At 46.3% G+C, this 66,651-nt stretch overlaps 1 protein-coding gene across 5 annotated transcripts; it reads right to left on the minus strand.

Annotated features, from left to right (window-relative positions):
* Positions 1-26,984: 26,984 nt before the first annotated feature.
* Positions 26,985-59,693, minus strand: XPNPEP1 (X-prolyl aminopeptidase 1). Of its 5 annotated transcripts, none has more exons than XM_049810076.1 (20): positions 59,635-59,693; positions 58,317-58,412; positions 55,459-55,589; positions 47,824-47,928; positions 47,383-47,475; positions 46,302-46,445; positions 45,822-45,917; positions 43,524-43,605; positions 42,352-42,562; positions 38,704-38,793; positions 37,317-37,367; positions 36,102-36,160; positions 35,332-35,409; positions 34,728-34,799; positions 32,329-32,389; positions 31,446-31,515; positions 30,057-30,230; positions 29,097-29,173; positions 28,269-28,367; positions 26,985-27,231 (listed from the first exon to the last, which is right to left on the minus strand). In XM_049810076.1, the coding sequence occupies exons 4-20, from the start codon at positions 47,894-47,896 to the stop codon at positions 27,103-27,105; spliced, it is 1,659 nt and encodes a 552-aa protein (XP_049666033.1). In that variant the 5' UTR covers positions 47,897-47,928; positions 55,459-55,589; positions 58,317-58,412; positions 59,635-59,693; the 3' UTR covers positions 26,985-27,102. The 5 variants fall into 5 exon arrangements, with proteins under 5 accessions (XP_049666033.1, XP_049666034.1, XP_049666038.1 ...); XM_049810077.1 differs by lacking the exon at positions 59,635-59,693 and adding an exon at positions 59,550-59,620; XM_049810081.1 differs by lacking the exon at positions 59,635-59,693 and adding an exon at positions 49,697-49,760 and having other exon boundaries at positions 58,317-58,432.
* Positions 59,694-66,651: the final 6,958 nt, after the last annotated feature.

A 66,651-nucleotide genomic window follows, 5' to 3' on the forward strand; every position in this document is an offset into this window, starting at 1 on the left:
GTGGGTCATTATTCCAAGTGCTGGGACTGACTCCCAAGAAGCTGTTGAGCTATAAATTCAAACCACTGGACATTTCCCACCTGCTGCTAAACATCATTTGGACTATACATATTAGAGTTGGAATTTTAATATCACATGACATAGGTGAAATGAGTCATTACCTGTAGAAACCTTCAATCTTTGTCCATACAAGCAGTGGTAAAATGTGAAAAGTCACAAACAACTCCCAGTATGGATATAAAAAGCACCACCATTACAGTTCAGACCACAGTCTGATCTCCCTCAGATTCTGGTCTCTACCAGTGGCCAGCAGCAGATGCTTGTGGAAAGAGTAAGAATCAGAGCAAGATCAGCGATCGTTCCTAACACCGGACTCTCACTCCTTGTAAGCAGTAGCTGCGTAAATCCTCTCTCAGTGGGCACAAAACTGCTTGGGTTTTGTTGGACTACTTCATCCTTTAGCCTTACTCAAAGTGCAGGTGCTTCGTTTAAAAAAGGTTGAGGTGGGTGTCTGGCTGAGGCCATCCCAGCACACGAGATGTTTCAGCCTAGTTGACGCACACTCTTGCAGATGGTAGAGGGACCAGCTGACTGTGCAGGAAACACTTACCAACCTCCAGGAGTCCCTCCAGCACCCAGCTAACTGCCTAGGGTTTCCACCCTACCCCAGTGGAAGGCTGTGGGTAGAAGATCCAATCTCCCCTACACCTCTGTGTAAGCTTTCCCATCTACGAGTGGTATGAGCTTCCCCAAGGACTGTGTTGCTTCCACATTCAGGTGCTTCCGTATGTGGGAAAGGGACATACCTGTGTAGCATGTGCCATCTGCGGCATCCCAGTCCTGGGAGCCACTCCACACACACAAGCAGCTGCACCCATCACCCTGACTCCCATGGAGAAGAGGTGCCACCACTGCCTGGAGAAGATGATGCCAGTGTATTTAAGTCATGATTGTGACTAACCTGGGGTACTCAGAGGACCTTCCCAGCCCATGCCCCAACTCAATGTCAGCACACACCACCTGCCTCTCCCTGTCCCTGTCCCCCAGCCCAGTTGTCTTTGAACAGGCACACAGACCAGCAGGGATGTTCCAGCTGGATCCCCAGTTTGGAGAATCAGACGAGGATTTTGGAGACCACTGTGTAGGTCACCTGCCTCACAGTCCAAACACAGACTTCAGTTACTTGAAGATTTGTAGAAAGTGAGAAACCAAAATATCACAGAGCTCCATAGCATTGCCCCAAGTGAACTCTAACCAAACCAGTGTCAGGTCAAGAGCATTCCCAAAGACACATTCAGCACCGTCAGCAGGAGCTGAGACCTTCAGAAGATCTGGCTAGGCTCAGTATAAAAAAAGCAATTTGCATCAGAGACATCATATTAAGGGCCTTAAAAAAGACATAGGTCACCACCTCCTCTAGTTCTTCCTACAATGAGAACAATAACTCTCCAAGACAGCCAGCCTTGATTGAAAGTCTTCAAGCAATGGAGATTCATCATTCCATTAACTCTCACAATTTCTCATTTCTGTGGCAGCGAAACAGTAGTTTTCATCCAAGCTGAGAAGCAGGCATGTTGAAAGGAAATGCTCATACATATAGAAGGAATGAATCATGAATGCTCATACTTAATATCTGTTTAAATCTCTCACACTAACGTGCAGGTTATAAACAAGAGACCTAACAATTTTCAGATCTTTATCTAGATGCAAAAATGTTCTTTTTAATCTTAAATCCTGTATAATGTATGAAATGCTAAAACATATACTTATGCATATAACCAAGCCATTCATATTCAGATGGTTTAATTGCCTAGTTCAGTAGGAGCTGCATTATTTAGCTGCATGTAATTTTCAGACTATTTTATTCATATCATGTTTGTAGAAAGACTGAAGAAAATTTATTATATGCACTTTGATGGCTTTGTCTTAAAAAGTAGGAATATTTACATGCCATATCTGATTAAAAAGTTACCAGTTAGTAATACTGAATTAGGAAAACTTAAACATAATTTCAAGGCAAAATACATGAAGAGCACATGGAGGTAAGTTAAGAGCAAACCTGTTGCAAGCAAAATCAATAAAAATATTCATTAAAAACCTTGGCTGTTCAGAGTTAATGGTTCTCTTAGAAGGCTCTCAAACACCTTAAGGGGAAGACAATGCACAATGAAGACATTTAATTAACCTTAACTCTGACCCCCATAGCTATAGCATTCACATATCTTGCAATCATTATTTCTTTCCTACCTGCTATGTACCTCTGAGAGCACACTTTCTCATCACCTTTTCATCACACGGATCTTTCTGTGCTTTTCTAAATTTCTCCAAGATAAGCATAAGGGACACTTAATGAAATCACATAAGGAAGCATAGGCAATGGAATGAGATTAAAGATAAACATAGATGGAGATCATCTCTTCCGCTGGGATGGGAAAATCTTCAAGATATGAGGAGATGATCTGTAGGAATGCAAATGTAGCTGTTCCTCTCCCCTGGCTGTACCGCAACAGGAGATCGATGAACAGTGGGGAAGAGTTATAGGGAGAGACAATCTTTTCTTTTACACACGAGAAATTACATGATTCTGGGAACGAGGAATGCTGCCAGACCACTCTCTTGCCTTGAGTCCCTCTTTGTAAGAAATAATAACGAGGGCTTTCCCATGGACACCAAAGTAGCAAGCCCTATAGAGGTAAGATGAAAGATGGGAGGAAGAGACTGGTTCCGGCTCATTCTCAGAAAATTTCCCAGGTTTCTGCTAACACTCTTTGTAATCTTCCCCCCACCGACACTGTAACCATGATGAGAACCTCAGACTGGGAAGTTGTTAGAGATTTAGTCACTAAAAGCTTTTCAACTCACCTTCCAAATGCACAGCAAATTCACACATGAGTGTCAAGAACTTCTGAAAAAACACCATTTGGAAAAAGAAAAAGACTGAGGATTTTTAAGATGTGAATGAGAAATGCCTGATTTACACACAGAATTTCTCAGTGTTCACAGGGGTCTATGAGGACACACAGGTTTAATGGAAAGGGAAGGGAACCCCACACTTCAGAGAAATTCCTGCTATGGGAGGTAATGTAAGAAAAGTGTCCTTTCCTTGTCCTGCAAAGAACACTCACAAAGGAAGTCAGACTGGTCTTAAAAAGGCAGATCTGCTAAAGGCTGACAAGAATTAAGCCTTCAGCTGCACTGAAGGAAGAGCAAAAAACACAATTGGAAGGTGTATTTGGAAGTTATTTGGAGAAGTCTACTATCTCTTCTGCACCATAACAAAATAGACTTCCTAAGGCAGCATAGTTCTGGGAAAATGTGCCATAAAAGGAATGCAGACCTTTTAGGAGAGTAAAGTTTTACATAACATGGATTATTTTTCCTTGACTTGCAAAGGCGGTATACCTTCACTGTACCAGGTGGTAACTGAGAAACTAACCCAAAAATCCTCTTAAGTCAATGAGGAGGCTGCCATTGACTTTATCAGACTATAAATCCAGTCCCAAAGAAGGTAAGTGCAATGTATGTACTTCCTGTCATTGATACATGATGGAACTGAGGAGAGCTATTTTCCAGCCATAACCAGTTCCTTTGAATCCAGCCAAGTGCAACTCATGGCTGAAAGCAACATCCTCTGAAACACAGCCTCTGCTAGGGCAGCACATGGATCTTTTGAACAGCATCGTACAGCAGCATAACCTGCTTTAGAGACGAGAGCAGCTCAAGCACTCGCACATTGGCAGAGATCATGTACCATGCTCTAGAGGATCTGGTTGATTCCCTAGCCCATGATTGCCCAAAGATGTATGGATATGTTTTGCCATCCAGAAATCTCAGAGCAAACGTAAGCACTTGCATAGCCTCTCTCAGTCTGCCCAGGGCCTGGAAGTGAGGCTCAGCAGAGATTATATGGTTCCTTCAACCACCAGACCCACTCCCTTGGAAGGTGCTGAGATGAAGGCAGCTCAATCCTTTTTCATTTATAAGATTTGATGTGATGATAGGCCAAGGCCTTACAACCTGAGAGCAATGGCCTTTTGCATCCACATACAACGCAAAATATCATTACTTGCTGGAGCAAACAGCATCTGTCATATCACGTCATCATGCAGACTGTCAAAATAAATTACTTGGAAAGATCAATACTGGTAAAGATACCAGAGCAGAGGCAGACAGATGGCTTAGATGGGAGAAGCCAAACTCTTCATCAAGGCTCTGATTTGTGTTCGTAGTGTCTTGGTTGTTTCCTTAGACCTGACTTTTCAAAGACTCGCAGATCTGCCTGCATAGACAGACCTGCCTGCAGGTGAGCTTAGAAAGCACGGAGAGGTAGTCCAGACCCCCCGCCTGTGAGAGCTGTAATATCACTGCTGTTGTCTCACTGGTAGAAACCAAGCTCTATATCTAGCTCCAACACCCAGGCTTTGACTGTGCTTGCTAAGAGTGAGTCTAGTAGCACATCACAGCAGTAAGTCTGGTCCCTTTCTATGAACCAGACATAAAACGGCCAGGAAACACCCCTGGCCTGAATTACCCGCTCTTGAACACCCATCCATGCATGTATCCTGGGTGTTAGACCAAAACCCAGTGACTCCAAGGACTTTTTGGTCCAACTGCAGAAGAATCTATCTGGCAGCAGATATGAATGACTTTCTGATAAATACTACTCCCTCCCTGCCCTTTGAAATCCATATGCTGCTGATAGTCCAGCTATTGAGTCGTAAAGGAAAAGAGTGGAGACTTTTTGCTCTGCCAGCTCTTGCTTTGAGCCTAACTGCTAGTTCAATGCTGCCATGAACTTTTGCCTTCTTGCATGCAATATTTTGCTATCCAAAGCAGGAAAAGCATAAGAAAAAAACCCCCTCATCCTAGAAGGAAATTAGCATCCGGCAGCCTAATAACCCATTCTCCGCATCACATGCAGGGTGGTGTAATTAAAGCCATAAAATATTCAGAATTGATTTCTGCATTTGGAAGATACACTCGCAACATAACTAATGATGGCTGCTGCTGTGTGCCTGGGAGAGGAATTCTCCCCCACAAGGCTGTTCTCCCTAGGAAGCCTGTTGGTCCCATCCTGCCTTTCCCAGGGAAGATGAAGGTCAGATAACCCAGGCAGCGAATAATTTCAGTTCCTGCCCAGCCCCAGCTCAAGCAGTCACATCTCAATGCTTCAAAATTTGAGCTGTGCTGTTCTCCTGCAAAAACTTCCTCGAGCACGTTTACGCTATCGCCCAAATGCAAACCCAAGCCTGGCAGCATGTCCTGCAGCCGTACTGTGCTGACGCACAGCAGTAACCAGCCCCGGCTCACCCACTCGGCAGTGACTGTACTCATCAGCAAAGCACGGAGTACCCAGACATCAGCAAATTAATGACGTATGTCCACAGATTCACAGCGCTTGTGGACTTGGTCCCAGTTCCCAAGAGGCTGATGATTTACCAATGCACCTCGTGGCACAGTGAGGTTTGCAAGTCCCCTCCCGCCCTGCCAATATGAGCACGGCTTTAAACTTCCCATCCGCCATTTCCCATAGATAAAAAGACTTCCCTGACCAAGGATTTTGTTCTGATTGTCTTGGTTTTGTTCAATAAGTGTGAAAGCCTCCCTGAGTCTGTCATATTCCGTTTAAAAGCAGAACAGATTCCCTAATTTAGAAAGTTTTAAAGGAAGCATGAGAAGTCAAGATGAAAGACCTTTTAAACAGAGTGAATTGACAATAGCGGTTTAAGCTGTACATGGAATGGAAAGAATCTGATCTGCTTTAAGAAGAGATCTTTAAACTCTGTATTACATTTTTTGCTTCTCTGGTTTCTACCCCTATTGCAGCCACTGCAGTGACAGCTTTGCCAGGTCTCACTCCTCATGCTGCAGGGCACGGTTATGAAACCAGTGTTCTCCTTGCCAAGCCAAAGCAGGTACTTTCTTACATGTACTGCCTTGCTTAAGAGGGGAGGGGAGGTAGCTGCTGCAGCCGGCAATGCTACAGTCACAAAAGAAATAGGACCTCTCTTGAAACACTTTGGTAGGAGATCTCCAGGCTGATGCCTCCTGCCAAGTCTCCATCCACCTCAATGCAAGAAAGAAGACGAGGAGCCCTTTAAACAGGACCATCTCTGCTGCACTAGACCTGCTGCAGAGCAGCAGTTATCCCAGCCTATTACGTGGAACAAAACCCATTACCAAAACTTTGGTCAACAAAGATAGCAACTGCAAGAGTTTACTTTAAAATGCAGAAGTTTCTCCCACTATATTTCATTATGAGAACGATAAATTGTTCTGCCATGTGTAGCTAAGAGAGCAAATGCAGCCTGAGGTCCACCCTGCAGCCAGCTCTGAGCTAGAACAAAACTATTCCCACAATTCAGCTAAAATTTGCTTCTTGTCCTTTCAAAAAAAAAAAAAATAGCTGTCTTTTAGAGAACATTGGATGACTCCCCTTGATTTACAGCTACAGTCTTTAGGAGATGTAAGAAATAATAATGACCTGCTTCTGAAATGTCTTGCTTCTGAAAGCCAAAAACAATCTGAATAAAAAATTCATTGATCAATATTCTCCCACCATTTTTTGCCAATTAAGCCTGTAAGTTAGTGTACCTTAAAAATTACGCCAGAGCAAAGACTTCAGGGGCTCGGCCTTGGCTGTTCACCTATGAAACATAAAATCTGCTTAATTTTTATGTGATAATAATTATGTAACTTATTTTTGGAAGTAAATAATTCAGCAAAGATGAGATGCACAACACAGAAGAATGGGCTGTGCCCATGTTTTGCCTATCGATAAGGGACAATTTTGCCGTCCCTTTGAATGCCTGCAGCACCAGCATTAACCTCCGCAACCATCTTGAGAGAGAAATAAAAAAGAGCCCTCCCAGCAAAGCTAAATTCCACTGCCAGCTGACATTTGTTTCTTTTTATCTATACATTTGTCTAATTAAGAAGATATAGTGCCATTTTAATTTTCATATAAACTCTTACCTTCAACGGGGATGCATTCTGCAAACCAAACAAGGATTTATTAAGATAATAAAGCAAGCACTTCATAAAAATTTAAATGCCTGCTACAAGCATCTTTTTTGTGGAACTAAGAGGCCAAGAAAATCTCTTAAACTGGGGGAGGGATCTGCAGTAAGAAACGGCTTCAGAAAGCCCATGCCCAACCACACGTGGGAAGTCCGTGTGTGCAGGGGTGCCTTCCCGTACCTGAGCCCACTCACCCCCCACGACACTGAGACTTCAGCAGGATTTCAGCTGTGTGCCAGCTTTGCACCTTTTCAAGCACAGGGCTGCACTGGTTCAAATTAATTGATTAATTTACAAGGACCTCAGCTGGGGGGAAAGCATATTAGTTTCCCCTGCTTGTGCTGCATCATCTGTTTATAACAACATAGTTAATCAAAGGAAGGGGAGATGAAGATCTTTTTTGCCAGTATGGCAGGAAAGACCGTGAAGCTTTAAGTGACACCCCCCGGAGACACAAAGTGAAAAGCTTGTGGAATGAGTTGAATTTTTAATACAATGGCACATTTTCCTTTCAGTTCTGCTCTGGAGAGTAAAAGAAAGGGTCGCACTCCCAGCTCCTGGCCATCCTGGGTGCAGGTGCTGTCCCACCTCCTTACCTGAACCGTTTCAGAAGCAATGCAGATCTTAATACCTCAGGGAAATGACTCACAATAATCCCTTAAACCCCATAATTGAAAAAAATGGCCACTACTGACTAATGATTTTGGAGGTTGGGCATAATGAATTGAGTTCTGTTTAAGACACCTGAGGATTTTAAAGTGATTGGTAGCTCTACCTCACTTGTCTGGGCTATGCAAGGTGTTCCCAAAGGCAACGTGTCCTGGGTCAGCCAGGCAAAATGGTATCCAGATCCTCTGAGACCAGAAATGTGAGGGACCAAGGATGCCATCCCATGTGCCACATCCTCCATTTCTTCCCAATACATGGAGACACCAAGGTGGATTTAGCAGTCACAGCACTGTGGCAGGCTCCCAGCAGGCTGGGCAAGGAGGGACAATGGCCCTTGTGACTGAAGGGAAATTTTGCAAAACAGAAGAAGTTGAGAGAAGGGACAATATCGCACACCTTATTTTTCTGAGGGGGGGGCTAAAAGTTCCAAACTCAGCATGTAGAAAGGTGTGGGAGCAGGAAAGGATTCTCAGAAATACTCAAAATGTGATGAGAAGTTCCTGCAAAGAACTGGTGAAGTGCTTCTGCTCCCTCTTAGGTCCCATAAGCTTTTACCTGACAAACTGATCCAGTTATCTCTATCAAATCAGATTTTCCACCCTCCCCTTTAGTTCTGGGGGAGAAAGAGACCAAGAGGCTAAAAATATATATTACGGCACAGGCCAGAAATGGACTAGCTTCCTACTCACTCCTACTCCCCTGGCCGTGACCTACAGCAAGATTGCACAAAACTGAGGACAGGCAGAGATTAGCTGGCTGGCCAGATGAGGAAGGGTGGGCTCAGGTTTGTGATAGCAAGACTTGGTAATGCTTACCTTACACGAAGTGTGCTGTCACATCTGGAAAGATGAACATTAGGTTCCGGTGGCAAAGGTTGCTGAGGATCGCTACAGTTTGTTGCCCGTGCTGCCTGTGAGCTCTGCATCTCCTTCCTTCCTCTCTCCTGATAAACCTGAAGCACAGAGGCAGCATTTTCCTTAGTGCACCTGGTAGTCAATAGGTTGCCACAAGTCCCAGCCAATAATCGATGGTTTAACACGTGGCATTTCCTGGAGGAGATAAGCCTATGGCTTGCAAACACTACAGTGAACAATTCCTCTAGCCAAAAAAGCAGTTGGTCTGCTTGGAACTTGCATGATCACTCCCCAGGTGTGGATACCTAGGTGGTTTTTTTAGATAGTGGCAATAGGTTTTGTTACAAGTACAAGCTATTACTTGTCCTTACAAAAATCATTTTGCCGTTCTCCTTATACCACTGCAGCTCCAACAATGCTATCATAAATAATGAACATACTCAACGGTGTGGCAAAAAAGCCTAAACACCACCGTAGCTGCTACTCACTTAAAATATTCTAGACGGATTTACTCTCTGCTGTAACAAACATTATGTTTTCTCTCTTCTTCTCGAACAACTGTGACACTCATGACCACATTGCAAGAAAGTTCCCTGCAAGCCCCCAGCATTATGCAGCCTCATTAGTAGCTTTGATTATTTATTCGGCACATCTCCAGCTTGCCTGAGTGGCTGTAAGACTGTTAGTCCTGTGCACTGATTCATATTGCTAGTGGCTAATACAGTTCAAGTGCCAAAGGCAAGCCAAAGGGCAAAGCCAAATATAGGTAGTAGCATCAGCTGGGAAAAGTAACCAATTCACATCATGTCAGCCACCTCGTGACAACCCTGTTGAGCTGGTGTTTAATAGAAGGCACTGAAAATGAAGACTTCATGCCTAAGGACATATTGATAACTTCACGGAAATGACCATAACCAGCACTGTTCTTCTGTGAGTTGTCTTTTTAATGATTGCTAATCTTGTTTAAGACAAGAAAAACTGCAGTTTACTTGAATGTTCTGGATCTACAGGGAGGTTTCATTTCATTCTTCGTTTCTTTTCTCTGAAGCACCAGATGCTAGACAGGATTAGACAGCAGTTTGGACTAGAATGCAAAAAAATAGCCTTAAGAAATATTTGCATTGCCTTAAAAATGCTCCTGTAACCACACATCCAGATCTTGGTCCTCATTTGAACCAGCTTTTTTTTCCTTCGCTGCAGCGGCGTTAAGGACATTGACTGAAAGTTAGCAGAGTGGTCTCACGTATAATGCCCCTGGGGTGACTGACCAATGGCCCATTGACCACCTCCAGTTTTTAGTGAGCGGGACAGGAACATACCTTCAGCCTTGTCTGGAAATGCCATTTTGACCTCTTTGTCTTATACTGGAGGGAAAAGCCAGCCCACTCTTCTCTTCATTTTGTGGGAATCAGTTTGTTTAGAAGCATTTGCTCTGACTTTCCAAATCAAATTGTCACCTAGAAATTCTTCATTGCTATACCAGAAACCAAGTGATTAGTATTATCACCAAAGGAAGCAACAAATGAATAAAATATAGCTTTATTTTTAACTTATCCCTTAAAAAGCATAATGACCACAGAGCTGTCCCACAGGAGTTATCCTTTATCACCACTGGATGAATAGAGATTTTTCTGGTTCGCAAAGCCCAAATCATCCATATTCATGCCAAACACATAGAGTTCCTGTCAAAAAGGCTTTAATCAGACACAAGGCAGAACGTAAGTTACTCTTGCACCAATAGCTCCCGATATGGTGAGCTACAAAGTGTCATAGCAACCAGTCCTGCAATGGGCTGAATTTTCCCTGACTTATGCCAACAACTCAAACCACGTCTTGGGATGCAGGCCAGAGTGAGTAACCAGCCCCAGGGACCGACTCCACCCTTCTCTTCAAGCTGCCAAGTTCCTGGGTTGACTTATATGAGGGAAAAAAGACATGAAGTGAAAAAACAGGAGGAATTTGGACCAAAAATGTTCTTTCCACTGGAGTTAAGCAGTACACGAAAGTTGAAGTGTTCTGTTCAAGAGCCGACCATTGAGAAGGCAGGTTCTCCACTCCATGGGGGTTGCTGGGATGGGATCTGGCTCCAGACATGACATTCTTCATAGATGTCAGTCTTGCCAGCATCCTTAAAGAATAGCTGGCTGTGCCGTGACCTTCACAACATACCAGCCCGTAACAGGAGAGACACGTCTAGCCTCAACTACACTCCTCCAGCCCACCAAAGTTTATGAGGGACCAGCACTAGAGAACTCTGCACCCTGAAGAATCATGACCTGGACATTTCAGGAGTACTAGAAATGCTTCTGCTGCTTGTAACTCATAGAGCACAATGTGGCCATGATGTGGCCTCACACATGGAAGCCCAGGTGTTCTCCAGCCACAAAGCATCCCACCACAAGGCACAGTGTTACGGCTCCTACCTTGTCTTCAAAGAGCACTCAGGGACTCCACTGCCCTACAGCAGGCAGCTCCAACAGCCAGGCAAAGCAGTTTCTCCCACACCGTTTTACCCTGCATTTCCTCCCAAGTCCACCCTTCACAGCGCAATCAGCCTTCCGACACCCTTCATCTCCTTGAGACTCACATTCTGATCTCTTCACATGCACACCGTGTGCTTCTTGCACTCTGCTGGGGACAAGGAGAGAAGGGGAAGGGGTCATATCCCCCTTCAGGAAATGCTGATTGGATTATTTCAACCTTCTCCCTTCAAAATGTACTGTTATGGACCAACAAATAGCACACCCAGAGGTGACATTCCCCAAATAAACGATTACTTAAGGATTAGTCACGCAGCTGTACCGAAGGCATATGGCTGGCTTTGCAGGAAGGATTACTGTAGCGAAGATGAATACAGATGACTGAAGCAGCCAGGGCAGGGACCCGTCCTTCCACTTCAGCTGAGTATAAAGATTCTGGCTCGAGGTCTGTCTACCTGTATTTGGCATCTCCTAGAGGTTCTCGCAGGGTTGCATTTGGTAATTATGAAAGGAAGGAAATCCTTTGCAAAAAGAAAGGAGTCACAAACACAAAAAAAGTGTTTGATTTCCCAAAAAAAATCTTGATCAATGCCCTAAAATGTCTACCCCCTCAAGCTGGCAGTTTCCAAAGGACAGCAGAAAGACAAAAACTTTCGGAAGCATTTTCAGTTGCAGAATTCATAGGGGTACCCAGGGAGCTCTTGGCACAGCCTGAGCACGCAGCCATCGCGCCGCACTGCAAGGGCAGACGCTCAGCAAATTCCCCTCCAAAGGGCCGTTCCCTTTGAGCGAGCTGAGGCCGGGGAGTTCATGTCCTCCTTCACATCCAGGAGCTGTACTTGCTTTGAGGAAAACTGTTCTCTGCAAGGCCCTAATCCAAATTTTAGCCCTGATAAGGGTGAAAAAAAATGCTACAGCTGACTTGACTAAGCTTTCAAATCAACCCCGCTGCCTGTTGCATTAATAATTGCAGCTTTTAGCCTACTGGAGCCCAGCAGTTTCTTAGGATGTAGCAGATGCCCTTTGGTTGCTCTACTTTTTTCCTATTGCTTATTTATTACCCTCAGGACTCTGTCAAGAAAAATTCATGGGGCATTTCTTTCTTTTTGGAGGAAAGGATGGGGAGTGTGTGCGTGACACTCCCCCTCTAATGCTGAGCCACCAGCAGATGTAGAGACATATGAGGTCCACCAAGAAAAGAGACCAAACTCCTGCTCTCACCTAAAACCACACATAAGCATCCCCTATTTGTGTCTTAGTGTCCACAAAAATCATGAACAAGACTATGACAGAACAAGTTTGGTAGCAACAGGCCTTAATTTTATCAAGGCTCCTCTACCTTCCTAATTTCAAATACCTGTCAGCAGTGAAAAAGTGTCAAGCAAACTGCAAGCGACCAGGAAGACTTAATTCTCTTCCTTTTTCCTGCTTTTTTTTTTTTTTTTTCCTTTAGCTATAGCTCTTTTCCACGCTAACTCGCCAGGGCAGAGAGCAGGTGATTTACGCTGGGTCCCTCCAAAGCTCTGGGGCACACGGCGTAATTATCAGCAGATTTTCCCAACGGACACGCACCTGCGCTGGGCCAGCGGAGCGGAGGTGAATCCAGCTTGCCCGACTTCTCCATGCCAAGCCTGCTGTTTTCCACTTGCTCGTGTCATCCTCTTTTTTCTTCTTCTTCTTCTTCTTAAGCCCGAGCGTACAGGGGTTTCTGGGCAGCCCGGACAAGCCCGGCTGCGGGGCTGCAGCCGCTCTCTCCCACTCGTCCCCAGTTCCCCCAGTCGAGCCGTGCTGGGGGAACCCATGGCCGGTCCGAGGGGTCCCTCTGGTGATGGGAAGCGGCGGCGGCCGGCAGCCGAGCGGGGGCTGCTCCTGCTCGCCCCGTACGGAGGGGCCCGGGCAGGTTTGTCCCCCCGCCCGGCTCCCAGCGCCCTGCCCGGCCGGGGTGCGCTCACCTCGCCGTCCCAGCCCAGCAAGACGGGCTTTAGGCCGGTGTCCCGGTTTCAGCTGGGACAGAGTTAACGGTCTTCCTAGCAGCTGGTACGGTGCTACGTTTTGAGTTCAGGATGCGAGGGATGCCGATAACACTGATGTTTTCAGTTGTTGCTCAGTAGTGTTTAAAGTCAAGGGGTTTTCAGCTTCTCACGCCCGGCCAGCGAGAAAGCTGGAGGGGCACAAGAAGTTGGCCCAGGACACAGCCAGGGCAGCTGACCCAAACTGGCCAACGGGGTATTCCATACCGTGGGACGTCCCATCCAGTATAGGAACTGGGAAGTGGGGGCAGGGAATCATTGCTCAGGGACTGGCTGGGTGTCGGTCGGCGGGTGGGGAGCAATTGCCCTGCGCATCACTTGTACATTCCAATCCTTTTATTACTACTGTTGTCATTTTATTAGTGTTACCATTATCATTATTAGTTTCTTCTTTTCTGTTCTACTAAACCGTTCTTATCTCAACCCACGAGTTTTACTTCTTTTTCTTGATTCTCTCCCCCATCCCACTGGATGCGGGGAGTGAGTGAGCAGCTGCGTGGTGCTTAGTTGCTGGCTGGGGTTAAAGCACGACAGCCAGCAGCCGTGTGGGATCTGAGAGCTCAGGGTGGTGCACAGCCTGTGGGGTCGGGGGTTACAAGCATCGCCCCAGGCCCGATGGTAATAAATCCGATGGCAGGGGATGGGGGATTACTGTGCCCATAGCTGCGCGGGATGCGGGGCAGCCCCCCAGCATCCTTCCCTCTCCTCCGCCTCAGAGCGGGATCAGCAAGTCCCATCCCAAAGGCAGAAGGAGGCACTGCCTGCACTCGGGGTTTTTCAGGCTGCCGGATAATCTGCCTCTTAACAGAGTCAGAACTTTCATGAACAAGAAGTACAATTCCTCCCTGGGCTTACGGGAATGAATCAACAGTCCCTCCCCTCCACACGGGAAGCAGGGACACAGTCGCCGAGCCCAAGCGCCCACGCATGCAGCATTTGGGGGAGAAAAGGCAGAACGAGGAACGGATGGATGATCTTAGTGCATTGGGCAGAGGATGGACCAAAAGTGATTTTCTGATCACTGCAGTTCAGCAGCTCGTACCCAACAAATTGGCTTCAAATGCATTTCTCACAAATCACCTACAGCGCATTCCCAGTGATGTAGTCCAAAATAATGAAATCTTCTTTAGAAATTGAAATCCAGCCAGCATTTACATTCCAAGTGCCCCAAATCACTAGATTGAAGATATGGCTGATTCACCATCTCTAATGATCTGTCAAACCTGGGTGAAGGAGGTCAGATCCAAGGAGGTTTTTCTAGGCCCCCCAGGCTCAGGGGAGACCACAGGGGCTCTGCTAAGTGGAAAATAATGTGATGCTGGTCCCAGGCCTCCTTTCACGCTCATTTAGCCAGGTGTGATGCTGTCAATAGCGGTGGCAATGCATTACTTTAACACAGGTATAATTTAGCAGAGGGTCGTGTCTGCTTTTTTCCCTAAAGAGCCTTTAAAAAAAGCGATCTGTCAGACCTTCCTATTCAGGTCATTCCCAAGCCATGTTCTGCAATACAGTCATAGAGAAAAATGTAGAGTGTTTTCACTTTAAAGTGTGATGATAAAAGAATACCTGGTAGCCAGCGGGAAATTTCAAGGGGTGAGAGCAGTCCTTCCAACTCCTCTGGGGGGTCTGACATTACATACTCCTCAGGCAAGTAAGTTATTAACTTGCTTCATTCATGCCCTTTAGCGGGAAGCAGAACTTAGGGCAAATCCAAGTCCTAACTATTGCAGATTTCACGCCTAGTTTGGCATCTTAGTTTTTTCCAGCTTTCATAAGTAGGTGTTTATCACCTGAGAAGCTCAGCTTTAACGGAAGAAGTCTGCCTCTTAGTGCTCCTGTTTGCAGAATACAGATGTTTGCAGTTGCAGCCTTTCAAGGAGCAGTGTCCTAGCTTTCTGCCAGTGCCACGATACAGCAGCAAGGTGTTTTATAAACCACTGAGGATGGTGGCTCAGCAAACTGTTGAAGTATCTCTTACGCAGACCACACAAATGGAGCTGCTTGTGTTTCAGCACTGACACGCTCTGGTGGCAATGCTCCCTCTTTCTCACTGACACCTGGACTCTCTAGGAGCTCAGTCTTGTCACCTCGTGTGGGACTGGATACTTCTGCTCAATGATAACTATTTTCCGTATGTTCATAGCTAATGGGCAGAGCTGGCCTCATGACCAAGTGTCTCAGTCTGCTGCAGAACACAGACATCTCTGCACACAGGCAGTTTTCTTTGCAAAGGCACTCATACGCTCCATATGCCATTTTTAGCCTAACAGCAAGGAGTCACAGGTGCCATCCAGCGAAAGCTTTGCTCTTCTTATTATTTACCAGCAGAAGGTATTACTGCAGTCTTCGAGCTCTGTTGCCCATTCAGTGCACTCGTGCTTACTGCTTCCTCTGCCTGGAAGAAGAGCACTAAGAAGAAACTTTGTGCTGCAGTTTATTGCTATTTTACTTTCTTCACATTAAAACTGCATCCAGTCCTGCTTAAAATGACAGTCTTATTCCCCAGCAAGGCAATCCTCATACCCTCAGAGATGCACTTTCCTCCACAATTCTCACAGTTAGTAATGAAACTTTGCACTTTCTTGGCACTGTCAACCACCAAGCACTTTGGAGAAGAGAGCTGGTACCCCACTGAAGCAAACAGACAGACTGCCTTTGATTCTGATGGGCTCAAATTAGGCTACAGGTTCAGCCCCAAACTGTGTAGCTCCATCTGTGATGGACCCAGGCTCCTTGCCTGATTTGCAGAGGGCAAAAGCATTCAAACAGCTTCTTGCAAGATCTGAAGCTCTAAGTGTGACATCAATATTATGGACTGATACTAGTTTTTACCCAACAATGTCTCAATTGCCTGTTCTCCATTTTCCCAAGCCAGGCTGGGAAAGAAGAACTGAAGTTTGTTTCACAGGCACTGCCATGCCGAAGATGAAGCAGCGAGGACCTAGCATTTCAGAAGCTGTCTAGCAGCTTTGCTGCTACCAAGAAACTTTGAGGGACTTCAACGTTCTCCATGTTCTGCACATCACAACGTGTTGCACAAAGAGACCGTAAGCTCTTTTCTGCATCTGACTCTGGGGCAGGCAAAACATTTGATCCACATCCCTTTGAGATCCACCAAAACTCTCCCATTAACTTGACTAAGGTTTGAGTTGGGCCCAGAGACAATTTCCTAAAGAGTCATCTAGCTTTTGCCAAGGTCCAGCACATAAGGAGGTGAGGTATTTGTTTCTGCTTTGAGGATTTAAGATGTTCCTGTTGTAAAAATAACAGGGATGTCCACCCCTGTCATTTCTAACTGCCGGGAGTGGGAGGAATGGCTGGAAGGGAGGGGAGGGGTGGCTGGATGCATCTCTCCACCCAAACAGCACACAGATCTCACCATCCCCTGGCCCTGCCAGCCAGCTAGTGAAGCTCCTTTGTGGCACCCACGTAAACGTCAAGCTTTTCAAAATCACGCCCTACTATAGCTCTTGGAGGATGATTTCCCCACACACATGAAGGAAGAGAATACGCCCAAAACAAAATTAGGATATAAACATGCGAAGTGTGAATCTGAAGGCTTATGGTACCTTCATGATGCCTCAAACTCCATTAACAAGTTGGTTTGCTTTCCAGAAGAGTTCAATCCTGTTTCATACTTAGGGAAAGGGTGGGGGGCTGTTGACAGCACTTAACTTCAGGCTTGCTTGAGAAACCTCTTTCTCCCCTCATGGGAAGCAAAGGCAGGCAAGGACTTCCACCTCTCTAGCACAGATGGATAAATTGGCTTCCAAAGATGGCATTTACATACAGTTTGCTAGCTTTGGGACTGAAAAGTGTAAAACTTGATCCTGCCTAATTTTGGTAGAGTGGTGGGGGGACACTTATCCTGTCCAGAAAAAACAAATAGCGCCATGAGCACATCAGGACGTCCCAGACGACGAACACCCACAGCAGGCAAAATTAGTGGGTGGTGCACAACATTAATTCAGCTCCTTACCCTTACCAGGATGCTGCCTTTAATTAAATTAGCATAAGCTATCTCTTTGACATTCTGATTTAATATTATAGACTCAAGGTTTTATCCCAGTAAATGCATAAAATGAGAACGAATCTCAGAGTCATTTTTTTATGTTTCTCTGTTTCTATTGTCTTAATGATCTAGTTTGTCTTTGCCAGCTGGGTTGTGTGTGTTACAGACCAAGCCAACGTTTAGTTCTCAAAAGGGGACAGCAAATCACTACAGTGGCTTCTTTATTGCAGCATCTGCGGGGGCTCCCCAGTGACACGGAGGAGCCTTATGGCTGTCATCTTCCCAAAAGTCATCCTGAGCCTGGGGGACAGGTGCTAACTGAGACCAATTTGTGCTGGGCTTGAATCTGCTTCTGGACCATTCTCCAGCAACCAAGGAGGGCTGTGGAAAGGCTCTTCTCCCTGGGCTGTTTCCTCTCTTTTAAAAGCATTTTCACACTCTCAAGTGCTGTGAAAAATGTCATGGATAGCTGAGAGTCTTATTCAATATGCGCTGCACAGAGCAGGGATAGGTCACGCTGCCTTCTTCGTACAAGGAGCTCCCCTGCACACTCTTTGGGTAGGATTTGTTTCAAGCTTCTTGCGCATGAAGCCTCTGGACAACACTGACCCACCTGGCCAGGATCTCATTTCCAACCCACTGCCCACCACCAACTGTAGGTGTTCCTCCTTGCTGGGTTTCTGCCACCCAGGTAGCTGAATGGCAATCCAAAACCCAGCCTGGATCCTTCGTTGGTACCAGCACTTTTGCTTCAGACTGTGTTCTCTCTCCCTGTGCACAGAAGGCTTGCTGTGAGGTGGTGAACCCAGGGGAACCAAACTCCGGTTCTGCAACACGTGGTTTATGTGCTTCCTTCGCATTTGCATGTTCCTGAATTAATCACTTTAAATTAATGCTTGTTGGTTTTCTCATGTCAATATGCACTGAATGCAAAATAGTATCATCTTTACAAGCGACTATTTCTAGCTCTACAGCAGATTAAAACTAAACTTGCTGATGTTTCAAAACTGGCAAAAATCATGCATCCGCAGTACAATTTTTAATACTAGGCAGACTGTTATTAATGGTGGGATGGCCTGTATTAAAAATTCTATGTTTATGAAATGCACTTTCAAATGCTTGACCGTAGCAGCATAAAGCTCACTTGCTTTGTTCTTTAAAGGTAATGGGAACCTGCTCTATGGCAGGGTCGTTACCACGTTAGTTGTGATTGCTGCTTTTCTCTTGATTCAGCAGCTGGAGCTTTCCTGGATTTTTACAATTCTTCCACCCTACATTGGGAACTCACCCTCTTCTCCTGCTGTTGGTCTAACTATGTCCCAGATATTTCAACCTACAAAGACTATCTGACCTGTGCTTAAATGAGCGATGACCCTCTGTACACAGAGAACTGAATAAATGGAGCCAGAATGCCTTCCTCTAGAGAGCCTCCTCCGTACTGTTGTTAGTACTTTTCTGCTCTCCCACTTTTTCAGGAACTTCACCATTCATCCCGAACATGCACAACAGCCTGTGGTCACACATGTTGCAATATAACTTTGTACCTGCAGGCTCAGGAAAAGACCCGGCTCTTCTTGAGAGGGCTCACACTCCTCAGGAGGAAGACTACAGGTGGGTGAGCCCTGCCCTGGAGCCCGTCTTCCACACCAGGACAGGAGTAGTGGTAGGACCGCATTGACACGAGTGGGGTTTGCTCCTGGACAAGGCTGTTCCCTGGGGACTGCCCACACTTTGACAGTGCCAGCACCCCTTACTGGAGTGTTGGATTCACACAATCTCCATCTTTCAGCCCACATCACATTTAATAAGCCGGACAGGCATTATGCCGTCCTTTTCAAGAGAGACAGAAGCTGAGTGTGCAGTATGCTCAGGCAATGATTAAAGCAAGATCTGTCTGATTCCACAGCTAGGCTTGGTGGGATTCAAGGTTTATTTTTACTGAGAATTGACAACTAAAAGCAACATTAATTTCTGGTTATCAGCTTTTACTGCCAGTTACCATTCCTGCCCTCCAGCCCTGCTTCGGGGCCCACAGTGCCCCCTCTTTAATGCCGGCACCTCCCTGGTGCTCAGCTGGGGTCACCTGCAGAATCCAGAGTTGATAAATTATAACCAGTGCTGCAGGAGCAAGAAGCAAAAAAGCAGTCTCTGTTGATATTTCACAATTAAAAATTGAGTCCTGCTAAGCCTCCTTGTAGCTATGCTGAGCCTTTAATGTAAAATGGGTTTGCAGCTTTTGGTGGAAAGACCTTGTGAAGAAGGGTGAGGGAGCTGGTTATCTCTCCATCAGGCCGCTCGCATTATCACAACTAACAATGCTTTCAGGTGAGCTTTTTTGCAGGAGTGGTTACATTTAAGCCTGGCTTCGTAAGGAGCTGACTATCCCAAAGTAGAGGCAGTCCTACCCATCGCTTGCTGCCCAGGAAGGAGCTTGTGTTGCTGACTCGCTGGTTGCTGTGGGGCAAACACACGACGTTTGCATTACAGTGTTACGGAAGCAGCCAACTTTGCTCCAGTGGTTATACTAAAAAGCATCCTTAAACAGTGCTTTTGTGGAGAGGCACTATTTTTTAAGCAACAGCCCAGGCACCTGCCTCCTGTCGCCTCTGCTCTGCAGCAGAAGCAGGGCAATGCCATCTGACTAGCAAGCAGCAGTTAACTCCATGAGGCATCTATCTCTACCACATCCCCTGCGCTGCAAGGCGTGCAGGTACCGTTACCCACGGCCTTCAGGAAGGAAATGCAAAAGCATCAATGCCCAGGGTTATTTGCTTTGCCAAGTGGAAACCTTTGTCCTCATTCCCCTGTGGGAAACCCAAAGACGGTAACTGCACCTGACATCTCTGCCCCGGGTGGCGAGCCCTTTTAAACTGCCTTGCCATAAGCTAGAGAAGAGGTTAGAAGGAACGCGTGTTATCATAGAAGGAACGCGTGTTATCATAGCTTGGCTGTGGGTAGCAGACGTGGGATGACAGTTTGCTCGCTAGTCTGTACTGGCTTACGGTGCTGCCTGCTCGCAGATGCCACGGCAAGTCTCGGCATCGGGTGAGGATGACCAAATGGCCACTGGCCAGGAGTGTGGTCCACCAAGCTGCTCACCTGGCTCAGCACACACTTACCATGGCATTTCTCATCCAGCTGTATTCAAAATCTGATTGATTCAGAGCTGCCCATTGGTCTGGATTTGAAACATTTTTAAAATCTGAACAGTTGAGAACTTTGTAAATGATGCAAGCACTTCAGAACTGACCACATAGCATTGCTCCCAGAGGGGGGTCAGTGAAGGTCCCAAGTGGGAAGCGTTGCCCAAAGTGAAGGAGAGGTTTGCACGCCAATCCTAAGTCTTGTCACTTGAACACAGGTTTATTTATTCCACCTAGCCATAACCATGTGCCTGAGGTGTCTGAGAGAGCAGCTTTGTCTGCTTGTCAAGTCAATGGAGAAGGTGTCACAGATGGAGTCATGCACTTCACTTGTAAGAGAGAAGCAGCAATATACTTTATTGATACAAAACAGTGAGTTAACAAAGTTCAATGGTAAATGCAAAAGTGGTTTAACAAGATTCGATGGCAAGGTACGCTTGATTATTTACTGCATAGCGGTCAGAGTCAGACAAAACTGTCGGGGAGACCCTCCCATTGAGTCATGAGGTTCAGAAAGGATCCCCTTGCTTTCTAAACTCCTCAGAGAGGAGTCCAGGTGTGGCTGGATCCACCCCTAGTCCCAGACATGGCCAACGGTTTATGTCCGAAGGATTATATAGGCACAATCAATCATTTAAATCACTCAGCTAAGATTTCAAAGTTTAGCATGCTATTAATCACCAAGAATCTGTGGCGGCAAGGAATTTCTCAACCTTGAGGAGTAACCTTGAGAAGCAGCCCTACTCAGGGGGAGATCCTGGCATCCAGTCCACTGCCATGCGGGAGAGCTCAACAAGGCACTGGCTGTCCACTATTTATAGAGTAAGATGATTGGCTTACAGTCATAGCTGCAGACCACCGAGACGTCTGGGTCAGGGTTCCAGACAGCCCTTGGCTACCATGTTGCCATCCATCCCCCAAAGTCCAGAGTAAGCTGGATGTGGATGCAGCCATCACAACCCCCACTGGTGGTTATGGCTTAAGCGGGGACAGGGGGGACACCACCGCAGAAGGCAATAACTGCAAAAGGATGCTTCAACTCACAAGTACACTACATCATTTCTGAGGTTACCTATCTCTCTCCACTGACTATGGAAAGCAAACACAAGGTATTAGCTCTGTTTGATAGGATGAACACAGCTCACTGCATCTTAGCTGCTACTCCTGTTTCTCAGGAGTAGTGTAATCACTGCAGCAGGAATTTTTCAGCAAAATGTTTGACTTTGGGGGTTTTTTATGGTTTTGTGTTTCTTATCTGAAAAATTCAAGGTCTTCAAAATTCAATCTGCACAGGGGATTAGGGCCAGGTTTCATCAGGTTTATGTCAAAAAATATTTTAATACAGTTTCAAAAATTGTCAGACAGCCTTGTTCCAACAAGTTCTAAATGGAAAACTCCCAACCTCTACTTAATTTTTTTTTTTTCCCCCTTTAAAAATGACATACCAACCCTGGGGTTAAAATTCTTCCTCTTATTCCAAAAAAACAGCTCTCAAGGAACGCGATGGTTAAAGCCCTTAAAGCCCTTATGATTTTGCTAGTAAGTCCTCTCATGAGTTCCTCCTGGAGCAAGAAGGATGAGTGGGGGCTTGGGCGCAGCGATGGCACCAGGTCAGCTTGCTCGGGCTGGTCAGAGGCAGGAGGTACAACTGCTCCTCAGCAGCGCGTTTGGGAGGGTGAGCAACAGGGGCAAAAGAGCAATTTGAGCAAATGGCACTAAAATGGCCTTAAGTACCTTCTGGCTGTACATCAGAAGGTTCCTAGCCATCAGAGCATCCGTGCTCTCTGAGCACATCGCACAAGGCGCATTTGGAGGGGGACCTCCCCATCCTTGCAGCTTACGATGGAGCCAGACAAGATCCTGAAGGGTGGTGCGACGCGGTGATGGGATGGCCAGCAAACAGACAGGGTAACTCAGCACATCCCTTTCAAACGAGTCGTCTGTCCAGGCTGTATGTGCCAAACCAACTCACCCCGCTGTCAGCGTGGAGCCGTGCTGCGGCCACCAAACCCCCTCCTCCTTGTGCAGCAACACGGAGAAACCGTAAGAAACAGGAGGGGGTTTATGGGGTCAGACAGCATTACGGTCCAGTTTCTTTCCCATGCTAATCTTCATCAGACAGATATCACTCCACCGCCTTGCAGAAGGAAACACATCCGTGGGCATCCGCCACATCCCAAATTTAGAATGATTTTTAACAAGCTGGAAGGAGAAAAATAAACAGCACTTGATCTGCAAGCTCCCCATTCTTGACAGTGTCCCCAGAGGTGGTGGAAAGCTGCAGAGATAGCTTCTTGCTTTAATTGGTACATTAAAATTCTTCCAGGCCACTACACAACTGTTAATAGGCAACTTAATTAAGCACTAACCCAGTTCATATTTCTACCCTCCAGAGGCTCTTGTTTCATTTTTTTTTCTTATTACATTCAAAGCCATGGGGAGTTTTGTCCTAATCATGTAAAACAAGCTGAGGGCAGTGACACCAGGCAACTTAACTCCTGATCTCCAGACACCTCCGCCAGATGCCCAGGCCTGCAGTTTCTTCCCCAAAAAGAAGACAGAGGACTCTGAGAATGACTTGTGAACTGCCACATGTCAGCAAAAATAAATGGCAATAATCCTTAGCACCTGCAGCCAAGTCACCCCCACTGAGTGTAAAAAGAAGATGGTGTTGGGCAAAGACAGCTCCTCTCCAGGCATCAGGTGCCAACACACAGGCGTGTTTTAGGTGGTCTCTTGAAGGACTGAGGATCCTAATTCAGCCTTTCATGAGCATCTTCCAAAATGCGGGTGTCTTCCATGCTGTCCGCAGCCACACACCACATACGGGAGACCCCTCAGAGCACCACGTGACGGAGAAGAGAAGTGGCAAAGGAAAGATGTCATCTCCTGATCCGCAGGAGAACTTTAATACTTGGCTGCTCCAACCAGCCGGCTCTCCCTGTCACTGTCTGCTGAAGGAACCACAGGCATAAGCATCCGTGCCCCACAACACACCCCAGCCCCTCATCATTACTGGGCAACTAATTCACTGTGTGTAGCCTGAACGTCAGGCTGGTTTGATGGGTTTGCTGAGGAGGTCCTCAGCTGCGATCTTCTCAGAAGTTTTCTTTTTCTTGCTAAGGCTGGCCTGGGGTAATCAAAACTTGCTCCAGTAGCTGTCACGGAAAGCGATGGGTTTAATAGTCATGCCAACAACAGTGGGGTTTTCATTACAGATGAGTTATGAGCCATTTAAGTTAAAAAACAACTGGATTTTACTGCTGTCAGGCACACTTAAGGTAGTACCCTCAGACTGAGGAAGGAGGGGTGACTGTGCAGAAGCCAAGCAGTCACCAGGCTTATGGAGGGAAGGAGCATTTGTTGCTGGTGATGAATGAATACGAATCCTTCTGCTCAAGGAGAAATGGTCTATTTGCCTCAAAAGCCTTGTACACCAACGGGCACATTGCCCATGCACACGTCATGATTCGTGATTGAACAGTAAAGCCGATGTGGATATTCCTCACTGAAAAATAGGGTCTGTCTCCTGCTGTAACATTTTTATTCCAAGGGAAACAAAGAATTTCAGATCCCCCAAACACAGTAATAGCATAGCTGGAGATTTCTAGCACAACCATTGACAGCTGGGCAGGGGACAGTGAGGGAAGTGCTCTGGTGCCATAAATCAGGGTGGCCACATGGACCTTGAGTATGGTTTGCATTTGCTGAAGTCCTGTCCCATGGGTAGAAATGGGATCAGGTCGTGGTGGTGGTGAGGTACAACTACCCGCTGAGTTCCTGGGTTGATGAAGTGATAGGACTGGACAGGCTTACACCAGCAAGCACCCCTGTAAGACAGGCTGTATAAGAGGCAGAAATGTGCTTTGCAGCATGATCTAAAACTATGAGACACCCACTGCCTTAAAAACACTGCAAAACTGAAAGGCTTGAAAATAGACCATTAAGCATGCTGTTATGGAAAATGCCCCTTCCTTCCCACAACAAGAAAAAAAAACACTATGGAAATTATATTTTTTTAAATCAAATAAAATTACACTTTTCACTTGAAAAGCATAACTTTCTGGTTATTTCTGTGAATGGCACTCATACAAAAATAAAACCCAAACCTGATAGGAACTTGGTTTCTATTCATTCTTTTCCTTGCTTTTCTCTTCCTTAACTTTTTCCTTCCACCAGGGGAGGGGAAGGGGGAGACCACCCAGGGAAAGCAGGTACTGATGGAATAAATCAAAACCTGGAAGAAGAAAAAAAGAAGCCAAGTTTAATTTCCATTGGAAACCTGAAGCTCAGACAGGAAAGGATATAAAACATAGTTGTGTTTTCACGGAGGGAGACAAACGCCTTAGCGTTAGGAATGCGTGTCAGCCAGCCCTGCCCTGAGAAACACCCTGTCTCCCTCTGCTCGGGTGCCAAATCCAAGAAAGGGGTAAAGATCTCCAAGCTGTGACCAAGACGTGGCGGCAGACTCCCTGCAACAAAAGCCCACGAGGTCGAGGTGGCATGGAGGGAAGAGCTGGGGAGTGATGGGCAGGAGGTACCTGCTGAGGGTCCCTGAGCTGGTGCCAGAAGACAAGTCTCTGGATTGCTTCACCTCTGGCCCTGTGCACTGGAGGGGACTTTGGGATGGGAAAGAGCCATGAATTTCTGGGATCTGGGTGGGAATGGCCCCAGGTTGGCATCTGACTGTAAAGAGGGAATCAAGGTGGGGAAAATGTCTAATAAGGCCATTCAAACCTAGCAAATTGCTTTTGGTGTCATGTCCCCCCTCTCCACTGAGGTGCCTGAGCCAACCACGGTGGCTTTGGGTCAAGAGGACAAAAGCTTCCCTTGCTGTTGCGTTTCACCGCTCAGTAGAAATCCTTCTCTTCTGCCTTCCCCTGGGAAACACTTGCCCTCGAGTTTGAGGAGAGACCTACCCAGGCTGGGTCTTTGCCAGGACATCCAGGACGCCATTCTTGGGAACACCTGCAGTCAGCAGCGCAGCCCTGCGTGGGTCTACGCCAACCAGCAGTCTGCTGGAACTTCTACCATCAGCCCAGAGAGGAGCTGCCTTCCAGGCTCCGAGGTCTCCCAGCCGGCCGGGGAGGCTGCACCGTCCAGCTGACAACTCCCTGATCGTTCAGCCTCACTGCGTCCACATCGGTTTTGCTGGGAAAGTCCCAATTTGTCACAGCACAACCTGTTCGGAGATCCCCCACTTGTCCTTTGATCCTGTGGCACAGTCAGTACCTACAGAGGCAACTGGCACCTTTGGAAGAAATGTTTTCTCTGATCTGTTTTAGTCGATAGCACGTACACGTCAGCCACTGTGGAGTGGTTGGTATGTGAGCCGGGTTTCCCGTAGACACAGCTGAGATGAAAGCTAATACTTCCAGGTGGTGGTGGGAAACCACTTGGGTATTTAAATACATACACCTATCTGCAGAGGCTGGGGTGTGAAAATGACCTTTTAAAGCACTTACAGCACTTTGGTTTTATCACCTCCCTGGATAACATAGCTAGGAGGCCAGGCAACTTTGTTTTGCTTCCCAGTCCTTTTGTTTGGCCACACCATACTGCTTCCAATTTCCAGAACTCTTGAGGGAAATACTAATTTCAAGCATTTAACAGAGATTAATATTTCCTTCTCAGAATTTCCGGGGGGGAAGAGGGGAAGAAAATTATGTATAAGAACCCTTCCATTTGCACAGAACATTTCTTTAAAATATCAGGAATGCGAGTTGCTGTTACCCGATTGCTCTTTTTAGATCTAATATTGAACTCGAGTTTGATCAGAACACTTTCAGTGTAAATGTTAAGAATGACTGCTTCTTTAGTAAACATCTTCTCACCCCATCACGTAACATTACAGACAATGCTTTGATGCACAAGCACGCAGTGATTTTCAGAGCACTCCCCTGCCGGCGTGACAAGCTCTCCTACCTGTGTTTAACTTGTAGTAGCTCGCTTAACCACTAGATGTCTTTGTGCACTGCATGGCAGTCCAGAGCACGGTTCCTGGTGAGCAAGGCCAGGCTGATTTTGAACCAAAGTTGCAGAGAGCTTCTTTTGTCCATTATATGCATTTTTTTAAAAAAACTTAATAATTGCTTTGTGTCCAGGAAGAGCTGTAATTCCATGGTACTGCCCACGCATCCTGTGCTGCCAAGGGTTATACAAGTACTCAGTACATCGTAACAATAGAAGTACTGGCCTGGGTGCGCTGCACACATAAACCTCTGCTGGGTGTCACCACATCCCTTCCACGATCTGTCACAAAGCAGACGGAACTGACTGCTCCTGCCAGGCCTCTCCTCAACATCTGCCCAGCGCCTAGCACAAGGCAGCCCTATACATATTTCTTCACTGTCTGAGCTGGATGCACACATAAAGGTGGAATTAATCTGGTTCTTGCCCTTCTTCAGTCTGTCAAACCCAACACATCACTGACTGCAAGAGAAGGCAGACAGAGCAAACAGCGGGTTGGAATCTTTTATTCAGTAATCAGTCCTGCTGTGTGGGTAGCATTTTAGCAACTGGAACCCAAGTATGCAAAAATACTGAGTTTTCACAGTGAAAAATCAGAGAGTATAAAATATTCCAGTATTGCCTCTTAGAACGATTATTTCAATAAGACCCCTGTTTCAAAGGCAACATGCTTATTTATTTTGTTTGCTTTCTATTGTCAACCCCTCCCCCCCAAAAAAAAAAAAAATTGTTCAGACAGCAACCCTGCTTACCCCCCCATTACCCACACGTGTTGTGGGGAGAGAAACACTACATTAAATCCCCTCCTGATTTCCAAAGGTTTATTGAAGAACGTTCTCCCAGCGGTGTCAAGGGCCACAAAGACGCAGGTTAGTGTGACACTGAGTGGTCCTGATGTTCTATACATCACAGACAGCTGTGGTGCTACTGAACTCTGATGAGAGGCTCTGTCTCCTGGATGAGCCACCGAAGAGCTTCATGCCGGCCTTGCCTCTCCAGTTCTGCTCCAATTACTTCCCTGCACTTCTGATGGTAGTCGTTCACCCAGTTACACTAGAGAAAGGGAGGGGGTATGACATTCAGTATAAACGCTGAAGGGTTATGTACAGCCAAAGACATTTGTAGGCCCTTGTGCTCCTTGGGATTGAGCTGTTAGGCTGGGATGGGATCCTGTCCCAAAGAGACAGACCTCTAATGTGTGGAAGTGACTTGTAAATTTAATGAGGGCAGGAACTGAAGCAATTTGTCCCAGGTTTTCAGAGGAGCCAAGGTTCAGTTCAGCTGACAAGTATTTCAAGTCTCTGCAAACCACTGCCTCCAGCAAGTCCAAATAGCTACCTTGGCACAGTCTAGTAAATAGCTTTGCAAATTTGTAACTGAACAATGCAGTCCTGAGACACATGTTGCCCTATTGATCTGAACAGGTACGTTACAGCAGATCTTGGTACTCTTCACAGTCCTCTTCAGAAAAAGGAAATGCAAATAGGACTATCATTCAGAAGAGGATGATGGGTTGAGGCAAAATAAAGAATATGCTAGAAAAACAGGATGAAACATGACACAGTGAAGGTAGCGGGACACCTAAACAGAAAGTTTAGAGTACAAAGCTATTCAGGAACAACTGCTGCTGAGCAGGTATCATTGATGTCTGCTCAGAGTCCGTATGTACTGCAGAATGTGGTGTGGCTGAATGGGCTTGGTCACAAGTGGATCCAGACAACAACATGGGACATTCATTAGTATAAGTCTCTGGGGAGACAGCATGATAGTCGGACAGAAGCAAATTAAGGCAGGAGAAGGAAAAGAGGTGATAGCAGCAAATACCATACCAAAGGAACTACCAAAATAACATCATTGGAAGGGTGCTCGCTGCCTTCAGTACAGAATAATTTAGGTTGGAAGGACCTCTGGAGAGCTCGTCTAGTCTACCCTCGCACTCAAAGCTGAATCAAGTTTAAAATTAAGTCAGATTGCTCAGGACTGGTCTCTGGATCTATGAAACGGAACAGAGGCCAGTGGTTCCTGTAAACAGAACACAACACGCTGGTTCTAGTGCAAAGAATGTAATACAAACCTACTGTTTCACTTACCTCTTTTTGTGTCAGCAAATTAACATCAATCATTTTCGTCTGGATTGGAACCAGGGTTAAGGGTTCAAAAGTCAGGCTCCCTCTGTTTTTGAAATTGTACTGCAGCAGAAAAACAAACAGGGCTGTAAATTTTTAGAAGCAGCTCTAGCCAGATCACACTTACTTCTCGGTTCAGGTCATCACTACAGAACAACCCTTGTAACATTCAGATGAGAGGGTAGCAATTTACAATAACATTTTTCTTATAGCTCAATCAAGGAATCTCAATATAAACCTTAGCTGTTTCTTTCAATGGTCACTTTTTAAAGGCCATGTCCCAGGTCACAGTACAGGACTCTGCTTCATGACTATATATGGTCATTTTCAGTTTGCATTTCTAAAAGCATAAGGCAGCCAGACCAGCAAATATAATGTCAAAATCTGTCTGTAGTTGTGTTTCTATGGCCACTGAGGACTCTCTATCAGAGAAAAAGATCCCGCCTTGAGAAGATCAACCAACTCTACAGCTGAATAAAGGGTTGATAAAAGATGAATAAAGGGGCTGAATAAATTTGCTTCTGGTCTTTGACATCCAGACAGAAAACATTTTAAAACAACTCTCACATACACATTTCAACCTATGGAAACCCTGCAGAAGCAGAACTGTCTTCTGTGCCCCCCTTAGTAAGGCAGTCTTAGAATCAGTCTTCACCAAAGCAGGAGTTTGGAGACCAGGAGTCTTGAGTAGGATTCAGCTGTCTGTAGCATGGTCCCACCCCAAGTTCCAGTACTTTAAGTTTTAAAACAAGTGAGTCATGGAGAAAAGTGCATCTTGAGCAGGTCATTCACCTTGGTTTCAGCAGGGATCACAAGGACAACATTTTCTATTCGGATCCCAAAGGACCCATCTTCATAATACCCAGGCTCTGCAGAAACAGACAGTAATTAACTAAGCCACATAGCTGCACCGTGCAAGCACTTACTCCCTATGGCCAAACTTCCCTTCCATAGCTTTAGTCCACTGAAGTCACTACGCAATCTTGACATCAGGCATCCACAGAGGCAAACAAATTGCTGACTCTACTTAATCTGCACAGAAGCCCCAAGCAAGGTGACAGCAAAAGTTCTCAAAAAGAGAAGAAACAAGACAGACAGCCCTCAAGCTCAGAGAGTCTCCTTGCAAGTCAAGAGAGAGCACAGAGTACATGTGTTCCAAATACCAGAAACTCTGAAAATATTAACGTCTTTATGAAAGGCAGATGGGTAACACCTTCCCCAAAACACTTACTTATTTTAGAGTGCTCCCCTGACTCCCTGAGAGGACTTTGCAGCCCTGAAGGAATGTAAGTCTCTCAGAAAACCCCAGCAGGCTATTAATTTACTACTGGAAGAGTAAGGCATGTAAAGATTTAACAGCTGCCTCAAATAGCCGATAGCAAAGACAGGATTAGCTCCTGAAAGCTTGGTGTCCACCTTGTACTGTAGCCAGCTCTTCTACTGCAGAAGGGGAGGCAGCATGCCAGAGCTGGGCTGGTCAGCAGCACAGCTCTGCTGAGGTTTGAACTGTAGACAGCAGGAAGCAGACCTGCAGCACCCGACTGAAAAGATGCTTTATGGAAGGTGAAAGAGCTAGAATGAGGGTCTTTACCCAGAGAGCTTAAATGACAATTAAAATAACAAACTGAGGAGGCAGGACCAGAGCTTATAATCCTACCTTTCCTTTACACCATTGTCAGATTTATTCCCTCTGCATCTTAAAGAGCTTGGTCCCTTCCCCAGTAACCAGAGAGAATAACCAATGCTAAATACCATCAGAGACAATCATGCCAGCCTCCAGAGGCTCATCTGCAAAGGTTTTGTAGCTAATGCCGCAAGGACCCTCATGTACATTTAGGAAAGAGCCAACTCCATGTCCTGTCCCGTGTAGGTAATCCAAACCACAGTCCCACAAGGCAGAGCGGGCAAAGGAATCTAGAAGATGACCTGCAGGCCAAGGGGAAGAGACAGACATGGAGAGACAATTTGATCAAGTCAGGTTCCCTCGGAGATGCTGATAATCACACTGAAGGCTCAAATCTGGAAAACATGCAAAAAAACCCCAACCAACCAAACCAAAGAAAACCACCACCACCACCCTCTCAAAAAAACCCCACCACCAACCAAAGAAAGCAAGTCATTGAATTGTTAGAAGTTACAGGGCAGATTTGGCAAGTCTGACATTCAAGCTCTTTCTCAACTAAAGAGCCCCTCTCTCTCTTTCCTGTTACACAGCTCTTCAGAAGACGGTCTGTACCAGAAACATTGCACTGCTGCTTGCTCCACTAGGACCTTCAGAAAAGAATCTAGTGGTCAAATGTCCCAGAGAATTCAGTATCTTTCTTAAAGTTAGCTGCACTAAGTGAATTCAAAGTAGAAGACCTGCCAATTGTATTTGGTGAACTAATCAGCCAGACTTCTTGCCTGGATGTCCAGTCATTTCAGATCATTTCAACCACAATGCAGAGAATTTCTGTTGCCTGCATGTGAACAGCAAGCCCCTATGTCCAAGTTCAGACACCCTCCAATTTCAGTTGGGATTTCTTGTACCACAACACAGCTGCATTTTCCTCACCTACCCAAGAACACAAACTGGAGAAAACTAAAAAGAGGCATCTTTGTGTAAAGTGTCTGATGAGGGAGAAAATAGCTCTGCAACAAATTCACCAGAGGTGAATGTATGTCAGCTTCTCCTGCATAAAATCAAGAGAGCTCCTTTGTGTGTCATTTTCCCATGCTGCTCGCTGATAAAAGAGATTTCACATTAACTGGAAGAGAATTAGCCAGTCCTTTTGAAGCTGGAAAGTGACCTCTCACTTTGACAGGGCCATGAGTAAAGCATAAAGACAACTTCCAAGCACAGAAAGGCCACAGATGTGTTAGAGTGCCATTGACTGATGAAAGTCACTATCACCCTAGAACCAGAGCACTTTGAACACCCTTCAGACTTCCCCCCTCAGAATTTTCAGCACTGGTTGATGCTGAGAGAGAAGGCATCAGGAATCCGGAATCCAAAATGTTGTGATGGAAACAGACACAGACAGTTACATCAACATCTGCCTAACACATCTGGACCTGTCAACCATAATGTTGCGCTCAGACCACTCAATGGTTCTTCAGAGGTCATTGTTGTGGTCAAAACACTCCAACTCACCAACATACCTTTGGTTCCATTTGGGAAGATGGCTGCACTCACAGCTATATGTCCCTTCAGGACATAGGTGAAGCATTCCTGTCAAAGAAATGTGTGCCATAAGTAAACAGGGAGAGGCAAAACTTTGTCTTCCCCAGGAATGGAAAGAAAGACTGCATCTTGTAGCAAATTGCAGAGAATCTGGGAAGACTTGCTCATGCTCTCCTATGGCTGGCAATGCCAAAGCAAACCATGAGTAGAAAGAGTTTAAATTACTCTGAAGATCTTTCTCCACTAATTATGGAGAATTTGTCACAGACTGCAGGTTTAGCAGCAGAATTCACCTGACCTACATGACTGATACACTTTGTGGCTGTAGTTTTACTTCCTGAGCGTACCCTACAGCATATTTTCATGACTGAGTGAACTATAATGATGGAATTATTTTTAATTAAAGACGCAATTTAAAATAAACAGAATTACGTTGCTGAATTTCCAACATGGATCTTCTCAGATAAGTCCAAGACTGGGTTTTGATACAGTACACTAGACACAAACCACTACTGCAGCCTTGCATTAGACACTGAGCTTTGCACTAAATTAACCCCCTCTAACTCCCATGTTGGACAAGCCAGTAATGTTTATTCTCAGCCTGCTGATTTTATTATTTCTTAGAGGAGAGATGTCACTTTGCAGATGAGAGGTGTGCATTTCAAGATAGAAAGGTGTCATTCTCTAAATCACTTGGTTTATATTTTGGAAGTCTGACAGCCTCCTTTTCAGTCTTTATCAAAATGCTGTCACATATTATTAAATAAATAACCATAGCAATAGGGCACATCATTACTAATTTCTTTAAGTATCTCTAATAATAAGGGTCAGATCGCAAACCACACTGAGGTGCCAACTTACCTTTTCATAGGCTGATGGTGTGCCAAAATGCATTGTCCTGGTCACATCTGTTGTACCATCTCTTCAGAGGCAAACAAAGATGCAGTAAGCGAAGGGATGAGGGAAAAACAAAGGTCAAAGTTAAGAATACACAGAAAACCCAGTCACACTGCAGCAAATCAACCAAACTCATAACTGGGTAAAGTCATCTGCTCTGTGCTACGCAAGACATGATGTAACAGTTCTGTCGTGGTTTAACTCCAGCCAGCAACTAAGTACCACGCAGCCGCTCACTCACTTCCCCCATCCAGTGGGATGGGGGAGGAAATCGGGAAAAAAGGTAAAACTTCTGGGTTGAGATAAGAACGGTTTAATAGAGCAGAAAAGAAGAAACTATAATGATAATGATAACACTAATAAAATGACAACAGTAGTAATAAAAGGATTGGAATGTACAAATGATGCACAGGGCAATAGCTCACCACCCGCCAACCGACACCCAGCCAGTCCCTGAGCAGCGATTCCCTGACCCCCCCACTTCCCAGTTCCTAAACTAGATGGGACGTCCCATGGTATGGAATACACTGTTGGCCAGTTTGGGTCAGGTGCCTTGGTTGTGTCCTGTGCCAACTTCTTGTGCCCTGGCTGGCCATGAGAAGCTGAAATATCCTTGACTATAGTCTAAACAATACTGAGCAACAACTGAAAACATCAGTGTTATCAACATTCTTCGCATGCTGAACTCAAAACATAGCACTGTACCAGCTACTAGGAAGACAGTTAGCTCTATCCCAGCTGAAACCAGGACAAGTTCCTAATCTCAAAAATTCCCGAACACAGGTCCCAGATGTAGCAATAATGATTTACAATTCAAAATGTTATCTTTCACCCATAAGCATCCCAAAGCTCTTCTCAAATTAGAATCTAAACTGCTCATAAAAATGATGCTAATTTGAGGCTTAGCAACTGGTACCTGCCCACTGAGACCAGAACAGAGAAGACCAAATTTAGTCTATTTGTATGGAAGATGATTCATTAGCAGCTTAAAAATATATACTTATGCACAAATGACAGCTACCAGCTCAGGGAAGGGAAGTGTAAGGGAGTAGAGTGTCCCCCTTCATCCTCAGGATGTCTTGTGCTAAGATTTCTAGAAGCAGAAACTGGCTCCAAGTTCCTTCCACAAATATAATTTTGAGCCTGCTGTCAAAAACACAGAAGCTCTTGAAATAATGAGTTCCCTTTGAAACACTCACTCCTGCGCCTACACTTCTCCCCAGCACACACAGGCCATGGTCATAAAGAACTCGCGGTTTAACTTCTCAGCAGGGACAAGCGGAGTATCCCTGTCACAATGCTGTGGTAAGTGCCATTGATGTCCAGCTTATATTGTATTCAAAGGGCTGCTTTTCATAGTGGCACTAAGGAAATCATTAATTAGGCCATAAGAGGGGAGGAAAAAAAGATCTCCTTGTGAAAACCTTATCAAAGGATGTCTGTATGGTTCTTTTTCAAAGCTCTTCCTGACTGACATAACAAAAAGGCATAGCTCTAAAGACAAAGCTCATCTCAAAGGAGCAGCCAGGCCTGTCCTACATCTTTCTGAACAAGCTGCTTCTCTTCTATTTACACTGGTTAAAAACATCATTTCTTTCATTTTCCATGGAGTAAGAGTCCCACAGTAAACAGCTGCAGAGACTGAGGCCACTGAATGGCACTGTCAAAACAGCACTGAGTCAAGAGACATGACACCTTCCCAAAAACACACCTGAGACCCAAGTGGCCACTGGGATGAGAAACCCTGCCTCTGAGTCTCTCTGGAAAGTCAGAGAACACCACAGGGCAGTGCTGTCCTGCTCCTTTGCCCCACCTTGTCCTGACCTCAACATCAGTCAAATCTGCCCATAGGGCAGATCCTGGCAGGGTAGGTGCCTCACTCAACTGTGCAGGCTGCTGTGTAGGCAGCCCCAGGCTAAACCAGGGCAGTCAGGCCTGCTCCCTGTTCCCTGCAGCTCTAACACCAATGTGCCAGCTGAGCAGAACTGCAACAGAAACATGCACCACCAGCTACAGCACAGCTACCATTACGCTGGTAATGGGACTCAGACAGGAACTGTACTTTTAGATCTCATCCCCTACCCCAGACAAGGCTTGTCAGCAGCCCTAGTCTGCTGTCCTGAGCCTAGCTCAGGGCCTCCTTTCACGGATCAGTCACCCACTGACTGATGCACTTGGCTATATTCTATATTCATAATCCCACAAACTCCTCCCAGAATGGTACAATGAGCAAGCTCTCTGTGAAATAGCACTGCGCTCAAAACTACACGTTGCCATGCTTGCCACAGAAACTGTGAGCTGACCCTGCAGGTGGTCACTGGGAGCAGAAAACATAGCAGTTCAGCACCATTCATCCCACTCACTTGTACTGTGCTCCTGAGTCTAGAAGGTAGATCTCGTTCACAGACAGCGTTCTGTTGGTCTCAGGAACCGGCCTGTTCAGTTAAACACAAAGTTTTTTGTTCCGTAGTTTTAAGGTCTCCAGCCCACGTCTACAGTCCAGAAACCATATTAAGCACAAGCTTGGATGCGTCAGCTCTGATTTCTTGTGGCAGTGATGGAAATCCCACACAGGCTGAGCCAGGGATCATACCGAGAAGTGTATCTGTCTAAATAGCACTACAGTACAGTGAATACCTTTGTTGCTTCCAGCAAACCCCTCAACATCTGTTCCTGGACATATTTCAGTACAGTCTGCACTTCATACTCATCCTTCCCAGACTTCTACCCCCAAAATAGCCCTTATCTATGGCCCCTGAGCAGATCAGCATCATAATACATGCATGCTGCCATCAGGGAGAGATCTTTATTTACTAAGTGTGGAAGCTCTGGTGGAATAAAGCAAAATGGCAATCAACAGTGACTACATCTCCTTGGAGTACTCTGTTGTGACTCCACAAAGAAGCTAGACAGCTCATTCCAACTATGTTTGCTGAAGGATGAAAGGAGAAGCTGTGTTTATCTTACTTGTAGTGAATGATGGCTCCATTTGGACCTGTGCTTGATATGGTAGCAAAACTCAGTTCAACAAAGTCTTTCTGTTGGCTAAAAGAAAAGATTGTGATCACTATGGCACAAGCAAGAGGAGCACACCAGGCACCTTGGGCACCTGGAGTGCCTCATCCTCAATTTCACATCACCTCAGCCGTCCCCTTAGCCTTGAAAGCTATCGGGGCAAGCATACTTGGGTAGGAGAATTGTACAGATCGAAGCCTTATCCTCCCAACCATGTGGAAACCTGCTTTCCACCTCCACTCTTTCCTTACATGCAGAAAATTTACCAATCAGACCACCCAGGGAAGAGATGTCCTGAACAATTTACTCTTTTTTACTTATTTCCTCAAAGGTATTTTTAGAGGTCCTGTCAATGTACATATGGGAGTATCTCTCAATACAGATGGTGCTCATTCTCCATCAGAAGAGGAGGAAATCTAACTCTTACATCAACTCCTCTGTGGTAAGAAAGCAACTGTCTCATATTTAAGTGTCCTAACCTGCAGCACTCCTCATTGCTATGTCAAAAGGAAAAGGGATAGGATCCAGTGGGCTGGGACTTGTATCTCCCAAGAGACCCAATTCTTCCCCAACTCTTTCAAGTGTTCAAAGAAATCCTGCAGTAATGGTTTGTGCTCAGGTAAAATATATCTGTGAGTGAGCTGGATTTCTAAAGAGTAACAGAAAAACAAAGGATAAAAAAGCCACCCAGAAAACATCCTCACAAGGGATTTACTTTTTACCTGCGAAACTCTTCTGCTTTGTCTGCAGCAATTATTTCTGTTACTGTTCCCTTTGGAACCTAGTGGACAGAGATGTAGGCTGAATTAGTACACCAACAAGCAAAGAAAATGCTATATGTTTAAGCACCGGGCCTCGCCTGTGCGTTATGAAACCCAATCTTGAAATGGCCTCTTTCCAGGTTTTCTGCCCTCACTCCTCAGTAATAACAAATACAAACCTAGCAATATTACGCAGGGCATGTGAGAAGCAGGAAGCAGAAACAGTCACAGCAGGATTGCTGAACCCTGACTAGGGAGCAGTTAGTGCGGCATTACCTTCACTGAGATATACACAGATGTAACATCTCACAAGGCAACATCTCTTCACAGACAGGCTACACTAAGCTTAAACAGTTGTCTCCAACAGCCCATGGTGTTAGCAGAATTTTTATGCTTTTAAACCAGAAATGGAAGCAGTTGCAGGAAAAACAAAGGACATTAAATTTTAATTTGTGCATTTGATTAATTAACCTGTGACACAACTTCCCCAGGACTGGACAACAGACATAGGGGAGCAAGACCTAGGTTTCATAACCCCTGAGGCAGATTTCTTGAGGTACTCAGACATGTAAAAAGGCACCTTCTGGAAGTCTTCAAGCCATCTCCATAGGTGAAGTCAATGGACTCAGACACGTAGTAGCACAGAAGGAGCAGAGCTTAGTAAGTTGCTGTGTAACACCTGGCACTCTGCACCTTCACTGTTTACTTCTAACCCAGAGAAAACATGAGTAACTTGTCTTTATCCCATTTTCACTGCACATGGGCATGACTGCACCTCTCCATTCATAAATACCAAATCTACCCATACTGCCAGACAACACCGATTACCATAAGAATAATTCCAAAGTATTGCACCAAACTGGGTATTACTTCATGATTTACACTATCAAACCAGCACGAGACAGTATGAACACTATATTAAGCCTGTTCAGGTCATTTCTCACTTGCTCTGGCTTTGGTCCGTGTAAAATGAATGGGAGTATGTTTTCAAAAAAAATTCATTCAGCCTTGGATGAAAGCATGATTGAAATCCCCCCCAAAAAAAACAGATAAAACCCCAACTGTTTCCCCACTTTCAGCAAAGGCACTATAAAGAGTATCAAAAAGTTGATGCTAATGAAGAATTTTACATAGCAATAAAACCTCCAAGTTAAAAAAAAAAAAATAATACACTACCTCTTTCTCCAGCCAGTTAAAGAGCTCACACAGCGCAACAGCATCTTTAATCTATGTTAAAATAGGCACAAGAAAAGGGGATTGAGAAGAAAAAGAGATTTATCAAGCCTTAGTATAAACAGTTTTTGATGCAAAAGAATTTGAACTGCAAGTTTCAGAAACACAAATCAAGAGATGATCTAAGAGGTCTTTCCAGGTTCTGCATCCTGTAATTAATACAAGCACTGGAAATCCATCTGGACAATTAAATAAACATTAATAAAGGTTTACCACTGGGAGTTCTCTTACTGTGAAGAATTATGAAGTACTCAGCAAACACTGGCTTTACCCCACACATGACTTTCAAGTCTCTCTTGCTTCAACACACAAGACCTTGCATTTCAGATCGTGGAAGGTAACCATACGACACATCTGGTGATACGACAGGGGAACATGCCCTTCAGGCACAGAAGCACCACACAGTCTGTTACACAGCTTCTGGCTTCTTTCTTGCCTGATGTCCCCCATTTTTCTTCTTTTCTTCTGCATGCTGCAAGCATGCAGGGGCAAGAAGCAGGAGACAAGTGTACAAGAGCAAGGCACAATTTTGTCCTCAGGTGGCAGGTGACAAAGTGTCTCTGGTCAGTACAAGTATTTTTACTCCCCTTTAACTAACAGGGAAAGAAAAGCATTGAAATAGAAAGTAGCAGTTCCCAAGAAAGTAGCAGAAAATACGGGACAAGTGCCAGTTAAAGCAGGGCTGGCAATTCTGGACATTTCACCTCTTGTGTAAACTCCTGCTTGAAAATTAACAGGAAATAAACAAGAGAAAACTACAGCCCCACCACGAACCTGTTTCACAGGCAGATTCTTTGCTTCAAAATACAAACCTTTCCGGGAAATCAGCCTCATTTTCAGAGTATCATGATGATGACACAAAAACACAGTGCTTTGAGGGCACTGGTTGCTTCTGAACATCCTGGCCTGTGTTTTGCACCATGTGTTGAAGAATTTCTCTGTGTTCTTTAGGTTGTGTTTACTCAAGTGATAACAATTTGAAGACTCCACTGAGAAAGACAACAGAACTAGCAAAGGGGAAAGAACATCACTTTGATGGCCTGTATTCTAAACAACACTTCTCAAGTCTGCATGGTCTTCCAACAGAGCAAGGTTCGTTCCTCGCGCTATGACAAATGTTGTTCTTCACTCCAAGGGAATGCTAAACAAGCAAAAAAACTGCTTCAACAGCAGTAGATGCCTGATAGAAAACCATTTTTATCCTTCCATCCAAATTCTTATTTATTTTTTAATCCAAAACACTAGAACTGAAAGGAAAATGTCATTTTTTTTCCTAAACATAAAGCAAACCTCTTGCCAAGTGCAAGGAGGCTCTCAAGGCTTCACTCACATGTGCTCTTCTCATGCCTTCTGTTTCCGATGCGTTCTTCACAGCTTTTGCAATGCAGATGGGGGTATATGGGGTGAGGTATCGGTAAGCCTGCAGCAGAAGGACAGGGATTATTTGTGGATTAGTCAGACTACATAATCCTACAGGTTTAATAACTCAGCCTGGCCACAATTTTTACTTTGGCAGTCTCTCTCAACCTTCAGTGCTGTGAGATACTGGTTGCCAGTAGTCAGCTAAATGCACTGGGGAATAAAGAGGAGAAACAGTCCATGACTGAAGGAAGAACAGCCACAGGGTAATCCAGGGAACCAAAGGGTCAACAGCTTGTCATGAAGCAGGATGAAGATTTGGATGTCCTAAACATCATATATATCAATGTCTGAGCCATGGGTTTCCTGTTGCTGATGTACACTAAAGGCCCAGAGACAGCCAATGAGAAACACCAATCCCAGGGACTCAGGTGGAATTTAGGCTGTGCAAACAGACCTAAAAAGTCACCTTGTTACCTGTCACCCTTAAGTATCAGGGAGCAAGGGGTATCCAGCCCAGGTACCAAGCACTGGAGCTGAACCTGGTGGGCCCCTCAAGGCTCTGGCCCCTCTAGCACCGACCATCACTACTTCTAATGATCAACAGCTCTGACAAACACATCAAGGCCCCAAGAAACATAAAGGCCTTTGCAAAGCTGAGTTTTACATACTGTCCACTTCTGAAAGGAGCTTACATCAGTGGTTTGAGACAATGCTTTCCTGTGCCTGGACAGGGTGGCCCTGCATGAAGAACTAGTAACTGATCCCTTGCCACTGTGCACTTCCCAAAACATCAGCTGTCCTTAGATTAGCAGGAATGCTTGGCTGGTTCTGAGCAAGTCTTCAGAAATTCACCAACTGAGGTGACTTGCCCAAGTCTTGTCACACTTGGCATGAGAAGGAATAAAAACAAGTCTTTTGCCCCACAGCTCTCTGCTCTACCCATTATATATCAGGAGATGGGATGAGCACCTACACAAGCACAGCCCAAGCAACATGCTGTTTTCCTATTGTCAATGCACTAGCATACAAATAAACATCACTCAAATTCCTGGGAAAGGCCTGGTAGACACTCAAAGACCAATTTCATGCAAATCCTACAGGCTTACAGTTTCCAAATTCTTAAAAATAGCAAGACAGTTACACTACATTATGCAGAAACTAAAGTACTGAAGAAGCCAAAAGAAAGTCAAGAAAGTCCTTTTATCAGAGTCAGGACAAAACTTCTCAACAGTCAGGTTCTTAGTTTGGCTTGACTTTTACAGATACTGGTAGGTTCTATTAATCTTCTGTGAAAAGCATATTTACATGCAGCTGTAGGCAAATCTATAAAGAGTTTGCAGATGTGTGTTTAATAACGGACTGGATTTTTGCCAGGGTCAATATCTGGCTTTGATGGAACCAGACAGTAGATGGACTTCCAGCACTGGGGCTCTTCAAAGCACCCCAGGCCAGTTGCTCAGCTGGTGTAAAGTGGTGTAGAGCTGGAGAAAAACACCCAGCATGAGGAACTAGGAAACCTCTGGCTCTTTCAGTGACTCTCTAAGTGGTTTTTAATCAAGACATTTCAGTCCTTCCTCTCCTGCTTTCTATTGCACAGAACATCTTCAGGCAGGGACTTTCCCATTGTGTATAGAGGTTATGTAGCACTGCAATGACTCAGTATCAGCCAAAACTTCCAGTGCTAACAGGGTAAATAATGTCACTACAACCCATTACATTCCTTAATCTAGGCCAAACCTGCTGTATTTCTCCATATGGATGCTCTGTGTAAATGATCTACAGCAACCTACCCAAACTGGGGTTAGTCCATTGACTCCAACTACAGTAAAGGGTATTCTACTCTGAACTCAAAAGAGCAACAATTTATCCCAAATGCTCCACAGACTCTATGCTTTCTGCTATCCTGAATGAGAGTGGGCAAAATGTCAGTATTCTGTATTAAGAGGCCATTTGCACCTAGAAATGGATTGATGGTGTCAGAAGATTTAACCCTGAGCAGGGGCAAAAACTGTCTATCTTCCTCATGTACATGTCTTGTTGGTTTTTAAGACAACAACAACAAAAAAACCCACACAAGGCAAACTGCACATTTCCTCAAGTCAGTGCACAGAGAGCCACATCCCATATTAAAGGGATACATTGAAAGCAACAAAACTTTCCAGACCTCTTTGGTTTTACCACCTGTCCTGATAAACCAAGTGCAATGAAGCTATTAAGGTATATAAGTGAATGTCATCACTGGAGAAAAATAATGCACAGTTCCTGCTGTTCTGGCCATGACAGCTGGAAAGTTTAAGCAGAGATTTGTGCTGGTATCAAACTGTGGCAGCCTGGGGATACACAAACAGACCTTGCTCTTAGGATAGTGTCTTTTGGAAGACACAAAGCTAAGACCACTCTTAAAATTCCTGTATACAGAAAAAGCCATGAGTTAGCTCTGTTGTCACAGGTATGGCTGTTATCATACGCACACCTGCAGCATAACCATGCAGTACATTAAACAGGTAGGAAATATCTGCCTGCCTTGATGAGGCAGAAACCTGGTCATGGGTGAATGCAGACTGGCAGCTAAACACTTTTTACAATTTAGTTTTTCCTTCACCAACCCCTTCATCCGAGCCCTGTGATTCGCAGGTGGTAAACCTGGACTGTTTAGTAACCCAGCACAAGAAAAGAATCTGTTCAGCGGGTCTAGTCTTCCAAGGCAACATCTGGAAAATAACCACTGCTCCCTGACTCACAGCAGTATTTACTCAATATCTGTTAGGTACTAGGTATCTCTGTAAACTGGATGGCATTCTAGAGAATGTGATCTCTAGCAAACAAAAGATGTACACAAGAAGCATGGAAACCAGCTTATTTGTCCGTAGTTGCTGCTGTGTCCTTCCTCGAATATCTCCCTTCATGACTATTGGAATATTAGGTGGACTGCAGGTCTCCCAGACAGCCAAGTTCAAGTACAAGGGTAAGATATAGCAAGCACAGCTGTACAGAAATTATTCTGATGCTACAACTGTCCCTCAGCAGATGCACTCACTGCATGGACAACCAGTGCCTGCAGGTTGTCCGTGTCCTCACAAGGTTCCCTGCTGCAACACCTCTGTCGCCCTGTCCCTCCTGTCTTCGGTACAAGATGTCACATATTGCCCGATATCCTCAAGCCACTGAAATAAATAAGGGGAACCATCTTCAGACACTTAGATCAAGCCCAAAGCCCCCTCCCAAAAGTCCTGCTCAACTTCCCTGCTTCAGTTTCTGCAAGTTTCCAGCTCTTACCACCGGTCCACATAAGGCTGATGCTCCAGCCATGGGCAGAATGACCCGAGTTCACCCCGCTCCCTCTCTCCCTCCCCTCTCTCACTGTACTTGTCTTATCTTAAGCTGACAATTCTTTGGGTAAATCGGCTTAATGAGTTGGAAGGGCAGCTCCAGCGAGAGCAACCCCAGGATTAACAACCCCTCGATACCTCAGCATAGCTGGAACCCTTCCGCACAAGGTCCAGCCTGCATCATGCTTTGCAGAGGGGAAGCTGAGGCCAGCTGCCCTCATTAACACCATTCCTGACCACACTGAGCAGAGAGAAGAAAAATATTTTCTCTTGGAAGGGCCACTAACCTTGGGAATAGCCTCAGTCAGAGCATAGCTGGCTTTGTCACTGAGCCACACTTTCTCCTTGGGTGAGAGGCCTGCACCAACAGCCTGCAGCTCTGACAGGATAGATCCATAGGGCATCACCTGGATTTTAAACTCAGGGTCCAGGGTGGAATCGAGCTGTAAGTGCTCCCTCACAGCTGGGTCTGTCATCCGGTCACCATCGATGAAGAGCCTGAGAAACAAATCAGACAGAGCAGATAGGTGGGACCACATCTGACAGTGGTTAGAGTAAAGGAGGGAAGGAGAAACCATTCTGGTGACATTTCAGGGAGAAAGGAGTTCATTAATTATGCACTACACTTTGTCCTACATTGTTTTAAACGCTGGCCTTCACACAGCTCAAATCCTGCTTTGAAATTAAGATGTACCACCCTGCTGAGAGGAAAGGAACTGATAGCATTTTTGTTTGTATGATACATTCAAAATGGCTGCATCCCATCACTGCGCTTCAAGCAGGAGAGAGTAACAGAGGCAAATAATAGCCATTCTCTGATTTTTAAGGGCAACATCTGAAAATGGAAAAGCTACTGTTGTTCCAAGTTCGACATTGCTCTCACTTTCACTGAACTGGAGAGTTCACCTCAACCTTCACATACAACCTGTACTCACCCAGCCAGGTTTTACCTCAGATGCAACTAGCTAGCAGCTTGGAGATGCCTCTAAAAGACTTGTGCTTGCTGAGGCTCATTGTAGGGGGCAGTCACAAGAAAGAAACCTTCTGTCATAAGCCAGCCCTGAAACTTTTCTACACATTCCCTGCAGTTTAGAAGTGACTCATCAATGACATTAAAGGAAAGTTTTCCAATGTCCAGGCCAGCATTGGCTCTTACCCACATTTCACCCAGGGCTCCAAGGGCCCTCTGCGTTATCTCAGGGTGACAGACAGAGGGGTCAGCCATCATGCCCAAGGTCACCCAGCAAGTCAACCGAGGTGCTGAGGAGCACAGCAGAGCTCTTGGCTGCCTCTCTAGCTGTGATCAGGGGAGGAGAGTAATTAACATTGAAGACAAAAGTGCTCAGAAAGGACATTAAAGCACCCAAGCGTAGGCATTTTGAAAAGATAAATGCTTTGCTAGAACAGCTCTCCCACAGAAAAATGCATCTTGGGGGACAGAAGAGGGGAATACAAGCACCTGATTGTGTTCATTCCTATGACGGCGTATGCAAAAAACACAGGATTGTACTCAACATCAGAGCCTCGGAGGTTGAAAAGCCCTGGAAAATAAGAACGCCAAGAATCACAGTCCTGGTTCATCTTTTGCAACATTAGAGAAAGCCAAAAATAATCTCATCAAAACACAGTCAAGCAATGAGTCGTCATGGGTGCAGGCCGTGGGTCCACCTTCCACCCAGCTGTCCCATGTCCTGCTGCTTTTCCGGCAAGCCTAAGTTTTTGCCAGGAGATGGCACCAGAACTGCAGTTTAAACACTCCTGTTGGGCAAGGAAATTGGGGTTTAACTTCTAAAGGACGGCTGGCTTGGAAGAAAGCAGGTACAAGCAAAAAAAAGACAAGGAGACATGTAAAAAAAAGTTGTGTTCGCCCTTTCTGGTCTGTGCAATGCAATAAAAGCTCACTTCTCAACAGCCGGAAGACTTCAAAGTTACAAGTTATCATTTCATTCCAATCCTTTTGATACTTGAGGGAAGAGGGAGACACAATAGGCAAGACTAAAATACTCCAAAAAGGCCTCTCATTTGGGTGCCTCCGATATCTCAGATTCAGACTGCATAGTCTTAGGTATTTTTCACGAAGATTTTATGCCACACAACTCCAGGCAAAGTCAAGAGGGGAAGTAGATGTTCAGCATCTCCAAACTCCTGATTTTAGGTTCAAATAAAAACCGCAGGCTACCCAATTAGCTGAAATGAGTTACTCAAGGCAATAAGGCCAGCCAGCAGGACAGCTGGGAAAAGAACCAACATGTCCTAAATCACAACCCAGCACTGTATTCATCGAACTGTGCAAATTCTGCCACGAAAGTAAAAATAGAGTTTGATTCTCCCCAGGGAAGGAGTAGGTCACTTGAAAGCAGGAAAAAGCCACAAAGAACTCTTTACTGCACGGGTACAAACTTGCTTGCTCAGCCGACTCCCACTGCAGTAAGGAGGCAACAGCCTCTTCTGTGGCTCTCTTTCTGTGCCCAGAAACTTGTCTGGAGTTTAATACAGTGAATTGAATTAGATAAAATTAAAGACAACTTCTACCCCTTCCCCCATCAGAATAGGAAATCAAACAGGCACCTGGCAATAAGCTTCTCTCATGACCTCCTCTAGTCCATCTTAAAACCTTGATTCATAACCAAGCTTGGCTTTGCTGGAGACATTTAATCTGAAACCACCTCAGGGCACCAATTTATCATTAATTTAATTGGAGATGCGCCTGAAAAGGTGAGACACACAATCTCTGCTCACACAGGCCTCCCCAGGGAGGAGTCATATTCACCACTCTCAGAAGTACTTCTTTCATGAAACAAGCTCTTTGCTCAGTGTCCCAGATCCAGGAGAGCCCACAGACCTCAGCAAGCTGGCTTCATCCAGCACCACAGACACTGCACTGGCAGTGCTGCAGCTAGAAAGACACCACCTTCATTTCTACCTTTTCAGATCAGACATAGGGCACAGGCATTAGCAGCACTCACACCTTGCCAGCACTATGCTCCCGCTGCACCAGTCTGCGCACTGGTAACTTCTGCACAAAAGGATACACAGCACTAGTAACAACAGTCCCAGGGAAACCACTGCTGTGTCTGGCCATTTTCCCTTCCTACACACTGGGCTGGGAGCCAGGGTGTGGAGACCTAGTCATCCTGGGGCCCCAAACATGGAGGGGAATCTCTAGTGGGACCCTGGGTTGAAATGATCTGGAAATACAAGTTGAGCCCTGACTTACTTGTTTTAACCAAAGCACTTGCCAAACATTGGAGAGGTAGAGACTGACTTAAAAAGTCGTGACAATTAGGAAGATTACTGTGAATGCCATGTACCCCACCCTTGCCTTATGTATACAAAACCACATGTTGCATTGCTTTGTTTATAGCCCAGCATCCACAGCAGAAAACAGTCTCCATCTTCCCATAGGGTGAGGCAGCATCAGGACATTTTACAGCCAGAAATCTCACAGTTGTTTTTTTCCCTTCATATATAACCTTCCTTTCCCTTTGCCTGGGCTGTTTTTCAAAGGTGGCAATTTGCTGCATTTCCTGGGCCAAAAATGTACTGGAGAGCTGCATTAGTGTAATAAGGCACTGTGTACAAATACAGGCTCGCTGTTTGTGACCTGTTATCGCCACTGCACTTACAAGTTAATTGACCTCTAACAAACACGTTGGCTGTCACAAGTGCCTCTCGCCCTGGCAGGGTTCTTCCTTTCCAAGGCAGGAAGGACATTTATTTTGTAGGAAGAACTGAGAAAAGAGATGCAAAGACTTACATGCTACTTCATCCAAGGCCGTTACCACAAACCACAGGACTTTCCTCTCAGCCATTTTTGAACGGAGGGCTACAATTTTGTCTCTCCAGCTGACCCCTGCAAAACACAACATGAAAAGCTACAATCACCAGCTTTACTGAGGATGATGACACAAACACAGACCAATGCACTGGATTTTGGAGGTAACTGAAACACACTGTGCTTGTGCTCCTCACTCCTTTCTAGTAACAGATATGAACTATCTCCAATGAGCTGCCCTCCAGACATCTGTGGATTTGTTTTGAAGTTACCTAGCCTCCAGCAAATGGTTATTTGAAGTTCTGAGGACAAAGGGGTCACTAGCTGAGGTCCAATCACCTTCTTGGCCTATTCATAGTGGATCATATTGCGCTGCAGTAGTGTTTCTCTCACTACCTTGCAAGAGGAAAGCAAAGGGGGCAGTAGAAATGGTCCCTGTCTATTAGAAGTTAAGCTTCTCACCTGTGTAACTCAGGTCGAGTGTGATGAGAGGCTTGCAGGGGCGCTGAGGACAGTCTGTCCAGATCGTATCGATCAGGTTTTCTTTGACAGGCACAAGATCGTGGCCAGCACTTCTCAAGGCTTTGGACATCCTCTTCCACTGGTCTGCCAAAAGGAAAAGAATCAAGAGAGATAGCTTTAAAGGACACACACTGGTTCAACAATGGCCCCATTCACAGGGGGCAAACTCAAGAATCTGAGTCTCTGCCTTTCCTCCCAGCCTCTCCTTCTTCCCATTCCTTTAAAAAACAAAGCAACAGCTATTGCAACTACAGTTCCACAAATGCAGCCACTACAGCCAGCAGCATGTACAGAACCTCGCAGCCCTAGAGCCTCATGCTTGAGCTGAAGAACTGCTCCAGCTGGGAGACAGAAGCCACTGGAAGAATCCACCCCAGAGGCTGCCACAAGGGTGTCCTCTACCCCAATGCAGAGCCATGCTAAGCTAGGTAAGAGATGAGATGGGCTTCCACACAGCCACGAGACTGATCCTTAGACCATCTGAATCAAGCAAATGTCTCCCCTTGCCTCCAGCAAGCTTTGGATTGGGCCCATGTTCTGAAGCATGAGTCGATGGATACTCATTCATCTGATATAAATGGTACCTCTCCAGGAATGTGCCTCCTACAGAGAAAACTGCAGAGATGCCAAGACCACCAAGCAGGAGTTGCATCATGAGTTTTGTCTGCGTGTTCTGGCTTACATGCTGGCCAAGGCATTCAGCAACTTTGTACTGAAGTGCCTGCGACAAGCCACAGCACAAAAGGAGGTGGATCAGCACTCTGTTTTTTAGGTAAGGTCACTGCAAGCCCAGAGAGTGGTTCTCGTCCCTTGTGTTTTGGAGTCAATGCACTGCTGTGGAGCTCTCGTGATACATGCCTAACACCAAAATCCAACCTGTTTTGCATAACAGTTTAACCCACCACCCCATCTGGGTTGAAACATGGTTAGCTACATACCATCACATAACAGCTTACCCAGAAAAGTAAGGAAGCAAAATCTAGTTGCCCAACCCAGAGTTATAAAATAAAGTAAAACCAACCAGCTGGAATAATGAAAGGGTCCACTCCCACCTTCGAGCCTTCTGGGAGGACACTCACTAGCCAATCCTCCTGAGTTGGTGTATCTTTCAGGCCTCCATGAATTTAAAAAAAAAAAAAAAAAAAAAAAAAAAAAAAAAAGATAAAGAAAAAAAGAGGCTCAAAGAAGCAGTCATACTGAAGCATTCCCACACTACCCAAAAAGTACAAGCTAATGCATGAGTTACACCTACTAATGAACATCTAGACCCGTGGGCAGGAAGAGTCACAGGACACTAAAGCAGGAGCAGCAGTGTATCCAAGATGTCCCTAAGCCCCTGTACGCTGGGGTATCCTTACAGTCCAAGCTGTAACATGTGCCAATGTGGTCTGTCATCCAGTGACCAAATAGCCTGTGATTGTTCTCTGTTTATCAGTGGAGCAATATCCCAGGTCCTGCATACCCATTTTCATGAGTGTCCAGTTGTTATCCATTTGATGTGCAGCTTGTAGGAAGTAGCGTCCATCTGTCCACATGGCTGCATGCTGTTCAGTTACTATGGCAGTACCTAGGCAGGAAGGCAGAAAAATGCAGTGATTTAGAGGTGGGCAGCCACCATGCAGAGACACAGACAGCAGAGGGAGTGTTTGAAATGCACCCCAATTCCCCAAAAGGCAGCTCTGCTGACAGTTCAAAAGTTAGTCCAGTTTCAGTGGAGATATTCACTGTTTCCTCTGCATACAACCTTCCAAATACTATCAGAGACAGTATGCACAAGGATGCAGCTTAATGAATTGCCTCAGATTAATCCAACTTAAGCATATCTCAGCAAGTCAGTGGAACGGGGTAAATGGGGCTTTCCAAACCCTCTGTAACAGCAACTGTGGTCTCCACTTGGCTATTGTCACAGTAACACATACTGTACATCCCCAGACTCCATCCCATCTTCTTACGGGGAGGAAGCCTGGGCTCTGGCCATCCACAAGAAACAGCTGTTACTAAGCTAGCAGACGTGGGTATCACTGCCAGCTGTCAGCTGCACCCCTTTCCCAAACATTACAGCTCTAGCAGAAATGGCTGAACAGGAAATATGAACATAAAATTCTGTTGGTTTCAGTGTCTGTCCCATTCCACCGATTCCAGATGGAGCGATGCAAGCAGACAGTTGAGGGGCACTGACATCTCAGCAAGGCACTCTAGCTGCCTTGCCCTTGGCCATTCAAAAAAAAAAAAAAAAAAAAGCCCCAAACAGAAAAAAAAACAACCCCAAAACCATGGCACAAACACAAACTGAATCCAAGTCTTTTGAGTCTCTGCATCTTGACCATACTCTCTGTCACCAGAAACTGAAGCCTAGATTAGCAGAGCAAAGTTTCCAAATATGAATTCATTGTCTTCTACCAAACTCCCCCAACACAAACCCCATTTTAAGCTGCTTCATCCTGAAAAGATGAAGCAAGAAACACAAGGTGAGCCCCTGTGTGAAACCTCACTGATTCATTGAGCGCTAGGCTGGGAACACATACCTTCCAAGTACATAACAAAGGCCCAAAATAGAGAGGAAGGTTATGAAGAGGCCATGCAGAAGGCGTGAAATTAATACAGGATTCATGTTATCCATTAAAAGCAGCCTGCAGCCCTGGATTTATCACCTTCCACATAAAGTCCCAGAGTAGTTCATAGGAACTGATGAATGGACCCTCCAAACACATAGGTAGCAGTATTTATTAAGCCAATTTATAATTAGGGGGGGGAAAAGACCTCAACAGACTAAAGTGACTTTCCAACAATCACACAGCAGACTAAGTTGCAGAGCTTAGGGTACAGCTACGGTAATAATTAGGTCTCTTGAAACACAGACCTATCTACAGCCAAGAAAACATCCTGTCTCGGCAAGATAAGCAAACTTTTCCACAGCATTCGGTTTCCAAATGCAGCGTTTCTGGCCCTGGCTCTGTTTAAACAGAAAGGCTAGCTAAAGTCCATCTACTATTCACCCAGCCCAAACGGGCAACGTAAAAATCTGTTCGTACTGGCTGCACATCAAAAGAAATTACCGTAGATTACAAGCACCACATTAAAGAGTTAACAGGATTTTACTTTACGAGAGGTTCATTCAGGGGTCAAACATTTTCTGAAAACTTATTATTGCGCTGATATTACATAATTCCAGCGGGTAGCCAAAACATAATTCTGCAGATGCTGAAATGTGAAGAAAACAGTCCAAACAAGCTGGATAGGTTTCCTTTTCCATCCTGCCTCTATGCCATGAATGAGACTGTTTCTTTACAGGGGAATTATGTACATTAGCAAGAACCTAAGTTCTGGAAAGGTACCTGCAGAGCCATCAAATCCAGAGATAAACGCCCGTCTGCAATCACAGGGTGCAATGTACTCGCTCTAGAAAACAAAAGAGGCAGCAATTATTTATAGCAGCAGGGGGGGAAATCAGCTGATGACAAATACTTTGATAAGCTTTTTCTCCTAAAGGACACCACAGAGGGAATGAAATGAGTTAAAAAATCCTGGGCTCTACTCTGCTGGAACATTTAATCATCTGTGATTATATTGTATTTACATCCAACTGGGTGGTTGTTTTTTTTTTAAGCTGCAGCACTTTTCTCCCACAAACGTCTGTAAACACTGAAGTGCTTCGGAGTTTGCAGATGTTTATTTCACACTCAGCCTCCCCTTTGGGTAACAAACAAATGCTGCCTTTGAAGCTGCAATGTGAAAGGAAGAGAAACCAGAAGCACCCCTTGATCTTGGAGACCAGAGTAATCAGCGAATAAAATCTGTAAAATTCACTATCTCCAGTGAAGTCCCCTCACTGGCATTTATAAGAGTTGCTTTAAGACTTTCTTTTCCACAACAATGACACTGAAAGAAAATCATCAAGGCGGTAAAACTGTAAAAACTTTAACCTTTAGGACCTTTGATAATCAGATGCTGATCCTCTCACTTCCTCCTTGCCTACTCAAAGCCCAACTACGCCAGAAACCACCAGACCATGGTTTGGTGGGTGAGAGGGAAATCAAAGACTACTAGTCCATCCTCATCCCAAACCCATCACAACCTGTGTTTTTGGACACATCTGTTGGCAGCATTACAGAGGAGACTGAGAACACACAAATACCTGACATCCACAGGAGCTGCCAAAATTAAAAGAACAACTGTACCTTGAAATGGCCCACACCATTTTTATGGGATCCCATTCTGGCAAGTTCAGAGGTCAGAAATGCTGAGTAGGCCTGATAATTAACTACTGCAACTCAGCAAATCAGCTTAATCCAGGCTGACAGCGCCAATGTTTGAGCTGCAAAACCCCTGGATTTGTACCTTACAAATGGTCTGAAACCAAAGTCTGTTCCTCTGCCCATAAGTTTCTCTGCACCCAGCTGTGGCAAAAGAAACATTTTAGGGACTGAGCTGAGAAATCATGGCTCTATTCTCAGGGGGTTTTAGCTCCTACTGTGATAGATACTGCATTTCCCTGTCTCTGGCCAGGGCTATTTTTAGATCACTTCATTGTTAGGAAACACTCCCTTCAAATCTGTTACTCTTTGCTGTTCTGAAGAAGGCAGAGGGTTCAAAGCACAGGATTGAGTGAGAAGCACAAATCACAGCACGTGGGACAAACTCTTTACTTCTACTCCCCATCACTCCATGGTCAAAACCACCCCCAGAACAGCTATGTTTCTCCCCTCCTGGAAGACGCCCTAGGTAGCAGCTACCAAAAATTCACCACTAATTTTTTGAAACTGAGCCTTGGGACAGCAAAACCCATGGCCCAAAAGAGGATCTGGCTGAGTAGCTTTTGCTCCTGATTGCCAGAGAAGATACCTGGGATACGCTCCCAAGAAATCCTCTATTTTACCCAAACACTGATAAAAGTTGGCAGAAATGGGGCCAGGTATTGAGACCACAGGTACTCTCATCTCTGAGCAGTCCAGTTCCCTGTGCCTCTTCCTGCCCAGCCCCACAAGACTCCACAGGGCTGTGACACATGCTCAGCAGCTGTAGGGAGGAGAGGGGTCAGGATACCCACCTCAGGAAGGGATGACTGCCCTCTGCACACCTCTAGCTGATGGGGTGGATCCGCCTCAGCCCACCACAGCACCACCATCATCACTAACCCCCTTTAAAATAACAACAGAGGCAGCAGCAGATAGAGAGGACAAAGTCATTCAGGGAACAGAATCAAGCGCTGTATCCCCGGCTGCCAGTCTCACAGCCACAGGACAGAACACGAAGGCAGAGCAATGCTAGACTTGAGGAGGATTCCCCATTTCAACATTTCCTAACAACTATTCAGCTTGTTGACTGCTACAACTCCCTCTCTCCTACACTTGCCAGCTCAAAGCTGGGACACCATTTCCCAGGGTCTGATGCCTAAAGGGGATGCTGGAAATTTCCCATTCTGGATCGTATCACTAAGTGCATCTCAAATCAGACCAGCGATTTCTCTTCCTTTTCTCTTGACCAACACAGCAGAGACTACAGGCTAGTTTGCTTGTGCAGACAAGCAATCTCACATTCATAGGAAGGGTTAACACTGAGCTAGCTGCATTAACAGCCAGAACAGTGAAATGGACTAAAACGATTTTAAAAAAAAAAAAAATCTAGAAGGAAAAAAAAGTCTATCAGTTTTAGATCTGGTAAAAGCTGACCTAAACTAACAAAGAACTTGACTGCGTGGGAAATGCCTCATGCTGTCCCATTCACAGACAAATCCAGGGAATGTTTTAAGAGTTTACAATGAGGCAGATGGGCTTTAAAAGGCAGTATGAGGGAAATGGAGGGGAAGACGGTTCATTCATCTGTCAGCCTGACTCGTTGCACACCCACCTGTTCTGTTCCATGCAGCAACCCCCGCTGTGCAAAGATGAGCCCATGTTTTGCACAAGCTAAAATTACAAGGGGAACACCTGCGTACGCCACACAAAGTACAGGCCACAGCACAGTCAGAACAAGGTATTTCCCTGGGGCTTGTCTTGCAGCTCCCGATGGCCTTCAGCCTGGCCTTCCTCAGGCCTTTTACGTCTGCTTTCCACCACACCTGTCAGTCCTTGACATGCAGACAAAAGTGGGGGCTGCATCACAGAAACCCTCAGCTAAGCCAGGAAGAACCCCCAAAAATCAGTGGTTCTTATCACCAGAGCCTGCATGGTTAGATCATTAACATGTTAAAGCTTATTCTAACCTAATGTCAACCAAGATCAGCAATGAAAAAGTGCAGCTCGCTGCCCTTAGAGCTACAACACTGATCCCATTAAAGAACAAACGCTGCTGTGTACTTGGAGGGAGGTCGGTATTCACTGCCAACAACCTAACTGCATTGGTAAGGTCTGGAACAGGTCAGTGCAACCTGTGCACACGCCGTCTCTTGCTTTATAACTCTGCTGATTCCTCAGCTCAGAACAAGTGTGTGTCAGAGGAGCCAGCCCTGAGCAGAAGACAGCATGTCTGCCAATCTAAACATGGGGCCCTGAGCTGGGCAGGTGCTTCCTTGATGTGGAAGACCAGCCAGATCTGACCAAATTTGTTTTCACTGAGTCAAGGCCTGGGGGTGGAAGCCAGCCCCAGTTAAGCTGTGACTGGCTCCAAACCCCAGCTCTAATCCAGACATCATTCCCTCCCATTAAGAAGACAGCTCCTCCAATCTCTGAATATTCCCATATGGGCAAACACCAGATTCAATGTAAAGTGGGTGACTCAACATAAAAATGGATCCTGCATTTACCACTGCAATGCTCCAAAAGCTCAGACAGGCATTTTTACCCGAACCACAAAGGACTTAGGTGCTTCATTCCCAAAAGCATGGCATTTCACCCCTTCATGATCCTCTGACACCTCCAGCCACAAGATCCACCAGCACCCATGAAAGGAAGCGAGGCTCTTTGTATGGACTTCAGCCCACTTTTGGCTGGGACTGCCGTCCTTTCTTACCAGCCTTTGGACCACCCAGGTCGCCAAGGAAACAGTCTGTCTCTTCTGACTTCTTATCACCAGCATCAAAAGTTTCAAAAATCAAAGCAGCCAACATTCAGGGCTGGCTGCAAGAGCCACAGATCCAAGGTATTAGCAAGCCTTGGTTAAGCCAGAGTCAGAGCCAGCTGTGTTTGAGAAGGTCTGCAAGTCTTTCAGCTCCTTGCACAACTAGGATGGAAAGCAAAGGATACAACTGGTGGCAAGCCTCCTAGCAGTATTATAACCTAAGCCTTCTAGCCTTGGCAGGAAAACCATTATTAAAAGCATCACAGAGCTCAGACCTTCCCAGTGTTACACAGAGAAATTAGTCAGCAAGTTGCAGCGTCAAGGTGTACCAGCATCAGTCCAATCCAGGGGTTCCTTTGCAAACTAGAAGGAAATAAAGTTTCCCTCAATCTAAATCCTGTGTCAACACCACAGGAGGAAAGGCCCTCTTTGCTGACAAGTTCTCTGATGTGGATCCCACAACAGCCTCAGGAACAGCCGAGAGAGGCAAGGACAGCAGTAAGTAGCTTGGGCTGTGGGGAGGAAATGGCTCAAGCCACCAAAAGCTTGGGTATCATTAAACCACAGTCTTCTGAGTCATGGAGGGAGCTGCCTAAGAGCAAAATCTGACTGCAGGGTTGTAAAGTTCTTATTTGCATACAGGAAACAAACCCTCGCTTGGAACATGGGGAAGCTGCAAATCTCAGCTCATCGCAATTTACCTGGAATCCATAAGCCTGTTCTGGGAACAACAGGTTTCCACCAATGCCTAAAATTGCACCAATTCCCAAGCCTCACAGACAAAATCCTGCACTAGCTAGTCAGGAGGCGCCAGAATCAGCAGCTTTTAGTAATCATTTCCATTCAGATAGATTTGCTCTGCAGAGAAACCTGACCAACTTGCCCGGCAGGAAATAGCAACATGGGGTTCTCTGCTTAACTGCACTCTGTCAAGGAAAAGAAAGCAACAGAAAAACTCAGAAGTCCTGAGGGTCACATTCTTCAACTCACATGACAGCATTTAATGTCTAGTGAAATGAAACCAGAGTTATATATGGACAGAGGCAGCTTGAGGCAGGAATGCAGTAGACAATAGCAGCTGCAGAAAACGCCTTCCCTCTACCTGCCCAAGTTTGGATCTCCCTAAGAGGAAACACGATGCTGCACATATGGTCCCAGGGCACAGGCAAGTCTGGACCCAGCTCACCCCAGTGCCAAGTCAAGGGCAAAGGTTCCGATTCAGTTCCATTTTGCTCTTGTGCACCCTAGGGTAAAAGGGAGCTTTGGGTGCGAGCCAGGAAAGCTTCAGGTCTTCTGTTTCCTGAAAATGTCTGAGGAGGAAAAAACCCTTGGCAGTTCTTGGATCTCCTAACAGAGTGAACAGAAGAATGAAACTAGTATATAAGCAGGCAGGAGAGGTAAAAGACAGTTCTGCAATTTAAAATTAATGTCATGGACTACAAAAATCTTAATGGTGGAAGCAGCACACAACAGTTACTGCCACAGGTTACCACCCTGAGCCCAGACCTCCCTCCTGTCTTTAGTGCACAGAACAAGCTGATGCAGAGCAGCATTGAAAGGGAAGTGTCATTGTGGCCTGTTCCTTCCCTGCCTCTCCAAAGGCCCCTCTGTGTGGGATCTGAAGGGCTTTAGCATAAGGCAGCAACTTCCAGCAAGAACTGGATCTAGCAAAGGGAAAGCTCTGCAACTAATCCTTCACCACCTCCCTTAAGAGTATGTGTTGATCAGGAGGTGCTAATGGGGAAACTAAAGCCCAGATAATGCCTTTTGCTCCCCCAGTAAATCCATTCTTCCCAACAGCCAGGATAGGGACAGCAAGTGCTCTGGCAAGCTCCCTTTTTTGCAGCATGAGCTCCCTGGAGACAATCTGATGAGAAGCTGCTGGTGGAACATCCACACTGATTTGTTACAAGAACATAAAAACCTCAGTCTCCTGAACAGACTCCAGAAACTTTTTCCAACATGATGTTTCTCAGGTTACCCAGGCTTTTATGCTAGAACCATTAAAGCGAGTGAATGAAGGATGCTTTTAGTTATCCCTGGCTTTTATTTTTTACAGGGAAGGAAAGTGCAATCATTCCCATAATCCATCCATTCATACCTGGTGGGCATCTCCAGATGGCACTATGTAGGCTTGGACAGGCTCCTGGACATACTTGGGACTCTTCATCACCTGCCGCAGTTGCTTCAGCAGCTCTGTTGTAATTTTTGGACTCATCTTCCTACCTGCAACTGAAACAAAGCACAAAACTTCAGAGCTTCTCCAGCCATCCTGGGCCACTCACATACACAGGCTGGAGGCTGTCACCACTGGAAACTCCCCTTGAGGGCAACTGTGCCAACATCATCCCTCTCAGCCCAGAATTTCTCCTGTCTTGTCACTTCACTCGCGTTCCTTGAGAATGAGGGATCAGGTTGAGGCCAGAGAGTAAAGGCTGATCTATCCTGTAAAAGACCATTCCCACCTGGCAAAGGACTGGCATACCCAGTGGTGATACACAGAAGCTTAACACACTTGCCAACCCTTCTTGCATGTGTAAGGAACCAGAGCACCCCAGACATACCCTATGACAGTCAGGAAAGGTCTTGGCATGTGATGTTGACAGTCCAAAGTACCCACAGATCAGAAGCAGCCCCACCTGTTATGTGCACAGAGAGAAACTTTCAGTCTTTTTACTCTGGGGGCAGAGATACTGTGCCTTATATGCCACAGGAGCACAGGCTGCTTGGAGAGCAAGCCACGCACCTCAGGAACTCAGAAATGGACCAGTTAAGAATGCAATTTTTAGAAGGTTCACTATAGCCCGTGGTTTCACAGTGGATTGGTGACCAGATTAACTCAAGACAAAAGGAATCTGCTCCCAAGGACATACACAGGGATGCATTCACTGGCCATATTTATCTCTGGGCTGCATGTTAGTTCACCTAGGAAGAACACAACTATAACAGGAGGAACAGCCCGTTGAGCTCTCACAGGTGACTGCCAGGGGACAACTTGGGAGGCTTAAAGGAACCTTTTCTAAAGACCTTTGGCAAATGCTCTGCAGATCTCAGCTGGTGTCAGGCAGGCAGGGGTGGGGCACAGGCTGGATGGAAGACAGCAGATCAGAGGGGAAAACAAGGGCACAGGCTAATCACCCTCCCTTGCTGTGGTTTTGCAATGGATGTACCTTTGGCACTGCAGTGAATGCCAGCCTCTCAATTTCCTACCCAGAAACCATCAATAGCCAGGGCCTGCTGCAAGCACTGGCACACAGTGACAGGTCAGGCCGTGCTGCTGTGCTGACACCAGTGAAGGCTGCAGTGGAAGGCACCAGCTGACTGCAGAGGATGTTCAAGCTGTGGGGCAGGCCTGGCATGAAAGCCTATGAAAATCAAGTAACCTGCACTTCTTCAGGGGTTCTCTCCATCTTTTCTTCACTCACATCTCCAAAGGGTGCCCAAAGTGGGATAATCCCCTTCCCAGTTCTCCACACACTCATTTCACATTTTTAAGAATGTGCTGGAATCTTACAACTTTAATACTATCACTTTCCGGAGGAAGATGGGTAGGCTCTGTGCTACTTGAATGCCATGCTATGCAGTATTTTATTCTGGCCAGTTCATTTCACAGCTCATTTCACAGCCATGTCCACAAACAGATCATAGATGGGAGAAGCAAATGGAATGAAAGTCTCAAACATTTTTTGATGATCCAGGCACTTATTCTATTTACACCTCAGTAACTACCAGGAGCCCCAAGCGACATTATGGTCTTATGCCAAAACACAGGAAGGCACAGGCCGTGCCCTCTGATGTTTGCCATCTAAACGGGGAGGCAGAAAAGCTGCCTCCATTTCACAAGCCAATAAGAAGACATGATTTGACCAAGGTCACACAGCAGCACCATGACCAGATCAGGAACTGAACCAAGACCTGATGCATCCAGGTGTAAAAATCTCACCCAAGACCACCATTCACACATCTCATTACAGGAAGTTTAGAGCACACCAGACTTGTGTATGACTGACTGTCTGCCCACGGGTACACTGTGTTTAAAACCCAGACCACAAGAAGCAAATCAAGCTCAAAAGGCACCAAACACTAAATCCTCAAATTAGTATCTTGACTCCAGTGCCTTCCCTGGGATTAGATTACACCTCAGATTTATTTCCAGGACAAATTTCATAGTTTTATACAGGGTTTTTAAGCAACACTGAACTTTATTATACTGTGATTGTTTCTGTTTGTCCTCTGTAACGAGCTGCTGTAACACTGCTGCTGATTTATGTTCAGACAGAGGAAAAAAACAAAGGAGAGAGAGCAACAACATAGCGACTAGCCAGCAGAAAAGAATCTCTTTCTACAAACTCATAAGGACACAGCTTCCTTTCTTGACCTGTGCTTTGTCTCCAGGAGCCCGAAAGTCTCATTCAAGGAATGACAAGGCCTTGCCTTTTAATAAAGCTCCTTGCTGACAAGCCAATTTTCTTAGCAAGCAAGAGATTCTCTCAAGAACAACAACAACAACAACAAAAAAAAAATTAAAAAATACTCTCACTGTTGAAAGATTGGCTTGCAATATTAAAAACACAACCAAGCTAGATTAGCAACAAAACCCATATTAAGGAGGACATCTATTTTGGATAACCCCTACAGTATAAGAAATCACTTTAAAGAAATCCTCCCCAAACTTTCCAATAAAACTGTCTTCAATTTCCAGAGAAAGAGAAGCTATTTTCTCCCGGATCTTTGATAGTCATTTGCTCTGGTACACCTATAGTTTTTAACAGGTGACCTTTCCTTTCTTGGCCATAATTATAAGCCTCTACAGAGTTAAAACAGCTTCTCTATCATTATTTAATCATTCCAGTGATTAAAACCAAACACAGCTGAAATGAAGGTAGTGGATTTAACAGTGCAAGAAACAGTCCCATTCCCAACCCTAACTTTTTGAAAGATATCAGACTGCCATGTTACCTGCCTCTGTAGTTCCCCACATCTGGACACCTCTTGCCTCTGTTCACACAAAATACCACTCAGCTCTTTGCTTGGCCTTCATAAGGTCTACTGTGCCTGAGAAAGCAAAGGGCAAAACTGAAATGGCTAACAAACTTTGCCCCCCATAAAACATTCTCACCCCCCAACAAAGAGCTGAAAATGCATTCACACTACATTCCACTGGCAAGATTAGAGATGCAATGAGGGTGAACGATGGGGGAGCAGGGAACGTCAAGGACCAGGCATTTGCTTGTCAAGACTTATGATTAAATCTTGCAAGCGTGTGCTGTTTTACACCAATCTGTTTTCACAATTGTTCTGTCAGAGGCCGCTCCCCATTTTACAGATGGGGAAACTAAGGCAGAGCAGAAGTAGCATGCAAAGTATCACTGCACCACAATGGCAGTCAGAGTTGGATCCCAAAATCTGTCACTGTCTAGACATACATTACCGACACCTCACTCAGACCACAGGAGGCAGTCCTCCAAGAGCCCAGGCCAGATTCTGCCTGGACAGCATCTCCATCAGACACATGGGGCAAAGAGCGACCTCGAAAACGCTGCCAGAGGAACCAAACACCTCCTCCTGCCTCCCACGTGCCCACAGAGCAACGGGCTGCTGCAACCCCAGGCACCAGCGATGGCGAGGGTCGGGGACGCCAGGCCCACCACATCAGGGCGTGCACCAGTGCCACAGCGGGGAAGGGAGGCGAGGCCAGGAGGTCAGGCTACACCTGGCTCTGCCCGTGGCCGCTATGTTAGACCACCCTGAGCGTTTATGTCCTGTTTGCTTCAGATACGCTTGTCCGTCTGATAATTTGTTTTCTCTTTTACCAAAATAAGCACCTAAGCTTGCAATGTCAGGAACCAGCCACACCACCTCAAAACCAGGCCTCTCTGGCCTTGGGCAGCCCAAGCACTCGCAGCCTCGCACTGAGGCACAAACCCCACGGCTTGCCCCCCAGTCCCCGCCTGCAGCCCCAACTCACCGAAACCCCCAGCCCGGCCTTCGCCTCCCCGAGCCAAAAGCGCCCCCCCCCCCCCAGCCCCACACAGGGCTGACAGGGCCACCGGGGCCGGGACACGCCGACCGGGCCTGGCTGGCTGACTGGCTGGCTGGCTGACTGACTGACAGGGCCCGGACAGCGGCCCCGGCACCCGGACAAGGCCCGGCTGGGCAGGGCCGGCGGCAGAGGCCGAGCCCGGGCCGTACTGAGGCGGCCGCACGTCCATTTAACGTTCTCTGCCGTTAACCCTGAAGCACCCACCGGGCCCGCCCCCGCCCCGCCGTTCCTCACCTGCCGCCGGCCCGCCCGTCCGCCGCCGCGACGTCAGCGCCCACGTGGGCCACCGCAGCCAGCCGCCGCTGACGTCGCGACGGACGTCACCGGCGGAGCCGCCAGCGGCGGCGGGGGATGAGGAGCGGAACCGGAACCGGAACTGGGGCCGAGACCGGGACCGGGACCTCCCGCCGTGCTCCTGCCGGGCCGGGGCACCGGGCGCCCCGCCACAGCCGCCTTCGTCCGAGCCCTGCGGGGTCCGCCCGTCCCGTCCCGTCCCCGGGGCGCGGCGGCCCCCAGGCCGGTGCTGTGCGCGGCCCTGGCTGGGGGAGCCCGGAGCGTGATCTGCGGGCGGAGGGCTCGGTCTGTCCGGGGGAGGTGGCGCAGAGAGCCGGTGTGAGACGCAGGGCGGGCCGGGTGTGTCGCCAGAGGCGGGAAGCGCCGGCGTTTGGCGGCTGCCCCCGTCCCCGACGCCTCGGCCTGCGCTCGCCCTTTTGATCCGCTTCGCTCGTAAACTTCCAAAAACGCTGTCTCGGGGGGGGGGGGGATTTGCTGCAGAGCTGCCCGAGGCAGGGGGCAAGGAGCCGGGGCAGGGCCGGAGGTGCTGGGCCTCACGCCAGCCCCCCCAGCACCGAACTGGCAGGCTGTAGGTACCCCACAGCTTGCTTTCTGGTGCTGAGCGCAGCTCCGGGAAGATGTCGGCATCCCCTTTCTTTGCTTAAAGCCTCAGCAGGAAAGGTGCCGTCTACTTTTCAGGATAAATTAACCGCCACCTTGCTGCTTGGAAGGGAGTAGGGTGGTATTTGTAACAACAGTGAGTGCAACTGCTGTAAAAGCTGGCCGTTTGCCATCCGTGCTCCCTAATGAAAATACCTTCCACCATTCTCTGCCCCTGGCAGTTTTTTACAGGTGGGCTATAAGTCAACCCTATTGACAAAAACAGGAGGCTGTTACAGAAATGCAAAACTGAGAAGATCACCACCAAGAAAGGCTACAACAAAAGCAAAAACTCTGCTTTGTAACTGCGTCCAGGCTGGAGGGGTTTGCTTGCAGCTGTCGGTACCTTGGGGACCCTCCAGCCCCCAGGCCGTGACAGTGCTGCAGCCACCCCTCTTCCATGGGACTCGGTTGCTGCATCCAGTGTAACCATGACTCTGCAGAGGATGAAGAGAGGAGGAAAATGTGATGTTCAGAGGGACCCATCTTAGTTCAGGGCCCCCCACACATCCTGGGGACTCGGTAGGAGAGGAGATACTCGGCTGGCTGCATGGTGCTCAGGACCAGGCCCTTAAAGGTGCACAGGCTGGGTCCTGCACCTGGCATCCCACTGGTGAGGGAAAACTGTGTGGCTACATAGCCAGCTCATGAAACCAGACCCTGGGCCTCAGTCTGTATGCATTTTTCCGGAGGAGAAAAAGTTCAGCTGGCAGCTACTCTGCCTTTCCTCCTTCCTCTCCCTCAGTCCGCACCAATGCTGTAGCCTGCAGAGCTTTACCCACAAACTGCCAAACATTTGTGGCTGTGTCTGGCGAGCCAGCACAAGCCAGGCTTTTACTAAACCACCTGGGTCTCCCTGACTATTCATGTATTCTCAGGGGAAGCATGAAGCAAAAACAGACGAGAGAAATGTAGCATAATTCAGGGGCAGAAGAGGCTTTTGGAGGCCTCTAGTCCAATCCCGTGCTAAAAGCAAGGCCAGCTTCAAAGCTGGAGCAGGTTGCTTAGGGACTGTCCTTCTGGGTTCTGAGTATCTCCAAGAAAGGAGAAGCACAGCCTCCCTGGACAGCCTGTGCTAGTGCTGACCACCCTGGAGCAAAAGGGTTTATTCCTGGTATCCGAGCAGAATTTCCTTGTTGCAGCTTGCCCCTTCCCCTTTCACTGTGCACATCTGGAAAGGGTCTGGCTCCCTCTTGTCTCTGACAGTTCTCCAGGCTAAGCAATTCCAGCCCTTCTGCAGCCCCAAATCCTGCAGCCAGCCCTGGCCAGCAACTGCTGCCCTCTGCAGCTCTCTCCATGTTGCGGAGCTCTGTCTCATACATCTCTGGAGTAAAATCTAGGGCATAACACAGCACAGCAAAACTTGTAATCCAACAGAAGAGACTAAAAGTCTGTCCTGCAACCAGCATCCTGGCATTGGGAGGGGTTGTTGGATGGGTCTGGGCCGGCAGTCTGTCCCTGAGGAGGAACAGGAGAGAGGGGAGGGGGAGACTGTTGGCCATGACTGTTTCAGCAGGAAGAGTTTTCTTTCCTTGTTAATCTCCTTGGGTGAAGCTAATTGTTGTTTCCTGATTATTCTCACCCCATCTTCCAGCCTTGCGCACAAGGGACTTATACAATCCTGGTAGTCTATGCCCAAAAGGCCCATTGAGATCATCGCAACAGTGTCCTACTCAGGGTAAACTACAGCTGTGTTTTGCGTTTGTGTTACAGACCACATTATGCTTACCCTGCAGAATATTTGCTGAGAAGATTCATTTCTTGGAAACCGGCCAGAATCTAGCGATGCTCATACTAAAGCACATGTCAGGACATTTTGAAAGCACTGCAACATTGGCACGACGATCACGGAGATCATTTGCCGATGGTGAGCTCTGCAGCTGAATCCAATCAGGGTTGTGAAATGGTCCTTTCAGCCTCCTCTGACTCATAATAATAATTCGGGGTTAGATTTTGCATTTGGCTGTGGCTCTTAATAGAGGGTTGTGGAGAGCTGCACCTGCCAGAGCTCTGCACCGGCCTAGGGAAGGGGGATGGATCAGTCCAGAACATTTCAAATGTTCATCACGTGCCTTTCCAGCTCACCAAATACTGCTGCGCTACGGGGATGCCTTTTCCTCCCCTGTGCTTCCCAGTTTGTGCACGTTGTATGCAAGGGAACAGGAGACTCCGACCCCCCCTTGGCATGGTCCACATACTCGATGTTCACTTCCTAGGGGCAGAGCTAAGGGTGCCTGGCCTCTTCCCTTCCTGCTCTGCAGAGCTTTCGGTTTGGCTGAATTTAGGACAGTGGCTAAACACAAGGTAATCTTAACACCTGTGCCAGTGAATTTGTTTGTTTGATTATTTTTTGCCAGTGAATTGTTATTAAATCAATTTGGGTTACTGACAGACCATGGGAGCCGGGGCAATCAAATACAGGGAGAAAGGAAAATACATCTCCTATGTGGGAGTGTGACTTGGGGAGTGTCTACAGCATGAAATAACAAGGCTGCTCACAGAGCCCTGCATTCCAGGGGAAGGACAGAGCAGGGGAAAGCTCAGCATCTTCATCGAACTTGCCTCATTAATTCCTCCAGATCTGGAGATGTCATCCTGCCTGTCTGCAGCTAGTCCAAGGAGAGCAGCTACAGCATGACAGCAGATCTGTCCTGCCTCCTCTAGCTACCCTACAACCCCAGAGTAAAAGGGGAGCAAACTAGAAGGATTGAATTTGATTAAGTTTCTCTACTTTGGTCCCAGCTCAGGGCAGAAATAACAAGCGCCACTGTGGACAGGCTATCAATGTGATATTGATGTCTCTCTGTAATTTAAAACAAAATAAATTAAGCCACCACTGAAAACACCTTTACTGTCATGTTTGGTGACCAAAATGTGTCCCCATTCTGTCTTCCTGATCAAGATCTTGATTTAATAAAGGTTAAAAAAAAAAAAGTCTGCATTCCCATCTCCTAAAAATGTGCTAAAGTAAGCAGAAAATAGAAGGGAAAATATTGATGTCTGCAAGACCTTGTCAGTTGCTATTGAGCGCCTGGTATTACAGAGCCATGTTGTGAAGGCTTCTGTACCCAGAGGTGACTTCTAACTGGTTCTGACTCACTGAGCACTAAAAGTTAGACTAATTTCCTTCCTTTCCTGGTAGAATTAATAATGACAAACTGGTGGGTATTCTGCATAGGAACTTAATTCCAGAAGAGGAATGGTCGTGTAAGAAGAGATGTATTAAGGCCAGAAAGCATTTTGCAGACATGTCCTGATTATGTTCATGACAAGTCCTCTGCAATAAGCAGCCATTTTACAGGCGGAGGCATGACCGTGCCATGTGGGCTGGTGTCCTGCCCGTCTACAGTGACCTAAGTCTAAACACCATGAGCATCCCAGTACCACCAGTGGCCTGACCCAGCAGGACCAGTGTTAAGCCCATGGACGAGCCCTGGGGGGGGTCTGGGAGTACATGGGGGACTGGTGCTGAGACATGGCCCATGTGGAGGCTGGTAGATGTCCAGGCTGAACGAGCCAGCGGATTGCTGCTAAAGGCTTTGCCTGGATGAGCATGGGAGGCAGCACTATTTATTTCATTTGAATAATACATGACTAGTAAGTTAAATAAGAGAAAGCAGAATGAGCTTTCCGGTTAAGCCAAAATGTTTGATGCTTGTTTCCTGGGCATTTTGGATCTCTGGGAAGCTTTGAAGTGGCCCTAATGAACTTGCCAATGTAGATAATGTAAAATACTTTAATAATTAATTCATCAGGCAGTGCTGTCTATGATATATAATCTGAAATGTTTAAAGAGCTGAAACTGTCCTTTCTAAGCAGCTGTTTGATCTTGACTAAAATGACGCAAGTTCTGTTGCAAAGGTGTTTTATGAAAGCATTTCAATCTACCTTGCTTTTAATTACATTGTCCTAATTGGGCTATCTTTTATGTTCTTATAACGCTGTATTTGCATCAGATTACAAAAGAGAGGGGTGAGGGAGAAAGACCTGACAAGTAGCCAAAATTGCCTGAGACCAACCTCGCCAAGTGACAGAGCCATTATGTCTGTTGTAATCTTGATCCGTATCAAGCGATCAAGGCCACAAAATAAGCCATAAAAGAACTCCCTTTATCTTATCAACCCTCCTATGCCCATGATACCTTTATTATGGTTGTAACTTTCATTTCATTCACCTTCTCCTGTTGGACACCTGTGAAATTTAGACTCCTGTTTTTTGCAATCTAATCTCCCGAGATGACCCCTGCCCACCTGCAGCAAGCCCACAGCCTTTTCATGGCAGGAGCTGTTTGGCGCCTTGGTGAGACCGTGGTGTCAGAGGCCAACCAAGTGACCAGTCTGTGACCAAGACACATCTCTTTTCCCCCAAAAGCACTGGTCACGGTGCAGGATGCTGTGGGAGACAGCAATAGGAAACGGGGATTTGTAGCAGGGGGCTGAGCATCTGCACAGCTCTCACCAAGGACAGGGGACACTACAGCTCAGCTCACCCTGAGCCTGGCTTTTAGACCGTGACATCCTGCCAGTGGCTTGGGACATCTCCTGGACACCGGACAGGTGAAAGGATGCTCTCAGCCCCGCTTTCCCACTGTGGGGGCTGCGGCTGCCAGCACCATTGGGCTCTCCCATTGCCATGGTCCCACAGTGCAGCAGCCTCAGCACTGCTTCCAAGCCAGGAAACATCTTAGGAGACCCGCAGGGGGTTAGAGGTAAGGAGGGGTATCGCTTCCTCCCCACCAACACGGGGCCAAAACATGCTTTTACGAGGTTGCACACATGGCCGAACAGCACCTCCCATCCACGTGATAGTGCTGGGATTGCCCGGACAATAACCAACCCACTTGTATTTGTGTTTCGCAGGGGCTGTCCTGCAAACCATCTCGTGCAAGTTGTTTTACTCACAAAAGCCCCACAGTGACTCTGGTCACGTTTATGCCTCTGCACTGTCTCGGCAGGGTCACATCCTCCTAGCCCGGAGGCACGCCTGCGTCCATGCAGGAGAGCGCCAGTATTTTTAAGTCCTTTAAGTATTTTCTTCCTATTTCCACCCTAGAAAATCACCTAACAACAATTAATGCCAGTGTTTTGGTAGTATATAACAGTAAAGCTGTCATGTGTCAAGGCAAGGAAGGGCCTGAGAATGGTTCAGCAGAAAATTGCTTGTATTTTAAGCTCTCAGCTCTGAGTTAAATGGAGGTTTCAAACATGTGGCACGAGTCCTTTTGAATCACATTTAAAATAAATTTTGTATGTTTGGAAACAGTGAAACTAGAAACTACAACAACAAATGGTGTGTTTGGGGGAAGAGATAGCAGGGAGAGAAGAAACAAGCCTATCTAGAGATCTTATCTTAGTTTTTCTTGGGAGGACAATTTATCCAGCCAGCACTGGAAGTTGATCATGGTTGGGTGGTTCCCAGCAGCTGCATTTGGAAAGGAAAGGGAGGCAGCAGCAGGCCAGGTAGATATCCGAGTACTTCCACGTCTGCTCTTTTCAGTTAAATACCAGATGTTAGGACTTCGCTTGTAAACCTTTCACGACAAGGATGAAAATGAAATGTTTGCTGAGTTCTCTGCCTGGCTCTGTTTCAACACCAAACAGTGCGCATACATCCCTGCTCACCTGCACTTGCCTGTTTGCAAGTGAAATGTGAGACTCGTGGCCGTTTCCAGGACTTCCTAGTTTTCCCTTGTCTGTTCTAGCAGGAAAAAAGATGGGAAAAGCTAGACCTATTGCATGCAAAAGAGACCACGGTGGTCACTGGTGGCCTGTTAAGTGCTTAAGGAGATCATTTGTTCAGCCTACATAAAAATCTATGCTGCTAAGGAAGTATATCCGGATGAATTGGATATATTTATGGATATATTCTTTATTTAAATATGAAAATCATGCTTATTGCACAACAGAGACTTTTCTTCAGTTCATATGATGTCATTCTTCCTCAAAGTTTTCACTAGCACAAACGTTAACAGGGTGCAGTGACCTGCCTGTGTTTTGGCCTGACACCTGGGAAGCATTTTTATTACGCAACGTTTCCTTATCTGCTCCAGCAATAAAATTAATGGAGCCAGGTGTGTTCACCTTCTGTAACGCAGCTAGGTCCTGCTTTTCTCCCTGTGCGCTCGGCGGGCAAGTGGGAACCCTCCTGCAAGCTCCTGCCAGGACTTGGGTTAGTGGCACATCTCCTCTGGGCAGCACTGACCTAAGTCTCTGGCATTTGGGATTGCCAGTGAGGGACCAGACATGGATTTTGTTTCTAATTAACATTCGCAGTATAGTAGAAATTTATTTGTAAATATATATATATATATATATATAA

This window comes from Accipiter gentilis, chromosome 9, assembly GCF_929443795.1.
Source record: "Accipiter gentilis chromosome 9, bAccGen1.1, whole genome shotgun sequence".
Classification (NCBI taxonomy): Eukaryota; Metazoa; Chordata; class Aves; order Accipitriformes; family Accipitridae; genus Astur; species Astur gentilis.

Bases quoted from the DNA above. Each gene is read 5' to 3' on its own strand.
- XPNPEP1 (XM_049810081.1), bottom strand. From the start codon at position 58,338: ATGTGGGGAACTACAGAGGCAG. The intron at 49,761-55,458 runs GTATGAATGGAT...TTTGTTTTCTAG, and splicing joins CATCTGGAGATGCCCACCAG to AGCGAGTACATTGCACCCTG. The intron at 38,794-42,351 runs GTTAGTGGCCCT...CTTCTGCTGCAG, and splicing joins TGACTGAGGCTATTCCCAAG to GCTTACCGATACCTCACCCC.